Genomic DNA, 72,089 nt, shown 5'->3' on the forward strand with positions numbered 1-72,089 from the left:
GGGCAGACCAAACTACCAAGCCAGTTCTTCAACAGAAAGTAGACAAGCTTCCGGGGACCAGTTTCTGGCATTTCAGCCGTCGTCCGCCCGGCTTGCTTGAATCCTGATGGAGCAGTGAGCAAGTGACTCATGTCTGAGTATACCCTGCCACACCTATAGTGGCCAAAAACGATTCGGAAAAGGGGGTGGTGATGAACAGAGTGTCTGAATTAAGCAGACCACTCTTACCCAGTCCAAAGATCAGGGCTTGATCCATCACCGTTATTTAGCTCACTGCCCCATCCCAGCTCAGAACCTGGCTATATGCAAATTAGTCTGTCCCTGGCCCAGTGCATCATGGGAACAGGGCAGACCAAACTACCAAGCCAATTCTTCACCAGAAAGGAGACAAGCTTCCGGGGACCAGTTTCTGGCATTTCAGCCGTCGTCGGCCCGGCTTGCTTGAATCCTGATGGAGCAGTGAGCAAGGGACTCATGTCTGAGTATACCCTGCCACACCTATAGTGGCCAAAAACGATTCAGAAAAGGGGGTGGTGATGAACAGAGTGTCTGAATTAAGCAGACCACTCTCACCCAGTCCAAAGATCAGGGCTTGATCCATCACCGTTATTTAGCTCACTGCCCCATCCCAGCTCAGAACCTGGCTATATGCAAATTAGTCTGTCCCTGGTTGTTTCCTTCCCAGTGTAAGAATTGGCTTGGTAGTTTGGTTTGCCCTGTTCCCATCATGCACTGGGACAGGAACAGACTAATTTGCATATAGCCAGGTTCTGAACTGGGATGGTGCAGTGAGCTAAAAAACGGTGTTGGATCTAGCCCTGATCTCTTGACTGGGTGAGAGTATTCTGCTTAATTCAGAAACTCTGTCCATCACCACCCCTTGTTGTTAAACAGTTTGTCCACCCTAAGCATGGAAGGGTATACTCAGATGTGAGTCCCTTGCTCATTGCACCATCAGGATTCAAGCAAGCCGGGCCGACGACGGCTGAAATGCCAGAAACCGGTCCCCGGAAGCTTGTTTCCTTCCCAGTGTAAGAATTGGCTTGGTAGTTTGGTTTGCCCTGTTCCCATCATGCACTGGGACAGGAACAGACTAATTTGCATATAGCCAGGTTCTGAACTGGGATGGTGCAGTGAGCTAAAAAACGGTGTTGGATCTAGCCCTGATCTCTTAACTGGGTGAGAGTATTCTGCTTAATTCAGAAACTCTGTCCATCACCACCCCTTGTTGTTAAATATTTTGTCCACCCTAAGCGTGGAAGGGTATACTCAGATGTGAGTCCCTTGCTCATTGCACCATCAGGATTCAAGCAAGCCGGGCCGACGACGGCTGAAATGCCAGAAACCGGTCCCCGGAAGCTTGTTTCCTTCCCAGTGTAAGAATTGGCTTGGTAGTTTGGTTTGCCCTGTTCCCATCATGCACTGGGACAGGAACAGACTAATTTGCATATAGCCAGGTTCTGAACTGGGATGGTGCAGTGAGCTAAAAAACGGTGTTGGATCTAGCCCTGATCTCTTGACTGGGTGAGAGTATTCTGCTTAATTCAGAAACTCTGTCCATCACCACCCCTTGTTGTTAAATATTTTGTCCACCCTAAGCGTGGAAGGGTATACTCAAATGTGAGTCCCTTGCTCATTGCACCATCAGGATTCAAGCAAGCCGGGCCGACGACGGCTGAAATGCCAGAAACCGGTCCCCGGAAGCTTGTTTCCTTCCCAGTGTAAGAATTGGCTTGGTAGTTTGGTTTGCCCTGTTCCCATCATGCACTGGGACAGGAACAGACTAATTTGCATATAGCCAGGTTCTGAACTGGGATGGTGTAGTGAGCTAAAAAACTGTGTTGGATCTAGCCCTGATCTCTTGACTGGGTGAGAGTATTCTGCTTAATTCAGAAACTCTGTCCATCACCACCCCTTGTTGTTAAACATTTTGTCCACCCTAAGCGTGGAAGGGTATACTCAGATGTGAGTCCCTTGCTCTTTGCACCATTAGGATTCAAGCAAGCCGGGCCGACGACGGCTGAAATTCCAGAAACCGGTCCCCGGAAGCTTGTTTCCTTCCCAGTGTAAGAATTGGCTTGGTAGTTTGGTTTGCCCTGTTCCCATCATGCACTGGGACAGGAACAGACTAATTTGCATATAGCCAGGTTCTGAACTGGGATGGTGCAGTGAGCTAAAAAAACGGTGTTGGATCTAGCCCTGATCTCTTGACTGGGTGAGAGTATTCTGCTTAATTCAGAAACTCTGTTCATCACCACCCCTTGTTGTTAAATATTTTGCCCACCCTAAGCGTGGAAGGGTATACTCAGATGTGAGTCCCTTGCTCATTGCACCATCAGGATTCAAGCAAGCCGGGCCGACGACGGCTGAAATGCCAGAAACCGGTCCCCGGAAGCTTGTTTCCTTCCCAGTGTAAGAATTGGCTTGGTAGTTTGGTTTGCCCTGTTCCCATCATGCACTGGGACAGGAACAGACTAATTTGCATATAGCCAGGTTCTGAACTGGGATGGTGCAGTGAGCTAAAAAACGGTGTTGGATCTAGCCCTGATCCCTTGACTGGGTGAGAGTATTCTGCTTAATTCAGAAACTCTGTCCATCACCACCCCTTGTTGTTAAATATTTTGTCCACCCTAAGCGTGGAAGGGTATACTCAGATGTGAGTCCCTTGCTCATTGCACCATCAGGATGCAAGCAAGCCGGGACGACGACGGCTGAAATGCCAGAAACCGGTCCCCGGAAGCTTGTTTCCTTCCCAGTGTAAGAATTGGCTTGGTAGTTTGGTTTGCCCTGTTCCCATCATGCACTGGGACAGGAACAGACTAATTTGCATATAGCCAGGTTCTGAACTGGGATGGTGCAGTGAGCTAAAAAACGGTGTTGGATCTAGCCCTGATCTCTTAACTGGGTGAGAGTATTCTGCTTAATTCAGAAACTCTGTCCATCACCACCCCTTGTTGTTAAATATTTTGTCCACCCTAAGCGTGGAAGGGTATACTCAGATGTGAGTCCCTTGCTCATTGCACCATCACGATTCAAGCAAGCCGGGCCGATGACGGCTGAAATGCCAGAAACCGGTCCCCGGAAGCTTGTTTCCTTCCCAGTGTAAGAATTGGCTTGGTAGTTTGGTTTGCCCTGTTCCCATCATGCACTGGGACAGGAACAGACTAATTTGCATATAGCCAGGTTCTGAACTGGGATGGTGCAGTGAGCTAAAAAGCGGTGTTGGATCTAGCCCTGATCTCTTGACTGGGTGAGAGTATTCTGCTTAATTCAGAAACTCTGTCCATCACCACCCCTTGTTGTTAAATATTTTGTCCACCCTAAGCGTGGAAGGGTATACTCAGATGTGAGTCCCTTGCTCATTGCACCATCAGGATTCAAGCAAGCCGGGCCGACGACGGCTGAAATGCCAGAAACCGGTCCCCGTAAGCTTGTTTCCTTCCCAGTGTAAGAATTGGCTTGGTAGTTTGGTTTGCCCTGTTCCCATCATGCACTGGGACAGGAACAGACTAATTTGCATATAGCCAGGTTCTGAACTGGGATGGTGCAGTGAGCTAAAAATCGGTGCTGGATCTAGCCCTGATCTCTTGACTGGGTGAGAGTATTCTGCTTAATTCAGAAACTCTGTCCATCACCACCCCTTGTTGTTAAATATTTTGTCCACCCTAAGCGTGGAAGGGTATACTCAGATGTGAGTCCCTTGCTCATTGCACCATCAGGATTCAAGCAAGCCGGGCCGACGACGGCTGAAATGCCAGAAACCGGTCCCCGGAAGCTTGTTTCCTTCCCAGTGTAAGAATTGGCTTGGTAGTTTGGTTTGCCCTGTTCCCATCATGCACTGGGACAGGAACAGACTAATTTGCATATAGCCAGGTTCTGAACTGGGATGGTGCAGTGAGCTAAAAAACGGTGTTGGATCTAGCCCTGATCTCTTGACTGGGTGGGAGTATTCTGCTTAATTCAGAAACTCTGTCCATCACCACCCCTTGTTGTTAAAAATTCCTAGGTGATGTGGCACTCTGTTGGCTAAGTGATGTCCATAGACAATTCCTAAGTGCTCAGTTAGAACTTGATGAGAATAGGGAGGCCATAATGTCACTGCAGAATGGGAAGGCACCGGGATTGGATGGGTGGCCAGCTGAATTTTATAAGTGTTATGTTGATAATATGGCGCCAGTCCTGCGGGAAATATTTGAGGAATCCTTTGAAATTGGGGTTTTACCCTACACGATGCAGGAAGTAGTCATTGCATCCTTGTTAAAACCTGATAAACCCCCCAAGAAGCCTGAGTCCTACAGACCCCTGTCGCTCATTAACTGCGATACTAAAATACTGGCGAAGGTCCTGGCTACCGGCCTATCGCTACTTATGGATAAGATTGTCCTTCCTGATCAATCGGTATTTGTACCGGGTAGGGCCACCACCCACAACCTACGCACATTGTTTTCCATGATACAGACAGTGGCGCCAGACTTCCCGATTGCAGCTGTTTTAGATGCCTCAAGGCATTTGACTCTGTGGAGTGGAGTTATTTGTTCAAAATGCTGCAGCGAATGGGCTTCCAGCTGATATTTGTATCTTGGATTAAATTGTTGTACTGTAGACCGACTGCCAAGGTATTGATCAATTGACATATGTTATCGCCAAGGCTGCCCACTCTCCCCATTGCTTTTTGCAATAGGAATAGAATCATTAGCGTCCAGATTACGTCAGCTACATCGTGACAGAGCATTTCAATGTTTTCAGCGGCAAATTTTGATATCGCTCTATGCTGACGACATTACGTGATATGTTAGGGACCCCAAGCAAAATCTTAATCCCCTCCTGAGGGAATTCTTGGTGTTCGGACAGCTCTCAGGTGTTAATATTAATTGGGGAAAATCACAGTTTTTCCCACTTACGCCTGCGGTCTCTTAATTTTCCTTAGACTATCCAATAGAATGGTGTGACTCTGATCTTCGATATTTCGGTATACAGATATCCAGAGATAGGGAGGAAACACTCAGACTGAATTATGGCATAACAATAACGAAACTGATGACTAAGGTTACCCGGTGGATATCTTTGCCGCTGTCGCTGGCAGGAAGAACATCTCTTGTGAAGATGGTAGTGCTTCCCCAATTTTTATACTTATTTCTTAATATTCCATATTACCCTGGTGCCTTTTTCTTCGAGACGTTACACACTGAGATGATAAGATTAGTGTGGGGTGGAAAACAACCTCGACTCAAATGGTCAGTCCTTGTGCAGCCCTATGATAAGGGGGGCTTTGATATTCCTGATTTTGAGATCTATTATCTTATTGCACAAGCTCACTACGCTTATCACTGGGTGGCGCCAACGCCAGTTATGCCACAAATAGCTATTGAAGACTGGGTGGCTAGGCCTATCCCCCTTAGTGGCATTATCCATGGGCTTCTCACTGCTGTGGAGACGCCTTTTACAACGGTTACTTGTACGATTCACGCTTGGAGGCGTATAGCACGACTGTTGGGAACACATCTTCTATATTTGCTACGACTTCCGCTTACATACCATCCAGAAGTGGTACTTCTACAGGAAATGGGCTTCCGTACTATGTGTATGCGGTTGGGGGTCACAACATGGGGGGATATGTTTCGGGATGGAAAGTTTAAAACGCTGGAACAGTTCTTTCAGGATACCCAACTCACACCATTGGAGAATTTTTTAATGTAAGACTGTGCCAAGGAATGAGGAAGTTAATTCCGGACTTTCCAAATGAGCCGGAAATATTTTCTCCCTTGCACTTCATTGTTAGCTCCCCTGATGGGAAACACTTAGGGCCCGATGTAGGTAATCCCATTTTACCGGTTCATAAATACCGAATCATACCGAATCGGTATTTATGAGCCGGTAAACTGTATGTAGCTAAAAACTTGGAAAAAAATACCGATTCGGTAACATTCGTAATCCTGACTCAGTAAATACCAAATCGGTAATCTCCGAATCTGTAATCACCGATTCGGTATCACCCATTCAACCCTATGGGCCTCCTGGCCCATAGGAATGAATAGGAGATACCGATTCGGTAATAATCGGTAAATACCGATCTCGAAAATTCGCATGGAAGACATGTGAGCCAGTCAACCAATCAGGGACACCAACCACACCCCACAACCAAGCAACTGTGAAATCAACCAATCAGATGCAAGTACCACACCCAGTACCTGGAGTTAGCCACACCCATGCAGGTGCAGAGCCACAGACCTGTGTGGAGAGCTAGAGGGGAGACAGAGTAGCAGGCTGCACTGAGCCCAGAAGAGCATCACCATGGAGTCCCAGGAAGGCCAGAAGGATGATGTGGACAGAAAAAGGAAGCTGAAATTCAGCACAACTGAGCTCGAGGTGCTGGTGGAGGAGATAGTGCAGCATTTCAGCCAGCTTTTTGGGAGACAGTCCCTGCAAGTAGCAGAGTCTGTAAAGAGAAACACCTGGCTGACAATTCAGAGCAAAGTAAATGCCCTAGGAGTCCCACATCGTGAAATAGATGACATCAAGAAAAGGTGGTATGATCTGAGGATCACCACCAAAAAGAAGATCGCCACCCAGAGGAAGGAATCCGCTGCCACAGGTGGGGGGGAAGAGCCGTGCACCAAGCCTCACTGAACTGGAGCAGCTTGTGGAATCCACCATGGAGCCTGAGAGCATACACGGGATTGGGGATGCTGACAGCTCAGCCAGAGCTGCAAGAAAGAAAGGTAAGATGCAGGGACATGTACCCCACCCATTCCCTGGCCCCTTCCCCTATGTGGGTGACTCACTCACAATCCAGAACACATGACAGTAGTCACCAGCAATGCGTCATGGTAGTCGTAGTCATAGGAACATTCATCAAAGCAGCCAACACTGAACACTGCATGCCATGCCACACTCCCCATACACAGGCATATGAAATTGTGTGTTAGGAATTTGTGTGATGTAAACACACAGCTTATCATTGTCCATGTCTGCCCACAGGAGATTCATCGCGCAGTGCAGCGCAGGGAGGGGAGTCAAGTGCACCAACAACGGCTGTGAGGGAGAAGCCCACAGACACAGCAGGACCTAGCACTGTCCCTGAGGACACTACCACAACGCACGCACCCACAGCAATGGAGCAAGACACCACTGCACAGCCACTGTCACCCCTGCTGTTTGAGAAACAGACTCCTGCAGCACCTGCAGATGCCACAACACCAAGCTCAGGGTCCTCTGTGCATGTGAGGCCAAGGAGGCAGGACGTACCACCATTCAGGATCCTGGAAAGCTCTGATGTGGAAGAGGTGGAGGATCCCAGACCTAGCACTCCACCACTGGCTGGCAACGCAGGGCAACAGGGGTCATTAGGATCTGGCCATGCAAGTGACCGTGGCCGTAGGGCACGTGAGCAAGACGAGGGGCAGAATGTGCAGGGGGGTCTTTGCTGGTCTGGAAACCACTATGGTTAAAGTCCAGCGCATGCAGGCCAAAGGGATCATGGCAGTGCTCAGACAGGTGCGCATCTTGAACAGCAGGATGTCAAACATTGATCAGGGGATATGCGCCATGGCAAAAGGAATGGAGTCCATGGCCAAAGGAATGGAGTCCATGGCAGAGGGGGTGAGGGACATGGGTGTGCGCATGGGTTCCCTCTGTGACAGGCTGGAGATTGACCACATAGAAAGGGGCAGGAATAGGCGCGAAGTCAAGCAGCTGAATCAGTCAATCAACCGACTGGCAACTGCAACCACACTCCTATGCCGCCGGTCAGTGAACATGCAGACTGACATTGTGCACTGCTGCAGTGACTTGTCCAGGGGGATGGGGAGGGTGACCTCTGCTATGGAGGTACTGCTGATATAGCAGACAGCCACTGGTGGTATCACGTGTGTTGGGGACACTGAGGAGTCCACAAGCAGGAGTGGATCCAGCACGCCTGTACAGGACATTTGTCGGAGCAGCAGACTCTATGCAGATGACACTGGCATCACTGCGCAGGTTGACCCCCTGCCCCGTGGCTCCCACAACATTATGCGTAAGCCCAAACATTAAAAAATTATCATGAACACAGGACAGGTCACAGTGAAGTGAACTTTGGCCACCCAGTGTGAAAAGTGAATTTAATTTGGTTTATGTGGTCTTGAATAGTGCAGTAGTGCATATTAAAGTGAGTGCTTCAAGAACTGAACATGCCTGTGTTTCATCACTCTATTAAAAGTGTCTGTTGGTGATTTCTGCGCGTCGCAGTCTACCATCTGTTGCTGGCGCTGCTCCTGCTGCATTGTGATCGGCTTGTCCTGTCCCATCATCTATGTCCTCATGATATGTTAGTTCTATCTCTGTGCCCTCCTTGGTGGCAAGATTGTGAAGCATGGCGCAGGTCGCAATAATCTTGCAACAGATAATTGGCGTTTATTGCCGTGCACCTCCACTCTTACGGAAGCACCTAAATCTACTTTTCAGCAGTCCAAAAGTGCGTTCCACGACGCAACGTGTTGTTCTGTGTGCCACGTTGTAACGCCTTTCGCTCCTGGTGGATGGGTTCAGGTAGGGGGTGAGCACAAATGAACGCAGGGCATATGCACTGTCCCTGGGCGGAAAATGAAATTATGATTAGTCACATACTCATGATTGCTCCTTCTGCATAGACTATCAGGGTGTTATATCGCTATCTGAAACCACGCTTTCATTAGATGATGTGTGTTGTTGTTTCTGTGGTCTCCTCTGAGCATACATTTCTGCCCAGGTGTAAACTTCGTTTAAACGATAATCTATTGTGTCCCTTTTGAATTTTCTTAATTTTCTTTCTTGAAGCTCTTTTTCATACTGGTCAAGTCTTTTGTTAATTTCCTCCAAACGGCTGTTCCAATCTTCTTGCTCAAATCTTTTAGATGTGTCTCTTTGCAAATTGAATATTTCTTCTTCTAATTCTTTAATTGACTTGGATAATTCTTCTATGATTAGTAGAATTAGATCAAGAGAACACTTATTGAGCACTGAATACCATCTTTCCATGAAAGCTTTGTTGTGTTGTAATCTGAATAAGAGGGGCTTAATCGCCAATCTCAGCCCTCTGGGGATACGCTGATGCTTATGATACTGAATGAGTGTGGTTGCGTGTAACCTTTGATTCAGTTCTCTTCGCATGACAAATTCCATGTTTTTTAATTGTTGTATCGCTGAGCCTTGGTGGGACTCGAAGCTTTTAGTAGCCTTAATTAATCCGTAAATTTCCTTGGCTTCATCTTCCGTGAATGCTCTGGTGTTGGCTCTATTGTCTGTTGTGCTGGCTATGCTTTCAAAAGTTGACATTGTGTTTACGTGGGTGCTCTGGCCGACGTGGGCAGTTAAGGTTACTATGATTCAGAAAAAATATGTGGACGGCCCTTGGCACTCCTTAGTTAATATTTTGTAATTTCTAGTGGTCGTTACTCTAGGTACTTTATCCAACTATTGCGTGCTATCAGGAACCATGGGGCTGCCTTTCCCCCTGTCTCTCTTATACTTCAAAAATCTTAGGGTTGTAACTCACAGTCACTCCCTCACCTGATGCACAGCTTTACTCTGTTTGACTCCTATTCAAAAATGTTTCTCAAACTTATTCTTTACATGAATTGAATTTTAAACACGGTTTTATTCACCAAATTGTACATCAAATTATTTTTCTGTGATTATCACAAATTTTTCAAGTCATGATTATTTTCGACATTCAATATTTAGAGTTAATCTTTGGTGTGAATTCCATCACACTTTAACACAGCCCATAACAATGTACATTTTGAACTGAAAACAAAAGCCTTTATCAAAAGTTCAAATCGGCCCGATGCATTTCGGGACCCTGTCCCTTCTTCGGGGGCCTTCCTATGGACAAAAGATTGAATAATATGTATTACTCTCTTCACTTTTCAAACATAGTTTCAACTCATAGGCACGTTCCGGCCTCAAATCTACCACCAAGTTTCCATAATCACATAACAATATATGTAAAAGACAAAAGGATACTCTCAATTTTCTAGTTTACTGCCTGTAAAACATTGATGTAAATTGTGTGACTGACACTGTATGCAATATGTCATGGCAAATTCCTGGTTGTTAGTGTCTTTACACTAGTTTCAGTATATTGGTGCTTATTTGATTCATGGGGTGCCTGCCTGGCTCTTAACGTTATTTGAAAGTTAAGCATTACCTCTCTGTGGATTCTGACATTGTACCCAATAGACCCGTGGTTTGTTAGGTTTAAAACGTTCTGCAATTACCAGCTTTGCTATTTTGTGTTCTTCATTCATTATGTGCAAAAGTATCATTCTGATTACCTTGTATAACGCAATGGTATGCTGCTTGCTTCTCAAGTTAAATGTGAACTGCTCGTAGCGTGCTGAAAATAGAATGTGAGTGTTGTTTAATATTTACACTCACTTAAGATTGACAAAATAACATGTGCCGACTTTTCATTGCTTGTGATTTTTACCTTTAAACGGACTAGAGAATCACCGACTTCTAATCGTGATGTAGAGTTTTCAGTGCGTTTCTTCCTTCGTGTTCAGTGTGTCTGCCATAAAGCAAAATATGTGTCAAACAAACTGTTCGGTTCCGCGCGTGCATTAGCTCAGTGTTGATTTAATAGTGTTTCAGGCAAATGCCTTCCGGGAGACTCACCGGCTGCTCTGGAATCTTGCTGCTCTTAGTGGTGAACGTTCGGTGCAAGTAATCCCGCGTTCATACAAACGCGACCTTATCTAACCCTGACTGACCTCGTTTCCTGTGGAAATTGGAAGGCGCCATATTGGAATGGTGTAAACTGCACGGATGGCGGGACGAAATCTGTGTTTTGTGCTCATGTAACGTCCTTGCTTACTATCAGTTGCTGCGTGTGTATGATTTGCATCATCTATAATGAAAAGGCACAATCCTAAGTCTACCTCGCTGAGAGTTACTAATGTTCATGCTGGTAAATATGTGCAACAACTAAACAACGTGCCTGCAGTTACTGGGTTCTACATAAATGACATTCTTGCCAATTAATTAGAATGTTTTACACACAAATATCCATCTGCATTATATGTTGTACATAATAAGTGTATAGAACAAATATCATTCAACATTTATGTGGTTGTTGATAGTCATATCCACATTATTAAACTGATAAATTCCCCAAAAAAAAAATTTTCAAAAAAATTTACATTTTTTTTTTATAAAAAGCAAACCATATCTAATTTGTCATTTAATCCACGTGGCTCCATGGTTTCACATTTTTTAATCAGCATTATTTCCCTTTGGGATAAGAATTTTTGATTATCCCTCCCTGGTATCACTTCAATTTTCTCTAACACTAAGAATCTTAGTTGAGAGATATTGTGCTTTTTTTCTAACCGATGTGCTGCTAAGTTAGAGTTGGTGTTTTTGGTTCTTATCATACTTTTGTGTTCTCCTATTCTTGTCTTAACTTTCCTTTCTGTTTTCCCTATATACATCAGCCCACATGGGCATTTGATACCGTAGATCACGAAGTTGGAATTGCAATCTGCTGATAATTTGAGTGGTATTTGTTTACCAGTTCTTGGATGTTATTATTATTATTATTAAATTACACTTGTATAGCGCTATCTACCCGGAGGCCTCGTAGCGCTCATGACTGACACTTTTTAGCGTGGGATCAAGGCAGATCAGCGTGCTTTCGCATATAGGTGTGTTTTAAGGGTTTTCCTAAAGGAGAAAAGGTTGGTAGTTTCCCGGAGGGATAGGGGGAGAGCGTTACAGAGCCTGGCCGCGGTATGTGAAAAGGAGCGGCCGCCCCATCGAGCCTTCTTGACTCTGACAGAGGTGGCCAGCTGGAGGGAACCAGAGCGAAGGGAACGCGAAGGAACATAGGGGGTAACCAGGGTATGCAGAATTGCGGGGCCGGTGTGATGGAAGGCCTTGTGTAGAATACACATAGCCTTGAACTGTATTCTCGCTGCAATGGGGAGCCAATGGAGTTCTCTTAGGGCATTTCTGGCTGACTGCCAGCGAGGTAGATTGTAGAGGAGGCGGGCCGCACTGTTTTGAGTGACTTGCAGCTTTTGAATGACAAAGGAGGGGGCTCCCAAAAGAAGGGCGTTCCCATAGTCCAGGCGCGATAATATCAGAGCCTGGACCAGGATCCTCCTAGCCTGAAAAGGAAGCAGGGGGAGCACCTTCCGCAGCATCCTCATCAACCCAAAGCAGGTGGCTGCAGTCTTTGTGGCTTGAACCGAGAAGTTCAGGGCTGGGTCGAGCCAGATCCCCAGGCTCTTTATCTGGGGCTTGGGAGTGGGGGGCTCACCCAGACATGTTGGCCAGATGGAGGCAAAGATGGAGGGGGAAGAGTTCCCCAACAGAATGACGTCCGTTTTCTCCCCATTTAATTTTAAACAGGAGGACTGCATCCATCTGGCGACCGCCTCCAGACAGGGGCCTAAGGTGTGGGACGAACCCTCCGCGTGGTCTAAGGAGACCACCAGTTGGGTATCGTCCGCGTAGGTGACAATACGCACACCGAAGGGTTGGACTATCCTGTCTAGAGGCTCCATATAAACATTAAACAGGGTGGGGCTCAGGGAGGAGCCCTGAGGAACCCCACACCTGAGAGAATGTTTGGGGGACATTGCCTCGCCCTCAAAGACCTGGAAAAACCGGTCGGTCAGGAAGGACGTGAGCCATTCCAGGGCCGCGCCCGACACGCCCATGTCCGTCAGTCGTTGCAACAACGTGACATGGTTAACCGTGTCGAACGCGGCACTCAGGTCTAGTAAGATGATGGCGACTTTCCCACCCTGATCCAGCACTGCTCTTGCTTCTTCCGTGATCACAAGGAGAGCAGTTTCCGTCCCATGTTGCGGACGGAACCCTGTCTGAGAGGCACGCAGGAGGCTATTTGACTCCAGATGGTTCGTTAAGATGTTATTTACGTGCCTCTCCAGCAGTTTGCTCAACCAGGGGAGCAGGGAAATAGGGCGATAGTTTGCAAGGTTACTTTGGTCAAGGCCGGGCTTTTTCAGCAGCGCTCTTACCATTGCACACTTCCATGGCGGGGGAACAGATTTGGAGGAGATAGAGGTGTTAAGAACATCCAAAATGATGGGGCGGATCGTATCCATAGCCATTTTGAGGGTTTGTGGGGGTGCTGGATCATTAGGCGATCCAGAGGTGACTTTAGCAGTCAGTTTGTCTAGTGCCGGAGCATCCAGGAGAGGAATTATGTCTAGCCTACGAAAAGCTGGGGCATCGGGGGTTGAGGGGGTGCAAGGTTCCACCTCATTATTGGCATCCTCAAATGAGGAATAGATGGTAAGAATCTTTTGAGAAAAAAAGTTAGCCAAATCATTACAGCGGTTTTGAGCACCCTCAATGTCGGGGCATTCGGCCGGGGGGGAGACGAGGGATTTCACAATCTTAAAAATTTCCCTGGGGGCATTGGCGGCAGCTTGAATTCTGCTGTCGTAGAAGGAGGTTTGTGCTAATTTTATCTCCTGTTTATAGAGCCTAATATTAGCTCTATACTCATCCTTCTTAGTTTGGGAGTAGTCCTGTCTCCAGGCTCTCTCCCGCTTACGACAGGCTAATTTCATGATCTTAAGTGCGGGGGTATACCAAGGAGCAGTTTTTGATTTTTTTGTAGAGTTATTGTTTTGGACGGGAAGGACCATATCCAGTGTGGAGGTGATCCAGCCGTCGAAATTGTTGGCTGCTATGTTGGCATGCATCACCTTCCCAGGGGGATCTCTAGCCAAGGCAGCTTCCCATGCAGGGAGGGAGAGAGAAGACCATTTCCTAGCCTGGTGTTTGGTGTGACAGTGGGCAGAGGAGAGAGTATTTGTGCGCCAGATAAAAGGTATCGCAAAATGATCCGTCCAAGGTAAAGGGATGGGGGGCTCCACTGTAATGTTGTTAATATTACTAAAGATAGTATCGAGAAGATGACCTCTATTGTGCGTTACATGAAATCCTTTTTGGTGGAGGTCCAGCGCTTGAAGATTGGCACGAAGCAAGTTAGCAGCAGTGTCGAGGGGATCGTCGAGATGCAGGTTGAGGTCCCCCAACAGGGTAAAATTAGGTAAAGATAGAACGCCACCGGCCGCCAACTCAGTGATCTTAGTAATAAAATCCCTGAGGGTGCCAGGAGGGCGGTAGATCAAAACGCCGGAAAAGGTAATGGTGGGGGAGAGTTCTAGCGAAAACTGAAGACCTTCGCAGGTCGATGAGGTAATGGGGGTGATTCGGCACTTGTAACTGTCTCGATAGACAATAGCCAGTCCACCGCCTCTCCCCGTTTGGCGGTCCAATCTCTTGAGAGTGAATCCTAGTGGGATAGCTCCGACAACGGCCGGGTCGTTGTCTGCCTGCAGCCATGTTTCTGTAAGGAAAAGGGCGTGGGGATTGAGCTCCTCAATCAGTAAGCGCAGTTCGGTATGGTGTTTATTGAAAGACCTGCAGTTTAGTAGAAACATTCTCCACTCCTGCACAGAGAGTGGACGTCGATTGACGCGGATTGAAGGGCTCCACTTACAGTTATTACAGGTAAAATCAGAGAGTATGGGCAGGACCAGGTGATCACAAGCCGGACTAGTGGCGAGACGAAGGGCATGGAGTGTAGAACAGTCATAAGCTAGCGTGGGTGCAGCTACAGCCATGATAAGCAGGTCTTACCAAGCGCAGCGGTAGCGCCGTAGACGCGCCGGACTGGCGCAGACTGGCTTCTCTCTGGCGCCTCTCCGGCGCGTCTATGGCGCCACCGCTGCGCGTCACCGCTGCGCGGGCGGGCGAGGGGCTAAGTAGGTTAGGCGGAGTGGGAGACTAGCGCGTCAACCCACCAAGTATGGCCGCCTCCAATGGAGCAACCAGGAAGTAGTGCTGCTTGCCTCCCTCCACAACAAACAGCACAGGTAGCTGCGGTGGACCGGGGAGTGAGCGAGCACACAGTAAGAATTAATAACACAATGCACAAAGTATTTAAAAGGGTCTAAAAACAGTTATGAGCAGGAATACAAGAACACGCTTGTAGCAGTCCTACTTGCTACCAAGCGCCAGCGCGGTAAATTTGTGAGTCAATTTCGAGCGCGCTTCTGGCCAGCCCTTTAGTAGTCAGGGCGGAGTGGGAGACTAGCGCGTCAACCCACCAAGTATGGCCGCCTCCAATGGAGCAACCAGGAAGTAGTGCTGCTTGCCTCCCTCCACAACAAACAGCACAGGTAGCTGCGGTGGACCGGGGAGTGAGCGAGCACACAGTAAGAATTAATAACACAATGCACAAAGTATTTAAAAGGGTCTAAAAACAGTTATGAGCAGGAATACAAGAACACGCTTGTAGCAGTCCTACTTGCTACCAAGCGCCAGCGCGGTAAATTTGTGAGTCAATTTCGAGCGCGCTTCTGGCCAGCCCTTTAGTAGTCAGGGCGGAGTGGGAGACTAGCGCGTCAACCCACCAAGTATGGCCGCCTCCAATGGAGCAACCAGGAAGTAGTGCTGCTTGCCTCCCTCCACAACAAACAGCACAGGTAGCTGCAGTGGACCGGGGAGTGAGCGAGCACACAGTAAGAATTAATAACACAATGCACAAAGTATTTAAAAGGGTCTAAAGTATTTAAAAGGGTCTAAAAACAGTTATGAGCAGGAATACAAGAACACGCTTGTAGCAGTCCTACTTGCTACCAAGCGCCAGCGCGGTAAATTTGTGAGTCAAATTTGTGATACAAATGTTTGTTGCATTACATTATTGCAATTAATGCAATTATTGCATTTCTTCATTCCCTTGTACTCTGTTGGTTGTGGTTTCCTTTTCGATTTTAATTCCTCCTTTAAGTTTTTGCTCCTTTTGTAGGCGAAGATCGGTCTTTCTGCGAAAATCTTGTTGAAATCTTCATCTTGTTGTAACAGTTCCCAGCGGTTTACGATTATCTTTTTTATGTTCCGGGATTTCGTGGAATATTTTGAGACGAAGACACTCCTTTGCTTGGTTTTAGGTGTTTTCACATTTTTGAGTAGGCTTTCACGACTCAAGTTTTTAACCTTTTCTTCAGCTTTGTTAATACACGTTACTGGATATCCCCTTTCTTAAAACTTATTTTTGATCCTCTGCATATCTGCTTCTTGTGCTTCAGGGGATGAACATATTCTTTTGCTTCTTAGCATTTGTGAAAATGGTAAGTTTTCAATTAGTTGTGGAGTGTGAAAGCTACTAAATAGCAAAGTGTTGTTGCGGTCAGTGGGTTTGACATAAGTTTTAGTGTTCAACTTCATCTGACTCCTGGTGATTTGCACGTCCAAGAATGATATTTCTTTCTCATTGATCAAATGCGAAAATGTGATCCTCGGGTTTTTTTGATTCAAATCTTGAATATTTTTCACTAGAATTTCAGATGAACCTTTCCAAATCAAAAATATATCATCTATACAACGGCGATACATTAATAATGAGGTTGTCCATGCGTCATTTGTCAAAATGTACTGTTCCTCAAATTGCGCCATGAAAATATTAGCGTAGGTCGGTGCTCCTCCAAAACCCATGCTGGTCCCGCTGATCTGTAAAAAGAACTTATTATCAAACTGAAAGTAGCTGTGTTGTAAACAAAACAATAAAAGTTCAAGCAAGAATATTTTGTTAGCTCCAATGTCCTCTAATTGCAGTAATGCCCACTCTGTTGCTTCAATTCCTTCCTTCAGTGGTATTGACGTATAGAGTGAGTTCACATCTATCGTGCAGAATGTCCATTGGTCATTTTCTTCCAATTTTACTGTTTCCAGTAAGTTTAAGAATTCAGTGGTGTCTTTAATGTTTGTTTTCCAGTTGGTTACAAATTTTTGAAGGAATGTATCTATGTACTTTCCTAATGGTTCAAATATTGATCCCACTCCAGACACAATAGGTCTGAATGGTGGATTTTTCAAATTCTTGTGCACCTTGGGGAGCATATAAATATGGGGTCTTTTTAATTCAGTGTCTACCATGAATTGTAGTGTTTTCGTTGTGATCCATCCCATACTTAAGGCATTTTGCAAAATGATATCCAGTGCTTTCCGTATATCGTTGGTAGGGTCACAAGAAGCAGATATGCAGAGGATCAAAAATAAGTTTCAAGAAAGGGGATATCCAGCAACGTGTATTAACAAAGCTGAAGAAAAGGTTAAAAACTTGAGTCGTGAAAGCCTACTCAAAAATGTGAAAACACCTAAAACCAAGCAAAGGAGTGTCTTCGTCTCAAAATATTCCACCAAATCCCGGAACATAAAAAAGATAATCGTAAACCGCTGGGAACTGTTACAACAAGATGAAGATTTCAACAAGATTTTCGCAGAAAGACCGATCTTCGCCTACAAAAGGAGCAAAAACTTAAAGGAGGAAATAAAATCGAAAAGGAAACCACAACCAACAGAGTACAAGGGAATGAAGAAATGCAATAATTGCATTAATTGCAATAATGTAATGCAACAAACATTTGTATCACATCCAAGAACTGGTAAACAAATACCACTCAAATTATCAGCAGATTGCAATTCCAACTTCGTGATCTACGGTATCAAATGCCCATGTGGGCTGATGTATATAGGGAAAACAGAAAGGAAAGTTAAGACAAGAATAGGAGAACACAAAAGTATGATAAGAACCAAAAACACCAACTCTAACTTAGCAGCACATTGGTTAGAAAAAAAGCACAATATCTCTCAACTAAGATTCTTAGTGTTAGAGAAAATTGAAGTGATACCAGGGAGGGATAATCAAAAATTCTTATCCCAAAGGGAAATAATGCTGATTAAAAAATTTGAAACCATGGAGCCACGTGGATTAAATGACAAATTAGATATGGTTTGCTTTTTATAAAAAAAAATGTAAAATTTTTTTGAAAAATTTTTTTGGGTGGAATTTATCAGTTTAATAATGTGGATATGACTATCAACAACCACATAAATGTTGAATGATATTTGTTCTATACACTTATTATGTACAACATATAATGCAGATGGATATTTGTGTGTAAAACATTCTAATTAATTGGCAAGAATGTCATTTATGTAGAACCCAGTAACTGCAGGCACGTTGTTTAGTTGTTGCACATATTTACCAGCATGAACATTAGTAACTCTCAGGGAGGTAGACTTAGGATTGTGCCTTTTCATTATAGATGATGCAAATCATACACACGCAGCAACTGATAGTAAGCAAGGACGTTACATGAGCACAAAACACAGATTTCGTCCCGCCATCCGTGCAGTTTACACCATTCCAATATGGCGCCTTCCAATTTCCACAGGAAACGAGGTCAGTCAGGGTTAGATAAGGTCGCGTTTGTATGAACGCGGGATTACTTGCACCGAACGTTCACCACTAAGAGCAGCAAGATTCCAGAGCAGCCGGTGAGTCTCCCGGAAGGCATTTGCCTGAAACACTATTAAATCAACACTGAGCTAATGCACGCGCGGAACCGAACAGTTTGTTTGACACATATTTTGCTTTATGGCAGACACACTGAACACGAAGGAAGAAACGCACTGAAAACTCTACATCACGATTAGAAGTCGGTGATTCTCTAGTCCGTTTAAAGGTAAAAATCACAAGCAATGAAAAGTCGGCACATGTTATTTTGTCAATCTTAAGTGAGTGTAAATATTAAACAACACTCACATTCTATTTTCAGCACGCTACGAGCAGTTCACATTTAACTTGAGAAGCAAGCAGCATACCATTGCGTTATACAAGGTAATCAGAATGATACTTTTGCACATAATGAATGAAGAACACAGAACCAGAATAGCAAAGCTGGTAATTGCAGAACGTTTTAAACCTAACAAACCACGGGTCTATTGGGTACAATGTCAGAATCCACAGAGAGGTAATGCTTAACTTTCAAATAACGTTAAGAGCCAGGCAGGCACCCCATGAATCAAATAAGCACCAATATACTGAAACTAGTGTAAAGACACTAACAACCAGGAATTTGCCATGACATATTGCATACAGTGTCAGTCACACAATTTACATCAATGTTTTACAGGCAGTAAACTAGAAAATTGAGAGTATCCTTTTGTCTTTTACATATATTGTTATGTGATTATGGAAACTTGGTGGTAGATTTGAGGCCGGAACGTGCCTATGAGTTGAAACTATGTTTGAAAAGTGAAGAGAGTAATACATATTATTCAATCTTTTGTCCATAGGAAGGCCCCCGAAGAAGGGACAGGGTCCCGAAATGCATCGGGCCGATTTGAACTTTTGATAAAGGCTTTTGTTTTCAGTTCAAAATGTACATTGTTATGGGCTGTGTTAAAGTGTGATGGAATTCACACCAAAGATTAACTGTAAATATTGAATGTCGAAAATAATCATGACTTGAAAAATTTGTGATAATCACAGAAAAATAATTTGATGAACAATTTGGTGAATAAAACCGTGTTTAAAATTCAATTCATGTAAAGAATAAGTTTGAGAAACATTTTTGAATAGGAGTCAAACAGAGTAAAGCTGTGCATCAGGTGAGGGAGTGACTGTGAGTTACAACCCTAAGATTTTTGAAGTATAAGAGGGTGATCATCTGCCTATACACCTGCTCCTCCCTTAGCCAGACCCTCTCTCCTGCTGCCTGTATCCGTAGCCGCCTAGCAATAATGTAGAAAGCCGCCATTGTGGTTGCACTGTTGCATTTTGGGGTCTTCTTACATATCCTGTTCCTGGTTTCCACCTGCTTCCAATCCATGGTAAATACCGACTCTTAAATACCGAATTTCATGGTATTCGGTATTTTTTGGATTTGCTACATCTCAACAAGCCGTTTTTACCATTTCCTATTTACCGACTCGGTAAATAAGAATTCGGTATTTTCCGAATCGTAAAATTACCATTTCTTAATTACCGATTCTGTCATTATGAATTCGGTATATTCCGAATCGTGTAATACCGATTCGGTATTTTCCTGACTGGTATTTACCGATTCGGTATGTTTTCAGTCACATACATCTCGATGCTCTTATACCGGTCGGTAAAGGCCATAATTATCGATTTTCGGCCGTTACCGACCGGTATTTGGCTACCTACATCGGGCCCCTGGTGTCAGGCCTGTACCGCACAAGACGGGCAGAGAGGATAGGGGTAAATAACTTGGCTCGTACATATTGGGTGGAAGACCTGGGTCAAGATATATCGGATGATCAATGGGGATACTGTTGCAATGTTACAGGCAATGTGTCTTCTAGCTGTAGATTTAAGGTAATGCATTACAAATTTCTGCAGCGTGTGTATTATACACCAGCCAGAAAATTTCGATTTCATCTCTCGGATAACGATAGATGTGAGAGGTGTCAGAGAGAAGGGGCAGGCTTCCTACATCTGGCGTGGGGCTGTTCGGCTATTGGGGAGTACTGGATGCAGATACATGAGGCATTGGAGCAAATGTTGGGCATCACAATGGCGAGGGACCCCGTGATGATGTTGCTGGGATATACTGCACACATACCTAAACACAGTAGGAGGTTTTTGGATATTGGTTTATTATTGGCAAAACGTAGAGTGGTTTGCCGATGGGGACGGGGGTGGGCTCCGAAATTTAAAGAATGGTTACGTGATCTTGTTTATTGCCAGGAGCAAGTTTCTGTATATGCAGAGCTTGTGCCGCTGTCCTCTAGGCCGAAGGATATATGTGGACCCTTGCAGACCTACTTGCTAAACAAGGAAGGGGAGGAATCTGCTGAGCCTCTGATACAAGGAGTAATGGGGACTGAAGATTTAAATGAATCGCTCTGAATTCCTAGCCCATGTTCACAAATATGACAAGATTTCTGTATATGACAACTGTTTATGTATTTTCTCTAAGCTATACTCCTGTGGCGGGTACTTATTGGTGGAAGAACTGTACACTGTTGCTATGATTAATATTGTGCGAATTGTTGCCACATTTATGCTATTGATGACCTTTTTTCTAGGATACCCACCTGGATGTCCAACTGCGGTGTCAGTGATGAGAAATAAGTGGAACCAATGCTCGACACTGGCCATATTACTTGTTATGGAGTGTTTATCGAATCCAATGCTTATGCTTCCCGATAATTATGCATCACACTGTATGAATCTGTACTATTGCTACTATATGCAAAATGATATAAATAACATTTTCAACAAAAAAAAGGCAAACCCAGAGAAAAGGAACCAAAACATCAAGTCATGACTGACATATACTCATAGGTAAGCTGAAAAGGCTCATCTGTACACTGTGGAGAGTGCCAACCTTCAGAGAGGAAGGAGGCCAGCAGGAGGACAAAACAGCTGCAGGGGACTGGAACCTGGCCAGCATTCCCATGATTGGCCTACAACCCAGGGAATTGCAAAACAACCCCATCAAAAGAAAGAAAAAAATGGACCACTCCAACCAACCACAGTCCTACCCACAACAAAGCTAAAAATGGCCGAAAAGCAGTGCTCGTAAAGAGCTGTGGATTGGAATGCCCCACACAGACTTGTCAAAGATCTGAGAGGAGGCCAATGAGCAGGCAAAAGACAACCAGAAGCTAGAGATGGGAATCTACTGAGACAAAGAGCTGAAAAGAGCTAAAAAGCACACTTGCACAGAAATTAAAGCTGCCCAACATTTCAAGAATTGACACTTCAGTGACCAGAAGGTAGGTATTTACACAAGAGAGAACAAGGGCCCAAGCAAGAGACTACAAAGGCATGGGATCCATGGACACATGGCTAAGGCATACAAGGGCCGCCCGTCAGAACATTAAATGGCACAGAATAGTATGGAAAGTGCCCTATTGGGTGCCCAGCAAAGGCACATTCATCAAAGCCATACCAGTCCAGTCATCAGGTTCAATCACAAACAAATCACCAGTAAGCCCCTAGTGCAGTTTGACAGGAAGCCATAGGCAATAACTAACTAGAACCAGACCACCATATGGCAGAGTAGGAGAGGGTAGTGAAGAGACTAGAATATGCATGTTAGCTAAATTTCCACAACGCTCTTATTAGGATGGCTTACTGAAGGCAAGTCAAAGGCTTTCTTGAAGTTTCATTGTACAAAATATTAACAGCATAGGTGGCCTTCAAACCCATATCAAAGGAGGTATTTCTAAATACAAAATAGATAAAACAATAAACTGGGCAAGGTCTAACCTAAGGTTATAAAGTATAAAAAGTGCAAAACATTACTAAAATATTGAGAAAAGGAAAATGGAGAATGCTGGATAAGAACGGTCTAATCATTTTCAACATAGCTACATGAGTCAACCAGTAGCACAGAAGTCAAAGAAAACATATTCAAATGGTGAAAAAGTCAGGAACATTTTAAACATTGATATGGATGGTTTTTATCCACACAGGTGTGGAAAGTTAGGCTTACTTGCCAATAGACCAGGTCCAACTGCCTTGGGGATTTGGTTAACATGTTAATTGGAAGCAAAATCTTACAGGAACTTACCTACTTCAATGCTGGGTCACTAAAGGCGGTACCCGGCAAAAACTCCATTTATCAAAATAAAATAGAAAACATCCACTCATAGACTTTTGAAACGCAAATCAATAAATGTATTTTTGTAAAAACTTCAATCCCCTTATTTCCTATTTGTGTTTAGTCCTCACTATCAAAACACACTCATTGGGTCCTTAAAATAAAAACAAACATAAGGTGACAATATTTCTTACCACCAGGTGGCTCCACCTAATTGCATTAACAGTTTTATTGTTCAAAGGTTTAAACTGTGCTACACAAGAAACTCAGGGGCATATTATCAAGAAACAGCGTTACAATTATCGCCCCATTAGCGACAGAAAACTGCCGCTAAAACGGCGATAATGGGCTTGATAATATGCCCTTGTGAATTCCTATAGAAGCCCATGTTCTGGTGTGAACATGGGCTGCTATTGGAATTCTCTGGGGCATATTATCAAGCCCATTATCGCCGCTTTAGCTGTAGTTTCCTGTCGCTAAAGCGGCAATAATTTTAACGCCGTCCTTGATAATATGCCCCTCAATTCTATATGTTCAGATGAAGAGTGTTTGCTCATAGTAATACATCTCAAGGTGGAAACTAGGTACCTTCAAATGCTGAGGAACAGATACAGTGGGCATTTTCTTTCATTTCTCTTTTTGTGTGCTAGGCTATTTCAGTCTCTTTAGTGGACGTGAATGCAGTCTGACTCAGGACGGCATCCTCAGTTGAAACTGATGGGGCAATTTACTTTTGGTGCAAAGGTTAGCAGGCTTGAAGCAGGTATGAGCAGAACCTAGTGGCAAAGGAAGATAAGGAACTCTCAGCTGGCTCAAGTCCCATCTAATTTAAGTTAAGCGCAGACCTTGAATACTCCTTCTGGGGTTAGTCAAAATTGTGATCTGTCATTCTAAGAATCTGAATCAGTACTATAATTGATATCTGCTAGTGCTTCATGGAACACCATAATCCTAATTCTGACTGCATCCAATTAGCAGCTACACAGAGGCCATGGATGAGAGTTGTCTTGGTTAATGGTTTCGGAGTTGCATGTTAGGCAGCTTTGGGTAAAACTCTGTCATGGTGTAGTGTAGTTCCTATATTCCCAATAGGCTCTGCGCATTGGCATAATATAAACAGCAGTGTAGACGTAGGACTGAGGTCGACTAGGTCTCCACTGACTATCTTAGACTTAATTAGTTTTGCCAGCTAGCTCAGAGGTCACTAGAAACTTTCTCGAATAAACAAGGATGAATTTAACTTCCCTGGATAGACAAGAAGGGATTAGCTTCTGACAACCATAAACATGACAACTTTGCTCCCTCAGAATAAGAGTATATCTCTAGAGTCGTGTGAAAACAAAAGACCGCTATTTTACTCAGTCAATCGTGCATACTTAGTTTCACCAGAGTGCAGAGAAATAGAGAGACGGGCGTTTCCAATAAAAGGTGTTATTTATTGAGCAGTCTTCTTTCTCATGCAAGAGAAATGAATTGCCACAATTGCAATACTTAACATAAAGTAAAGTGCGTACAGTAAAAGGAGTATTATGAAATAATACTGTAAAAGCATTGATATGGTTTCTTAGCCATATGATACTTTAAAATGGATAAAATGTATACATACATAAATACATTGACTAACGTACTCAACTGGTGCTTCTAATCTACGCCTACCCCGGTGTACCTGACCTAAGCCTAATACGTGGGAAGGAGTAAGTAAGTAGCAGTTTAAGTTAAGTTGGTTTTTGCCAAGGAATCTGAATCAAGAATTCTTTTAAGGGTTTAGTCAGCTCCGTACCTGGGTAATAGAAAGCAGGAGGTCTGGTATCTCTCTCTCAGGACTCAATATCCCAGCAACCCGCAAGGGAGATGGGAAACACTGGAGTTGGATTTTCTCGGCTGGAGAAAAAGACAGCGTCTTTCTCAGTGCGTCAAAAGGGAGGGGCGACATCCGTGGGCTCTCGCATCAGCTGGGCTCTCGGGCAAGTAGATAGCCGCTCTGCTCCAAACCACCGTGTGTTTGCTTAAAGCAACTGTTGGTATATTTATACCTGAAAGGTGCCGGTATTGACGTAAGGTTGGACATAAGATGTCAATAAAAGATGTCACTAAGAACTGGCCGTTCTTTCAGTGCTCGCAGGAGTTCTAGGACAAATCAAAACAGAAGCATGGGGATTTCCCAGGTTGCTGGAGGTTTGGTTTGTTGAAAGAACGCGTTGTACTTTCTAGGAGTCTAGGGAAGTAGCCTTGCCGTATTTGGAATGCATGGGCTATTACTAAATATGGATATGATTCTTATGCCTTTATAAGGATATTATTTATTATAGCCATATAAGGGCATAAATCGGGAATATCGAATTAGGGTCCTAGATAGAAACACAACACCCACTCCATGAATTGATGTCCATCATTACTATAAAACTAAGCAATATTAAACATATCGATGCATGTGTGTTTTCCAACCCACCCCAAAATACATAAATCGCATTTGAAATGGTATATGGTAAATACACGAAAATGAGTATTGGTACTGTACGCTTATAAAGCAGTGTTATCATTCAGTTAAATGCATATATATATCAGCTGAATGAATTGCGAAAATTACACATGAAATGGCTCTGAAAACAGAAAAGAAGGTCGAGACCACTTCATCAGATATTAATACAAACGCTGTACCTGTGCTAGAGGCTGAGGTAAAATATTGTCTCTAGAGTTCCTAAAATAGAAGCTCTGTTCCCTAAGAATAGTTCTAATTTAAGCAGAGTACTTTGTGCTAGAAAAAGGGTAAATATTTAGGAAGTGAAAAAAAAATGTTTTCGCTTTCAAGGGGAAAAATAGTTCCAATTGTTTTTAGTAGCTTTTGTTTTTCAAAGCTGAAGGCCGAATTTCAGAGTTCAGGGAACGCTGTGTGCTTGTTGCTTTAAAAGTTATTCTTTCTGTTCAGGGGAGAACATCATATCAGACAGACTTGCAAAAAATTGGTCTACGACATCAGGTGAAAGTTCGACCAAGTTTGAAAATGCTGTAACAGTGCATGTGTGAGAATGATTGCTATCATCGATGTCAGGATCAGCAATGATCACAGAAGGTTGTACCTGTGTGGTGCTGCTTTCATCTCATACCCCACCGCCACATACTCGTAGTGGTGAAGTCTCAACGAATGCCGTCATCAGAATAGGTAGCCGCTGGGGACAACACGATGCATGAGACGTTACCGGACCTAGCAAGGTATCTGTATCCATTGGTACTGCTGATGGTAGTGTAAGACAGACATCCAACACGCATTCTTCTCCGCATAGCATACATCGAAGCACAGGTAAGATGCAATCTTGCCAGATTGGTCTGAATGAAAGAAACCAAGTTGTACTTAGATCTCTTAGCCGGGCAAATCCGAGCATTTTAGTGATGCGGTCCCGGTAGCGTATAGCTAGGATCGTTTCTCCCATCGTTGCTGGAGTCTTGTCTGTGGCTTGGCTTGCCATTTCGGAGCAGAAGAATTAAAAATAAAATTCCTGCTACGAGTCCCAAAAGAAGAGGCAGACCGCCAAAAATGGAATGCACAAATTCGGGATAAAGCCCAGAACTGTTTCAAAGGGTGCTAACAGTCCCGAAAAAATTGTCTTAAATACATGTGCGATGCCACTGGTATCTGACATGTTTAAGATTTGGCTTAACATTTCTACGAAATGCACGGGGCAATTTGTTGATAATAGGGAATGTATCTCTGCTGTTGTCCTTGCAACTTGCAGATCATACGTTTCCTTGGACGAAGTCAAAGGCACAGTTGTCTGTAAAAGAATAGACTTCATTCTGCTTACAGTATCAATTCGAATAGAAGAGATATTCAAATAAGGCCATATTGCCGCCTCCATATCTGGATTGCTGTTTGGATACAATACTTGCATACAGCGAGTGACCATGGAACTAACGCTCACGAGATAGGCTTTTCCTGGCACCAAGCCACAACAGCTGTTGTCACTTATTAGAACATAACTGCCGTTGGAAAGCTGTCTGAAAAATGGCTCTATCTGAGTCGTAGGAGTGCCGTGCAGGTGACATGAAAGGTTATTCGAAGACCCTTCGCAGGCTCCATGCAAGTTAATACCTTGACACAGAAGTGTACCACTTAGTGATTTTTTACAATTATTCCCACTAAGAAATACCTCCTTTTTCTTTTCACTATAACATTTGTGTGTAAAAGGTAATTTCCATGTTGACTTGATGTATCCTTTACCTAACTTTTCATACTGGCCCGCTGGTATATACTCTTGGCAATATTTAAACTGGAAAGTTGTTATCGGAAATGTGATTATTCCGTGTATTATCCATTCAATGACAGGTCTTTCTGACATTGTCAATGGTAATCTCTCAAGTTTTTCAATGCTCAGAATCGTATAGTCTGCTCCTTTTTGTGCCAAACTGATTTGTTTATCAGTAAGGTCAAAGATAGAGAATAATGACGTTACGTTGATTAAACGCCATGGCACGTAGCCTGAACGTAGATTTTGCAATGTCCAGCCAAGCTGTACAATTGAACGTAATTGGGACTGACCATGTTGTAGCATTAGTAAGTCCTGCTCTGTTATATCAATAGCAGATGATACGATACTGTCCAGTGAATATATTCTGGAGGACAGAGTCGTTAACCCATTGTCCACAACAGAAAGTGATTTTTCCAAATTAATACGATCAATTTCTCGTATTTTTTCTGCTGTTTCAATTTGGGTTTCTTCCCAAGCCTCGTTGTATGCAGCGTATATACCAGCCGCTATGAAACGTTTTTGACGCTGTTTGCGTGGTCCCAGTATGAAATCACGCAAGTCAGCACCGTCTTTAAGTAAAGTCAAGTGTTGCTTAATTTCAGCCAGTGTGGATTTCTGTAGCCATTCGAGGCATAGTTTCCCTACACTGTATGTTGTAACTATCCCTGGATGTTGTTTCTGGGAGTATCTAGAGTCTGGCCTGTTCAGTTTTAACCCCTGTATTTTGTTCAGGATTCTATCTTGACAGTTATTTGTGTCTGTGGGCGAGATCAACCATTTTTTCCAATCAGGATGTGTTCTGTTTTGGTGTAAAATATGGGATACGTCTATCTCCACATCTGTAGTGCTATTACTATCAGGTACGGGCTTCGGAATAGACGGTTTGTTTAAGTCTTTTATCTTGGCTAGGCCAAGACAGATTGTCTGTTGAATGGTGTCATTCAAGAATATTATTTGTTCTGGGATCATGAAGGCTCTAAATAATGCTTCTAGACCTTGGACCTGCCATTCTTTTGTACCCCAGATGGTTTTTGTTTCAATGTTGTTTTTCCAAAATTCAAAACCAAATGTAGTCATTTTTTCATAAAATGTTTCAGAATAAATCAATTTAGTATTTGTCAACATTGTTTTCATTCCTGTCTTATTTAACATTTTAAAATAAAACGTTTCTGCATCACTTGTGTTAAACCCTGAGAAGTATGGGAATTTCTCATAGAATGTTTTCGAGCTGCCTTTAGGCGGTGTTGCACAATGTTCCCATTGGTTATAATTAAAAACATTTCTAGGCTGTGCAGATTTATGCAAATAGTGATGACCAAAGTGATTATAGCAGTACATTTCTTCATAATTTGATGAACCCTGTAAATAATCATGTTCTGTAAATTTTGCTGACATTACTAAATCTGACATCATATTATTAATATTTTCAAAGTCCCAATCATCAGAGAAAGTACTTGGTTTTACAAAGTCACTTAATGAAACTTTAAACTGGTGTGGATATTTCAAGAGCTCAATCGGGCCATAAATTTCATAATCTGTATTGTCCCATGCTACCCCACCGGGGATTGGATTGGCTGTGATGTTCACTGATGATAGTTCTCTTTTCTCGATGTGAGATGACCTGTGAGGCTTTAGGACCAAGTTGATGTTCTGTCTTGCTGTGTCCATTGTACTGTATTTTCCTTCAATGAATTTTCCCAAACAAAGAACCATGATGAGCCAAAGCAGGAGGAAAAGTACACCTAACACAATCCAAAATTCAATCCATGGAGAAATCAGATAGGTTTCTTTGAGTTGATTAAAGAGTTCAGTTACTTTGTCTTTGAAAGTTTTTGTTGCTGGCGTTTCTTCATGTTCACTTGGATCATCAGAAAAGTCATCGAAATTGATGAAGTAGCCAGATGCAGTTCTGTCAATTGTTGGAATTGCTTCCGGATTTTCATTTGCTTTTGGATTTTTCTTTGTTTCACTAGCATAGTCTGAGGGTACATCGTTGTAGACTGGTGTTTCTTGACGAACTGTTGCAATTTGGGTTTCAAGAGGCACAAGTTCCATGGCTTTGTTGCATAGTCCTTTTTTATTCACTGCAGGTTTATCAAATGTGATTAGTCTCTCAGTTTGAACCTCTTGGATTGTAGCACATTTTGGTATTCTGCTATTTCTTGGGAGTCCACTGGGCCTACTACTTATTATTGGCCACATGATTGTGGTTTTACCAGGTCGATGGATACAACTCGGTTCTCCTTTTTACCAGCAAGGGGCGGTATTACTACTGATCTTGTTCCGCTGACAGCTAAGACAGGTACTGCTTTTCTGTAAGAAGGCCCAAATTCCTTCTTCACCGCGATCTTCTCTCTGACCAGATCCCCAATCTTTGGAATCCAGACAGGTCTTGCTGGGACAGGTGGTTTCTCTTCAGTGGCTGTTGGCTGCTGTTTTAACTTTATGTTACTCAGGTTTCTTCTTGTTTCATTTAAGTCCTGTAAAACAGCCAAACGGTCTTTGATGTCAAAGCATTTTTCTTCTACCACTGAAGTGTGACTATCAAGATCCTGAATATACATCGTAGTACCGAACAATAGTTCGTACGGAGTGAGATCTTTTAGAGAATTTCTTTGCAGAATATTAAGAATATGTTGGACACTTGTTAAATGTTTGACCCACCCATCACCCGAACCTAATACCCTCGCCGTTATAGATTGCTTTATGTCACGGTTTTTTCTTTCCACTACCACATTTCCCTCAGGATGGAATGGAGAAGAGTACCGCAATGCAATGCCCATGCTGTTCATGGCCTCTTTGTAAGCTCGAGAGCTAAACGCAGGACCCTGGTCAGAATGTAGCATGCCAATTGCGTATATGCCGATAAAGACTCGCAAATGTTTGTATAACAGGTCTGGCGTCAGCCGAGTGCTGGTGTCTGCATTTTAAGTGAATCTAGTCTTAAATATTATGGGGACGCATTTCTCCGGCTGGATTTCTGCGTATAGATAGCTTGATGCTTTCTAAAAAAGGGGTCCTGGCAGTACTCCGGTCGGTTCACGACTGCGATCTCTGTTGCAGTTTGGACAGCTCTTTGCAAATTTGTAATGTTGCAAGCTCATCCCCGGCCACTAGTATTCTGATTGTAATTCTTTTAGAGATTCCTTGATCTCTCGATGCCTTAGACCCAATCCCATGTGTGCGTCTGCTATTAAAAAGATTCTCCTGTTCGTGTTTGGAATTACTCTATCCCCCACTCCAGGGATTTGAGCAAAAGGAACGGAGTTTGCATCAATTATGTATGTATTACTGAGTGGATAGTTCAGAGGTAATGCTGCATAGTCGCCTTTTAAAGACGCTTTTACCGCCAGCATGGTTTCTCCGTCTATGTATTTTTTAGAACGCCTTTTTGTGGCTACGGAAGCCGGTAAGACCGCTTCCGCTGTGGCTCTGAGAGCCAATGAATTCCCTGCAACGTGAACACCATCACGTTGATGACTCAGTGTATGTATCACGTGAGTCTTTCGTAGTTCTTTCTGCAAAAGAACTATTTGTTCCCAAAGCTTTTTATGCTTTATTGTGGCACCTGTGTCATCTTCGTAATCGTTTTGAACCCAGTTCTGCAAGTCATTGTTATAAGACTTGACGCAGTAATGCGAATCACACACTATTAGTGTGGGGAATTCGCGATCGACATTTTCAAGCGCCATCTTTAAAGATCTTATTTCAGCTCGCTGAGTTGAGCAGTTTCTGAGTGATTCAGTTTTGGTAATTAATGGTCTGAATTTACCAAAGCGCCAGCGACCTTTAACAATCGTGCACGCTGCGTTGTAGGATTTTTTCTCTACATCGTAGTGTTGTGCAAATCTGTCCATGTAGATTACACATGTGTACTGTTCGAGAGGCAGAATTTCAATTGGCAGAGGATATTCTCCTTCATATTCTAGATTTTCTAGTTTTTTCATTATCGGGTCAAAATAGTATTTCACGTCTTCTGCAGCAAGAGAATTTTCCCATTGTATCCATTTGGATCTAATGCCACAGCAGTCAAATTGCGTGGGCTTGTTAATGCCTCAAGTGCTGATTCTGCTGTTAAAACAGTTATTCTTCTGCCTTGGGCTTGGGCTCTTTCTTTTGCTACAGCAGTTTGAACCGCTATTAGAATTTTTTCAGTAGAACTGAATTTCATTTCAGCTTGTGTGTACAAATGTGATTTGTAAGCTATTGGTACCGTTTCTCCCTCATTAGAGGTTAGGTACGTGAATCCGCATCTTCCTGGGATGACTCGGATTACAAGGTTGCGTATGTTTTCGCGTGTTTGCAATTTTGTTTTAGCTAACATGTCTGTTTGCAATGATCTTAAAATTTCTGTGTGTTTCTGAGTCCAATTGATTGGTTTGAAATCAGGTTTTATTAATTCATAGAGAGGTTTAACCCTCTCTGCATAATTTAGAATGTATGTTCTTCCGAATTTCAGGAAACCTAGTATTGATTGTAAGTTCTTCAGCGTTTTTGGTGCTTGGAGTACAGCACACTTCTCTAAGAAGTTGTCTGCTAGGCTTTTGCCTTCACTTGATAATTCATATCCTAAAAATAGGACAGTTAGATGGGCAATTCGTGACTTTTTTAAGTTGAATTTGTAACCCTCAGCTGCAAACCCAAGTATTATGGCGTTCACTCTTTTCAAGTGTATCTCCAGGTCATCATCTGTTAGATAGATGTCATCGACATAAGATAATGCTTCATCATCATATATTATTTATGTTTTAGGGCGCCTTTAAACCAGAGCAGGTGGTCTTGGTAATTTAGTGGTATTTCAACCTCCTCGAAAGGAGTGTATTCATCCGGAGGTTCCTCTATTTTGTAATAGTGGAATTCTTTTGTTACAGCGTTTGCTGCTGGAAAGTGTATCCATGAATAGAATACCTCTGTCTGCCGATATTCATGGGCCTCTACCACGAATATGACTGTACCACCTCGTGATGATAGTCCATTTTCTATAAGTTTAATAGTTATAGTTCTTCTTATATTTGCCGGAATGATAATTGCATTCGGGTCTTCATCTTGGAGACTTGTGTCATCTGCTAGGAGTTGAGCTGCTATTCTAGCTGCCTCCCTCTCGTCTTCACTTTCCACCATTTTACTGACAGAAAGTTTTGTTGCAGATCAAGTTTCAAGGGAGACAAAGATTAGGTGCACAATATTTTGGAACACTGTATCCTTCAACGTTGACTAAACCAAAAACTATACATAGGAATCTCTTCCTACTAAGTTCCGGCAGATTTTAACCTTTTACCCACTCCAGACGTCTTTTGGAGTTTTTACGGAAAAAGGGTTCTGTGTGAAAAAGCACGACTGAGTTACTCTAGTGTCTTGCGTTAGATTATCGCCTTACCAAACGTTGGGCGCCATGTAGTGTAGTTCCTATATTCCCAATAGGCTCTGCGCATTGGAATAATATAAACAGCAGTGCAGACGTAGGACTGAGGTCGACTAGGTCTCTACTGACTATATTAGACTTAATTAGTTTTGCTAGCTAGCTCAGAGGTCACTAGAAACTTTCTCGAATAAACAAGGAGGAGTTTAACTTCCCTGGATAGACAAGAAGGGATTAGCTTCTGACAACCATAAACATGACAACTTTGCTCCCTCAGAATAAGAGTATATCTCTAGAGTCGTGTGAAAACAATAGACAGCTATTTTACTCAGTCAATCGTGCATACTTAGTTTCACCAGAGTGCAGAGAAATAGAGAGACGGGCGTTTTCAATAAAAGGTGTTATTTATTGAGCAGTCTTCTTTCTCATGCAAGAGAAATGAATTGCCACAATTGCAATACTTAACATGAAGTAAAGTGCGTACAGTAAAAGGAGTAATATGAAATAATACTGTAAAAGCATTGATATGGTTTCTTAGCCATATGATACTTTAAAATGGATAAAATATATACATACATAAATACATTGACTAACGTACTCAACTGGTGCTTCTAATCTACGCCTACCCCGGTGTACCTGACCTAAGCCTAATACGTGGGAAGGAGTAAGTAAGTAGCAGTTTAAGTTAAGTTGGTTTTTGCCAAGGAATCTGAATCAAGAATTCTCTTAAGGGTTTAGTCAGCTCCGTACCTGGGTAATAGAAAGCAGGAGGTCTGGTATCTCTCTCTCAGGACCCGATATCCCAGCAACCCGCAAGGGCGACTGGAAACACCGGAGCTGGATTTTCTCGGCTGGAGAAAAAGACAGCGTCATTCTCAGTGCGTCAAAAGGGAGGGGCGGAGTCCGTGGGCTCTCGCATCAGCTGGGCTCTCGGGCAAGTAGATAGCCGATCTGCTCCAAACCACCGTGTGTTTGCTTAAGGCAACTGTTGGTATATTTATACCTGAAAGGTGCTGGTATTGACGTAAGTTTGGACATAAGACGTCAATAAAAGATGTGACTAAGAACTGGCCGTTCTTTCAGGGCTCGCAGGAGTTCTAGGACAAATCAAAACAGAAGCATGGGGATTTCCCAGGTTGCTGGAGGTTTGGTTTGTTTAAAGAACGCGTTGTACTTTCTAGGAGTCTAGGGAAGTAGCCTTGCCGTATTTGGACTGCATGGGCTATTACTAAATATGGATATGATTCTTATGCCTTTATAAGGATATTATTTATTATAGCCATATAAGGGCATAAATCGGGAATATCTAATTAGGGTCCTAGATAGAAACACAACAATGGTGTTAAATCCTGTACATATCAAAAATTAAAAAAATATGGTTAGTCAGATGAAGAAAAACATGAAGTACAAACTTTCAGTACACTTCACTTATTATGTAGAAGAAGTTTGACTGAGTTTGACTTTCTATCTCTCAACTGAATAAATCTTGATTAATATAATAAACTGATCGTCACAGCTTTTTTCTGTTAGCAAATGAAAAAATGACAAAAACACTGCAGCACCTGAAATGGCTGCACTGAAAAACAACATTAGACTACTTACATATGTTCAAACATTTTTAGATATCAGTTTGAATTTTCTTCTGAGAATTTCCCTGTTTCCCTGTAGAATTCCCTGCAATAAATACAATTCTGATCTTGAACACATTTGAAATGTTAACTGATAATTACTCTGCACCAGAATCTTACTTTGCACGAATCAGGTACTGTCTGTTGTGATACATTTGTCAAGGGCGTACATTGATCTAATTTCTTTTCCATGGGATGAGATTTTGAAAGATTGAGGAACCCTGAAGATTAATGTCCAACAACAGATGCCCTAACACAATAATGTTAAAGCTTACATAAGATGCAGAGCAATGAAGATGCTGGTAAATTGTAGGTTGTTCTACCCTCCATCATCCATTCTGTTTGCAAAGTGACATCAGTGTGGAGCCATGCAACTAACAGATCCCCAGAACACATGGTCTGGAAGTCTGTTAAGATTTTCTGCAAGATCTTGATAAGCCTTGTGGTGCTCAACACAAAATATCTACAAATGCCCAAATACAGGGGCACAAAGATGCCTGGGAAGGGTGGAGTTTAAATATGGACTTACGTTGCAAGGCTAACTAAACATTTAAGGTGTTTCTAGTAATAAAAAAATAAATTGGCAACTGACCAATTCACTCCTCTGAGCAGGTATTTGGGATCGGATCTTTAGATTGTTTAAACATTAAACCTGACATTTCTCTGATGCCTTTTGCCTGTGCTAGCAAGAGTAGGCCACAATTTGGCTCCGACTATGCAGAAAAAAGGAGGGATTTGAGCTCTAAATTTATTAAAGCTGCCTGTCAGTTTTCCACCATCCATTGTCTTTCTAGGCTCATGAAACATTGCTCAATCTTTTTTGATGTTTGAAACTCTAAAGATCCAGAAAGGCACATCATTAACTGCAGGAGCTATATCACACTTGGCCTACATGTAAATCAGGAAGCTGAATGTTCATGCTTGGATGCCAGCTCTTCCATTTGCTGTCCAGATAGTCAGGAACTCTTTTCTTGGAAATTGGTAATTGAGCATATTCTAGCACTTTAATAGTGATACACTTACTAGACCACCCTAGAAGACAGAGTTTGTTCTTACTGAGCCCTGGGCAAAAATTATTCAGTCAGTGTGCAAGCCTGAGACAGAAAACCAGTTGGACTGCAACCACCCCAAAACCCACTGAGCAATATTTGAGTGAGATGTGCTTCAGGTGATTGTCAATCCCATGAGACATTACATGGATAGTTAGTGAAACACCAAACTCTATTTAATTAACAAATAATACTCTCTAGAACAATATAAAATGAAGAATTTATTAAAAAGATTTATTTTAAAAAATCAAAACCCTATTCCAGTGCACACAAAATGAATTGCAACTACAGTAAAGACAAATAAAGTGGTAACAGCAATGCTCACTAAAAGCGCAAATAAAAAGAAAAACTCCAACATAATTGTTCTTTACTTTTATAGCAATTATACTCTCATTCTGCTACTTCTAATCACTAAACTAAATCGAGCACAGCAGAAAATAAAAGTTATTGCAAGTTTCATACAATGACAATAAGGCTCAGTTTGATAGCAAAGCCTGCACAAGGGCAGCTAGGCTTAATAAGCACAAGTAAAAGCTGACTGCCTCCTTCCCCGATAGCCTTCAATTAGAATGTGTGATACGATTCTGAAGGATATTTCTCATTGTCACTTGGTGTGAAGGTTCTTCTCTAATCTCTCACTCTTTGTGCTGAGCCTTTATGAGATTCATTTACAGTTGCTAAAAAAATCATCAGACACTGGCCTGATGTACCTTTACTTATTTTCTTTCTGCAAGACTATGTTCCCTTGAATAATGACAATAAATGAGACACACATGGTTACCAATTTTTAGAAAATCTTCAGAAATCAATAGGAAATAATGTAAATCAGAACAGCCCACTTTTAGGATTAGTACTGTGAAAGTATTCAAGCAAACTTGATTATCACATTACAAAAAGGAAAAAGATACATCAGAATGTGCATTTCCAACTAATTACACAGATTCACTTTTTGTTGACTAGCTCATGTTGCTCTTGAAGCCAAATACACTGAAGAATAAAGACAACAACTATTCATGACAGTAGGAAAACACCATACTATGATAGCTCACATTTCTGAGTGTATGTTATTTATACCGCATGAACTTTGGCAAGGCTGGCGATAAGGGATAGGTGTAGGGTACGCTAGAACGTGGGTTATGAATTAGTTGGTTGGTAAGTGGTAGGTTTACATGTAAGGCTAAGAGAAAGGATAGATTAAGGGTTTCACTCAGGTTTATGATAATCAACATGTTTATAATCAAAGTAGGTGTAAGGCTGAGGGAATAGCAAATGAAAGATGCAGGGGTCTGAATAGTGCAAATGATTGGTTGAGGCTTAGTGTGTAAGAGTAAAGAATAGGTTTAAGGTTAGTTTCAAGAACAATATAAGTGATGGATAGAGGTTGGGGCAAAAGATTTCTTGAAAATTGAGTTATCCAGAACATTGTTTGACCACACTTTATCTTATCGAGTGGATTAGCTGAAACATGCCAGATCTAATACCAGCTCTCATCTCCTACTAGACTCCAACCCCATTATCATAGTTCCTATTTTATTTGGTATGTTTTCTCTGAGAGCTCTTAAATAAGTATTGTGAGATGTAACACTTCAAATACCCATTAATAAGTGTAACAGTAAGTTAACAGGCTTACGATAAAGTGAGCAGTAATGTTAATAGAATGGGCAAAGTTAGTGGAATTACTTAGAGTTCATTTCTAGAGCTGAAGTAAGGGACAGAATTAAAGGTAGGAAATGTTTAAATGTTAGGCTACGGGAAGTGTTAGGGGCTAGGCTAAGAGCAAATCACAGGTTTAGAGTTCAGGCCAGTTTGGAGTGGAGGTAAGGCAAGGGGATAGGGATTTGGTAAGAGCTAGGGAACGCATAGGTTAAAGCTATTGCTATATTGATTGGGTTGATGTAATGGTAAAATATCATGTCAAGCAGAGGCAGAAGTGGCAGACAACTGATAAGGTAAAGGCAGCTGATGTAGTAGTGGTCACAAAGTATTGCCATAGATTCTTTTTTTCAATTCTTCGGGGCATCAATCCTATATTTTTCCAGCATTACTGGTCCTTTTTCGACCATGTAGCATTATCTCAACAGCAGTGGTGGATGTATACTGAGCCTTCACTCACGCATCCTTTCAATTCAAAAACATAAAAAGGCCTGTCCTATCTTTCTATGTGCAGAGTTCTCCACCCTAACTATGAAGTCTAAGCTGTCATAAAATTTCTATTAGTAAAATTATACTCGTAGCTTGTGATTACCAGAAAAAGTGTAAGTTTACCTTTGTGAATCAGCCCATTATTGGACAATGGTCTGCAAACCGGTTGCAGTGTGGTGGAATTGATGGTTTAGAAACAGATGGAAGCAGCGGGGAGAAATGTGACATATATTTACATGTAAATTTTGAAGGTTGCTCAAGGACTGACAAAGGCAGCTGCCCATATATCCTGTGGTATTTTCAAAAGCAGTCACAGTATTGAAGAGTTGCAGGTAGCTAATAGGTTCATTTATTCAGACACGACTTCCACCAGCACTGTTTATTTTTCCAACACACTTTATTCATTTTCTGCAGGTTTTAGTACATTTTGCCTATACAGCTTGACAGTAATTATGCATGTATGAGCAGCATAAGTTAACAATGATACATTGCTCCATGGAGCAGTGCATACATTCATATGATATTAGGGGCCAAGCCTGATTTAGGTTTAGTACGGTGGTTATGGGATTGCTGTCTAACTTGTACGTCATACAGCTACATTGCGTGGTATTAAAGAAGAACCCAACAATACTATAACAAAACTTCCCACCCCCTCTCCTGCTGACGGGCACGAAAAGAGCGAATGTGTGCTGTCTGGTTATGGGTTTGAGTCATTAAGCGAGTCAAATACACGATTCGCTTTGCTTTGAAGTATTGGGATACTGGTGAGTATAAAGATAGTGCTGTATATTCACCCATGTAGGGCCCCCGGGGGCGGGGGGGATATTGCTGTTGACTAAAGGGCGAATACTACATTGTTAGAGTGAGAAAGGTTCATGTGCAGGTGCAGCACTATCATTGGGAGTTGAGCATGTCTGAGGCTTTGAAATCTTCTATTACAGCATCCCAGTTCATGGCTATAAGCTTCTTTCATGAGCCCTCTGCGAATAGCTACACTCTCTGCTAGGCCCCGTCTTTCGACTTCTTCCTTCCAATATTGAATCTTAGGGGTGATGATGATTTCCACCTCTTTGTGTTGGCTCTTTTCGCTTATAAGGCTAGATCTGTGAACTTGACCTGTACTTCGTATCCCTTTTGCCGCAGTTATATACCTTATATGCACGTTTCTAGCGTCCGCCCACCACCTCATTTAGGGTGGCACCTATCTTCCCCCAGTATTCTTGTAGTCTACTACAGGACCAGATCATGTGAATGAGATCTGCGTCTTGTTCAGGACATCTGGGACAGGAAGCCATGACACTGGGGTAGATGGAGTGTAACTTCTGTGGTGTCAGGTATGCTCTTTGAGTAATCATGTCCTGGATACATTTAAATAGTGTATTACGGGATAGTCGCTTAGGATATTCTAGTATTGTTTTCCATTCTTTATCTTAGAAAGGTTTGTTGACCTCTTGTTCCCACTTGGTGCGTATTAGGGTCAAAGGGGATGATTGATGAGTAGGTAGAGCCAGTGGGTTAGATGCCTGACCATGCCCATAAGTTATATTAAGTGAACTAGTTTGTTCGTGGTGGGTTCCAATCCCTGGGGTGACCAGTGCCTTTTAAAGTATCGTACCAGGCTGGCTTGAATTAGAAATAGTGCTCCTGTGACCCCTTGCTCATTTGAAAATCTGTGTGCGAAAGAAGCATTCCTTCCCCAAAGAGGTCTCCCACTCCCACTGTGTTTACCCCTGCTAGTGTCCAGAGATCTAGTTTGCGATTCATGAGAGTACCCATGCTGGTGGGTGTGCCCAAAAGTGGAATGCTGGGAAAATATAGCGGTGTATTGCTTGTATATTTTAGTGCCCGTTTCCAATAAGAAATCGCAGTTCTGAGCAGCATCGGAGCAGAGGGTGGAACCAGATTATTCGGTCACGGCATCCTCTGCAGTGAGCCCTGTGTGATCATTTTGGTTGGTATAGGCTATCTCTTGTAGGTTTCGGCCTGCTAGCCAGTATGAGAGCCACTGCTGTTGCAATGCTAAACAGTAGGCATAGAAATCAGGGGCGAACACCCATCAGAACACCTGCGTTACATCGCATGCGTTTACGTCACAAGTATTACAACGCAAGCGACGTTACGACGCGGGCCATTACTATGCGGCCCCTTACATCGCACAGGCTCTTACAACACATGCTTTTAAAATGCATGTGCTGTAATGGGCGGGCTCCGGGAGGGACATGCGACCAGAACCAGGAGATGGGAACCGCGACGAGAGAGAGGTTAGGAGGATTGTAAGGGGGATTGTGCTTAGGGTTTTGTGTTGTGTAGGTTTAATGTTTTAGGCTTCAGGACTTAGGATTTAGTGTTGTGTAGGGAATGTTTTAGGCTTTAGGACTTAGGGTTTAGTCTTGTGGAGGTAATGTTTTAGGATTTAGGGATTAGGGTTTAGTGTTGTGTAGGGTACTGTGATTAAGGGTATAGGTTTTAGGCTTCAGGGTACTGTATTGTTGTGAAACGTGTGTTTACAAATTGTTGTGGAACATGTGTTTTCGGGTTAAGGGTCTGGTCAGGGGGCCGTAGTGTAAGGTGCTAATTAAGGATTTAGGAGTTCGAGTTTAGGGGGACGTGCGTAGGGGGTGTGCTTGTGCTGGGGGTAGTGTGTGCTATTTCGGAAAACAAAATGCGATTTTAAAGCATGCGAGGTGTTTGTGTGCGTAGTGATTGTGTTTTGTATGCATTTCAATGGTGGAGCAAAGTAATGGGTTGCGTTGTGTCAGCGTGCGTTGTGAATGTGTGTGCGATGTAAAGACGGCGAAGTGAATGTTTGCGATGAAAACGTTTGCGATGTAGCATCATACATCCAAATCAGGTACTCCCATCCCTCCGGCACCCGACAGGAGTTGTAGTTTTGTTAAGCAGATATGTCGGTGGCCTGTACCCCACAGTAGTTTGATTAGTAACGTATTCAGTGTTTAAAGATGGTTTTGGGAATCACTACTGGAAGGTTTGTGAAGAAATATAGTAGGCGCTGGAGCATTACCATTTTCGATATGGCTAGTCTTCCGGCCACTGATAGAGGTAGGGACGTCCAAAAGGTGATCGGAGCCCTTAGTGAACTTACTGCTTTTTGTAAGTACCCTTCATGAGATCCTGCTGGCTTCTATATATTTGTATTCCTAAGTACTGGAATGTAGTGTGGGCTATTGTTATATTTCGGTTTCCGAAGGGAGTGGTTTGGCTATCGGTTGTATTTCCAAAGGGAAATGCAGAATATTTTTCATAGTTTAAGGCCAGCCTCACAATGGATTCAAAGTCTGTAAAGACCTATGCTATAGTGTCTAGGTTGTCCTGCAGTCTTCTGGTGTAAATTATAATGTTTTCTGCGTACAGTGATATTGCATGGTGGGTGCGGTCGATAGTGATACCCCAGTCATTGGATACACCACGTATTCTGTTGGCTAGTGGTTCTAATGCGAGCACGAATAACATAGCCGATAATGGCAGCCTTGTTTTATGCCCCTTTATATATTGTATATTTGTGATATATGTGCTCCGGTGCGTACCCTGGCCGTTGGGAGGTGGTAAAGCAGCTAGATCCATCTTGTATATTCTTGTGGGATTCCAATTTTTTGTAAGATGGTCAGCATGTAATCCCAGCTTAATGTATCAAATGCTTAGGAGATATCCAGTGAAATACATGCCGCCTCCGGTGTCTCTGTGGCACAAGCAAACATTACGTTACAGAGCCTGCGTATGCTGAGGGATGTATTACGTGCCGGGATGAAGCCACATTGATCAATGTGTACTAGTTTCGTTAAGAGGGGTTGTAAACGATTGGCAAATTTTTTTGCTTAGGATTTTGTACACTGTATTCAGCAGGGAAAGAGGGCGGTGTGCCGTTAATTTGGTATCATCTCTACCGGGTTTGGGCAGCAAGGTTATCTTGTACCATAGTTGGTGGCAGAGAGCCAGTTTTGTAAGCTTCATTATATAATTTCTTAAGGTGGTGGATCAATTGATGTGCATAAGTGGTGTATAGGTCTGCTGGCAGACCGTCTAGACCTGGAGTTTTGTTTTTAGGAAGCCCCTTGATCGCTGCATTTATTTCGGCTGATGTAATAGGATAAGCTAGTGTGTTTTGTGCCTCTTCAGCTATTTGGAGTAGGTTGGTTACATCTAAAAAGGAGTGGAGCCCTTGTGGGTGTGCTCTTTATGGAGCGGTATATAATAGTTTGTAGTGATCATAGAAGCCTTTAGTTATATCCGCTTGTGTGGTTGCCCGTATGTCCTGGAATGACATAATTTCGATTATTGGCGCTGGAGGAGGGGCGTTTTTAAGAATACGCACTAGTAGTGCATCTGGCCTGTCTGCTTTGGTGTGTACTTTATGCGTGTAAGCTCGGTAATATATGACGCATAGTTATTCCAATAGCTCTGAATATTGTATGCGGGCCTCTCGGAGCTCCGGTTTTGCAGAAGGATCAAGTGCTGCCTCGTTCGCAAGCTTACTTAATTTATCCTCGACCTGTGTTAGCTCCCTATTCACCTGGTGACGAGCTCGTGTAGCAGTGCTGATCGCGGTGCTGTGCAGGACTACTTTCAATGCTTCCCATTCCACACTTACCGAAGAAGCTGAGCCGGCGTTTTCAGTAAAGTAGTTTGTGATGGTTGAAGCCAGTGTGTCTCTGAACACCCCGTCTTCCAAATGGCAAGGATTTAGCCTCCATGTGTGAAACAGGGAGGGGACCATCCCCAAGTGATTGTGGATTCTAGTGTGCTATGATCTGATAATGTTTTCCCTATGTATGCCATACGGGTGACTTGTGTTAGGAGCGATGCACTACAGAATATGTGGTCAATTCCAGTGTGGAGATCGTGAATAGGTGAATAATTAGAGTATTCTCGCATACCCTTGTTGTGACTTCGCCATATTTCTTGTAGGGACCACCCCTGCGCCCAGATCTGCAACGACATAGCCTGGCGTGTTGTGAGAGCTCCGGGGATGGTGGGGTGGGATAGGCCCTGTGTGGTATCTAGTATTGCATTATATTCACCTCCTAGTCCTAGGGGAGTTCGGTCCTGTCTGAGAGCGCAGCGCCCACTTGAGTGTAAAAAGTGTTCTGTTCTGTATTGGAGAGCATAAACTCCCTATCACTATTGGTCTGCCATCTAAGTCTCCTCGAAGTAGCACATACCTGCCCTCTTTGTCTAAATGCCACTCGTGTGCTACAAAAGGTATCCCTGAGCATATCCACACTGCTGCTCCCTTGGAGTAAGTTGTGGCATGCAGTTTTTCCCTACATTTTTTTTGTAGTTTAGTGGCATGTGCTGCTATTGAATGTGTCTCCTGTAATAGCACTATTTGTGCTTCACACCTGGCTAGATGGGCATGTATTCTGTGTTGTTTGTGTAACAATCCCATTCCCCATATGTTCCAGGTGAGATAGTTATAGTGCTGTATCGAATCCATATTGGAGTTTATTGTGTAATGCTAAAAACTAATCGTTTCTAAGTGTAAGTGTTATGGCGCCCTTAAAACAACCGAATACTCGGTCCAACTGTGGACCTTTGTACGACCAAACTTCATGAAGAGTTCTTCTTAACTCTAAGGTTTTAGAATTTACATCTGCCGTAGGTGCCATGATTGGCTTACAATGTTTGGGATCTTCAGGAACTCCCAATTAGTATCTCGGAGAGGGATGTAGCTTCCCATCCTAGAAGTCCAGCCCACCCCGCCCGACATTAGTGATCAAGTCTCTGGACCATTAGTAATGTTCCCTTTCGAGAGTCTGATGTAGGCCTTAGTTTATGTAAGCCTCTGGTGTATTCATTAATCATAGATAATTCTTGTTACCTCCTTTCACTAAGGGGTTCCATCTGTCTACATTGCTCAGTTTGTCTAGTGTGGCAGTGCGGGTTTTCTCACCCCTATCAAGAGTGGCCTCCAAGTAGTATGCTATTAGCTTGTGCACCTTTTGGTTAATTTCTGGCATCTATGCAGTGAAAGTGCATCTTCTTGAATTGGTCTGCGGGATAATGAGAATCTGTGTTGTCAAACTTAGTTAAGTAGTTCATTTGCCATCTGTGGAGTCATGGTTGGGAAGAGTAGTTGGCTAGTGTCCGGTTCTGATTGCACTGTGTCACCTGTGGAAGATTCTTCATCTGTGATTGCTCTGAGTTCTCGGAGTATGGCGGCAGATATCAGTTCCAATCTTTGCCCCTCCAACATTTGCTCAGGTGTGGGAGCTAGGTCCTCTTCTTGTCTCCATGTGTCAGGGCGCCTACATTGAGTTTGCCGCCTGCCAGGTTGTGGTTCGGCGATTCATCTGCGGGCCGGGTTAATGGGTAAATCAGGAAAGGTGTGCTCGAGCCAATCCAACGCTTCAGCAGAGGTGTCAAAAAATTAGCTTTTCTGATTGTGCATTATTTTAAGCTCTGCTGGGTACAGGAGGGCGTATTTTAGGTTTAGAGATTGAAGGTGTTGTTTGACTCCTTGATATGAGGCACGTTTCTTACGAACTTGCAATGTGTACTCAGGGAATAGTGAAACGCGCACATTGTCTTGCTTGATCAGAGCTTTTCTCTCGCCACCTGCAGAATTTGGTCGCAGTCCCTGTAGTTGAGCACTCAAGCGACTATAGGGCGAGGCGGCATTCCGGGCACTCTTCTTCTAGTGGGGACTCTGAGCTCTCTCCACACAAAACTTTTCCGTTAACCTTCCTGCTGGCAGCATAGTCTGCAGCCACGTTTCAATTAATAGCATTGCACTCTGAACTTGGGTGTTCTCTGGCAGCCCTATAATGCGAACAATATTTTGGTGCGATTGCCCTTCTACGTCTTTCATCTGCTCTTGCAATATTGTGATTTGGTGATGTAGGTGCTCAAATGTTTTGCAGTGTTCTTTTTGCTTTGGGATTAGTTCTTGCAATGCAGTTTTGTTGGCGCTCACCTTGTTTGCTAGCTTCTTGTGGTCCACTCTAATAAGAGCAACCTCTGTGGTGAGCGATCCCAGTTGTTGCTCCATTACTGTGTGGGATTGTCTTATTTCATGTAAGATAAGGTCCAGTTTGTTGTGCGTCTTCTGCAATGGGGGCAGAAGTAGGATTTGTATCTTCAACTTCCTGATATCTCCCCTTTGTCCATCCCATTTTGATGCAGTTCCTGCGCCGAGAGGTGATTTGGGATTGCACTTGGTGATTAGAGGTTGTACACCACCAGGCACGCTTTTAAGGCAATCGTAGCTTTGTTGCTCCACGTATTTTGTTCCATCCGCTGGTGTTTTCTTCGCAAATGGCTATCTTGTAGCTTAGTTGTAGGTGGTGGCCCGACAGATATGTAGAAATTTGTATGCTGTGCTTGCTAATTGTTTGGTCTTGGTAATTCCTGAGTGACGCCTAATGAGCTGGTCACTGTGCGGATATATATCACATGGCCCCAGGTCTGAATTAATGTCCAATAGCATAATACTGTGCCCGATGATATGTGCCAGGATTAGGTCAGTGTTGGCCCCCTCGGGGCTACAGCTCCTGGGCCGGGCAGGAGAAAGGGCCGTCTCTGTTGCTCTCTGCACAAGCTCTCTTCTTCTCTGGAGTGACCACCAGCCCCCCCTGTAGGCCCAGCGTGGTACTCCACCCAGGATCCCAAAGGAAGCCTCCTTTCCAGTGCCTCAGTCTGGCTGGGCTATTTAATTCTGCATGGGCATTGGCTCGATGGGGGGAGTCCGCTGTTGCAGCCCACGCCTGCAGTACGCAAACCTGACCTCGCTTTCCTCCCGACAGTGGACTCAACTTCCTTCGCATCGCTAAGTGTCTCAAATTTGTACACGTAAGGCCCACCCGGTGCAGCTCTGTACAACTGCCGATTGAATGCTAGGCTCCGCCCCAACCCGGTCTGCTTTCTCACCTTGTTCTCCAAGGAAGCGGCTTGGGTGACCCCGGCTGGCGCATCCTGAATCATGCTTTCGGCATCGCTGCCCGATGCAGCCCCTGTTAGCCCCGCAGTGTGGAAACTTCTTTCCCAGACCCGACCGGCGCCGTTACTCACAGCCAGGTGTTGGTGAGGTCTCGGGTTGGTACAGGGCACAAAAGCCCGATTGTCATGGGTGGGCCTCATTATAGCCGATTGTGTCCCCAGCGCTGCATCGTATCTTCACAGGCCCACCTCGCATCAGCGAAAGGAGGGGTCCGCCAATTTGTTACCGACATGATCGGTTTTCATTTCATGGAATACGGCGGGGAAACTGGGTGTCTCCGGGGGTACACAATCACTCTGGAGTGTGGTGATTGCCCATGTCGGCCAGTATTGGCTGATGCAACGGATGTTCAGTCGATATGGCAGGGATGTCGGATTAAAGGACGGGAGCTTCACAGTTATGCGACCGCCATGTTCGGTGGTTAGCCACGACCCCCTTCCACCAGCACTGTTAATGCTTCTTTCTCTACTGGTGGATCTTGTCTACCACCATGAAGCTAAAAGGCACTTTCGTTCTTCTTTCTGGGGCAGGAAATTGTCATCATCAAAATGATGTTCATTGACCAGTCTGGGACTCAGCTGCTGGGATCAGGTCACAACACCACATTTCTCCACTTTTTAGTGTGTGGCATGAGCACCTTAGCTTGTCTTCGATGAGGATTGAGTTCTTGAGGTCTGTTGCAGTGAGATCAGGGCTGGCATCACTCCCTGTTTGGCTCTTAGGATCCATAGGCTTCTCATCGCCACTTGGTGCAATTGAAATTATAGCTGGTTTAACTCCAGTACATTTCCTGTATCCTGGTGGTGATCGTGTTGCTTTCCAGTTAGAGACAGGGGATTCATCTCATATAAAAACCTCCTCTCTGGTCATTGTCACAATAACACAGTTTTCCTTATGATTTTGTCCTGTCTTGTGTGTCATTTTATGTCAGTATACAGATATTTTTTGCATTGGTTCAGTGTCATTGGCGTTAACGTTGAAGTCCTAGGAAGGTTGGGTACATTAAGGAAGTTGCTACAGAAGTTTATGTGAACTTCAACTATAAAATACTACCTCATCATGAACAGATGTCAAATAGATGTTGCAGTCAGGCAAAAACAAATAGGCATGTGATGAAAGAGAATAAAAAAAAAAAACGTTATTTGTTGGTTTAAAAACAAAAAACAACACAAAACAATGCAGAACTGCAACCCACAGTCACAATAAAATAGCATCAGGGACATCCCTGAATTTGTTTCATAATAACAAGTACAATTGCAAATCATCACAGGCGAGGCTAGAGGTATATACAATCAGAGACACTCAATGCAACTAGCATGATCATTCACCTTTGCCCACCTCGACCCCGTGCTGCCATTCTAATGCTGTACTTCAGCGTCTGTGGAGTCATCCCCAAAGACCGAAGAATTTTGTCACAGACTTCCAACTAGCTGGGTGTTTAGCATCTGGGGAAGTGCATGGCATTTGGGTTTCCTCTGCCACTGACCATTCAGTGACATCCCCAACCGAAGACCCTCAGTAGGGGCATCTAAGTGATGGCCACTAACCTCCCCCCCAATAACAGTGCCATCTGCAGGAACCTGTAAGTCATTTTGTGTCTCCTCTGGGGCACCCAGGAGGCAGGCTGTGGTGTAACAGCAAGTGAGCGCAGTGGTATGGAACAACCTTTCTTTACTTTCACCCAGAGGTCTCTCACCTGCTTGCAGGACCACTTCGGGTGCATGGAGTCTGTCCCCTCCGCTCCGTATCAGGGACACACATCTGGCATTCTATGCATACCTATCAGGGTCATATAAGTGTATCATTTGGGAACGGGTGTTACTGGAAAGAGACTTTATTAAGTCCATGTCTTAGAATAGTGCCCCAAGATCTCCCTCTCAAATATTTAAAACTCTCAACGGGCCACTGATGGTATCAGCCTGCAGCGCCTGGTAAATTAATGATTTACGGTGTTGCTCAGACGCCAGTTTGGCCAACTCGTGTAGCGCCACCGGGATAGACGTCCAGACTGCAATAACAGTATGCAATACAGCCTTGTAGTGTAAAAAGTTCCTGGGTTCCAGCCCCAACCGAGTTTGCACCTCCTCAAAGGATATAGAGACATCTTTAGGATATAGGTCTCCAACCAATTCACAACTGTAGGAGAGTAGGATCTGCTTCTTATAGTTACCCCCACTTTTTGCTGATGTTTCACTGTTTTCGACGTAGACTGGCTGGGATAGTGCTATCCAGGACCCCAGCCTAGCTGCTTTCTCCTCTAAATTGATTTCATGTACTTTAGGTGCACTCCAGATTGGATTCTGGGGCACCCTTATCAGTCCCTAGTATATGGTATAGTATGTACCCAGGGCATAGGTACCCCAGAGGCCTCGCAGGGGCTGCAGCATATTTTGTGCCACCCTGAAAGACCACTCAAACTGACACCACAGGTCTGCTACTGCAACCTGTGTAAGTAGGTGCATGCACCCCTTACTTAGATATAGGTTCACTCTATCTATCATATATCACTGCACATATAAACCTACCAGTCACCCCTATGGCATGCCTTATTAATCCTCAAGGCAGGGTGCTAGATTTTATGTGAGAGGGTGCCCATGCATGAGCAGAGCCCCTCTGCAGCCGTCGTAACCTATTTTCCGGAGTTGTTTTGATGCAGCCAACCATATATACTTAAGTGGAGTGGTGTGGCTCACTGGTTAGAGGTGGCAGACCTGGAAGCAGAGGACGGCCTGGGACCAGGGTTCTATTCCCGACGCGGCAGGGTCGAGGACCAGGGTCAGCGGACTCGATAATTCTTGCCTCGGTGCCTACTCTAACCAGGGATCACACTCGGCAACTCTGGGCATTAGCTTGCCTCATCTCCAAAACGGCCCCCAACATACGCCGGGGATGCCTGGTTTCACCTTGGAGATACCCAGTAGGGACCATCTCACAGGGAAAGCCAGGACGGGTTCCCCAGCAGTCTACAGCACAGAGATACTCCTTCGGGAGTCGATTCTAGCGCTTTAGAAACCCACAATTAATTAAATTAAGTGCATTATAACCTCGCGGTAAATGCTAACTTTAAAACAGCTGCTTAGAAACATGTCGTGTTTGGTGTCAAACACCTTGGAATCTTACCTCCCCGCCAGTAACTGGCGGGGGAGGTATGATTCCCCCCTCCTAAAGGGCCATATGCGACACACCTGTACACTTGGTACCCGCTTTCTCGATAAGGGCATCACAAAATGGATGCTGTCAGCCACAGACACGAGTCTGCCCTCTTGCTGCTGAGCCAAGCTCGAGCAGGGGAAGGCTTGACAATAGGCTTCCTGTCACAGGGAGGTGTAACCACCTCCCAGACAGGCTTTAGTGTATTGGGGCTGGGTGGGTGCACTCTGAGAGTGCTTTGATGTCTGCACTGGGAGCACATTTGGTGTCCCTGTGCATAGTCTAGCTCAAACCGGTTGCAGGAGCCATTTGCTCCTGTTCTGGTTCGAAATTGGACAAAGGACATGGGTGTAGCCACCCTTCTGTCCTGACCCTCCCATAGGTGGGTCCCCAGAGTGTGTCCCACCCCATCCTTGGGTATAAAGTAGGAACCCCAGACTGCAGGACTTTAGATTTTACCTGGACTAAACTCTGCTACAGAAACCAAGTACTTCGACGATCTGCACAATGCTGGATGACTGAAGAATATCCCTTGGAGTAAAGGAGTTACTCCCCTGCTAAGCAGGCATCTAAACACGTCTGACTGGTTTGCATCTCCGAAGCTCCTGAGGACTCCGAAGATTTCTACAACACAGAAGGTGTGTTCCCGAGGTTTCTGAGGTTGATCTATGCTCTCAGGTATTCTAAGGCCCGTATCCCTCGTGGGGACCGTGCAACCCGAACCTCTGTACATTGTGTACATTTGCAGCAGCATATGCTTTTCGTAAATCCCTGAGGCTGTGCTTTGGGCTACTTGTAGTCCTGACCCCGAGCAGTGTTTCCACTGAAGATTTCCGGCCTACACTCCACGAGTGTTCGGTGGGCTGGTACTTCGTGATTCCCTTTGTGATCCCTGGCCTGTTGGCCTGTGGGTCCCTTTGAAGGTCTCTTTGACTTTCCATGGACTTTCCTGGTTGCCCCAGATGTGTTCTGACTCTACATTGTTTGGAAAGTCCCCAGGACCTTGCTGGTCCTCACCGAAGCTGATTTCCTCTGACCGCGTGGGTTGCAGTTGCCAAGGCTTGTTGTGTTCCATCCAAACATTGACCCCCTCAGCACTCGACACCCTTCGTGGGACAGCTCACTTCCAGACTTAGTTCACATCGAAATCTCCTGATCCCCGTGGCTGCAGAGTCAAGCATCGCGTCATCTCACCTGAAGCACCCAACATCGGTGGGCATTCGTCTACCGAACCCCTGGTCACCCTGAAGTGACCCAGACTCTATCCCCTCTGCTTTCAGGTCCTTCTCACCTCGAATCCAGGCTTGGATTCCACCGGACACTTTTCCTCTTCACGGCAGCAGCATTTTTTTGCTTCACGCCATGGATAACAACTAAGATTTCTGACATCAATTGACACCTATGCACCCGGCTTCCATGGAATAGGTGAAAGGAGTACTCCGGTGCTCACAAGGGTGCTGGCCTTAGAACCTTCTGTACTTGAAAGGGTTTGCTCAAAGTCGTCGCCGAAGTGTCCTTAATCTCTAAAATTCCATCTGCGACTTTCCCATAAAGTTGTACGGAGCACGCACCTGTGTTCTCACACTGCAGCTGTCCCCAATGGGTCCCCTGTGTCACTACCTTGGGTGGTTCCTTGGGGTCCCAGCGATTCTACGTGCTCTAGGCACTGTGTCTAGTCAAGTTATGGTTGTTATACCACTTTCTTAGTATACGGTTTGATCTCTGCCTGGTGCTACTTACTGTCGTCCTAGTGATGTAATATTGTGTGTTTTGTTCTCTAATCTCATAAAGAGGTTAGTAGAGAGTGTTTAGTAATAAATACATATCGTTTATATATTCATTGTGTGGTTCTCCTTTCATTTGGTCATTCAGGATGTTCTGTTCTGGTAAAACAAGCACTTTACATTCCTTTGAGACTTAGCCTGAATGCTGCTCTCAATAGCTACCACTAGGATAGCTTTCAATAAAGGTTTTCTTTAACCTAATCATCAATAAGGGATGTTTGAACTGGTACAAGGTGCCCACTATAATTAGTGCAACAAGGGGTGGTGATGGACAGAGTCTCTGAATTAAGCAGAATACTCTCACCCAGTCAAGAGATCAGGGCTAGATCCAACACCGTTTTTTAGCTCATTGCACCATCCCAGTTTCAGAACCTGGCTGTATGCAAATTAGTCTGTCCCTGGCCCAGTGCATCATGGGAACAGGGCAGACCAGACTACACAAGCCAATTCTTACACTGGGAAGGAAACAAGCTTCCGGGGACCGGTTTCTGGCATTACAGCCGTCTTCGGCTTGTCTCCTTTCTGGTGAAGAATTGGCTTGGTAGTTTGGTCTGCCCTGTTCCCATGATGCACTGGGCCAGGGACAGACTAATTTGCATATAGCCAGGTTCTGAGCTGGGATGGGGCAGTGAGCTAAATAACGGTGATGGATCAAGCCCTGATCTTTGGACTGGGTAAGAGTGGTCTGCTTAATTCAGACACTCTGTTCATCACCACCCCCTTTTCTGAATCACTATAATTAGTGGTCAGCATATACCAGGCCAACGTCTCATAACAACCTCCCTTGATCTAATTCTGAAATGAAATAACTGCCTCCAAATGGTGTAGTGGAGCTACAACCCACAGTGGTAACTCCATATGAAAGGGGGCCCTCCTGCCCACCACTATTATCATCTGTGCCATACTGCAGCCATTTTGTGCCATACTGCAGCCATCTGGCTAACCAAGTAGGGTGCCATGAAGGTCACACCTGCTCCTGCCATCAGTAACCCTGAGAGATCCAGTCCCTCCACCATGCCCACCAGGAGATCCTTCTCATAGTTATTTTCTCCGTCCATCCATTTCACCACATGTTTCGTATGGGAAGGGTATTAATATTCCAGGATGAGGAAACCTAGTCCTCCTTCTTCTTGTACATTCTTTAAAGTCAGACGAGACACCCTGCTCCTCCTTTCCACCAAAATAGGAGAGGTAAGTAGGGTTTTCAACTACCGAAAGACACCCGCCTGCAGTGGACACAAGGAATTCTCGATCACATATAGGCAGCGGGGTAGAAACACCATCTTAGATACTGATAGTGTTCCCATTAGTGATAGTGGTATGGTGTTGCAGAATTGTACAGATGCTTTCAAGGAGCCAACCTCCTGCTCAGTATTGTACTGTAGTTGTTTTTTGTGCATGTCTGCTAACATCATACCCAAATATAGCAAGTGGGCTGTCTCCCACAGCAGCCCAAGATCTGAAAATCGCTCCCTAGGTACCCAAACCAGTGCCACCAATGGGAACAATAATGAATTTTGTTTTAATGATGTTATGTCCGTAAACCTGCCCAAGCTCTCTCAATGACTCCAATAGCACCGCCACGGACGTCATAGGTACTCTGAAATAACACAGCGCATCATCAGCATCCAATGAAATAATATGTCTAGTGCCCTCCAACTTTATCCCCCATTCATGCATGACCCTGCATCCCTGTACTGCCACCAACTTTACTGCCAGATAAACAAGAGGAGCGACAGCGGTCATCCCTTTCATGTGCCACTTTCTATATCTCACTGGTCTGATCTATAATGTCCTAACTTCATTCATATAAATGTAGTGTGATCAGTTGAAAACTGATAACATCCCTTAGGGCACTCTCTTTGGCGGTGAAATCCTCCTCTATATTTCAAAAAACAAACTTCGATGAATTTGAGTAATTTATTATCCTTATGTTGAGTATAATCACATTTTTTTCAAATATCAATAAAGTTTTTGTTGAAAATACATGTTTGAATCCATTTCATACATGATTAAATCCGCTCCAATGCATTTCGGGTCATACCCTTCGTCGGGGAGCATCTAAACAAAAAACGACATATGTTGTTCTAAATATATTACCACATGTAGAAACATAAGCATTAAATCCTAACAAACAAGATGAATTTAAACCCTCAAAGAAAGACTTAATGGGCGTATACTATGAATCATTCGAATGTGATGCTAAAGTGCAAATGATAACTGAATCATGTTCAAAGGGTCATACAGTCCACAAGTATAACTGGGTCTGTTAAAACAATTCATGCTGTTAAAGTAATAGGTGAAGGGATACTAACACATTCTAAATCATATGTGCACGAAGTAAAAAAACGCAGTGCCCTAAGTTATAAAATACGCTGTAAAGCGTTTAAATAACGGTAACGTGCAAGATTAGCTATCATACATTTAAGACGGCTCGTCGCAACCAGTGGCGAGCTGTCCTATCAGCTAACGGTTACTTACTCACGGATTGAATCAGTTAACAGCATGGTCAGCGTGCTCTATGGCTCGTGGGAGTTTAGGTCTTCCCTGTCGGGTTTCATTGACGAAACCAGGAAGTGATACAGTCACGTGGGTATTTAGTCATACTCAAAGAAATGGGACTATGGTTAATCGCGCGAGTGTGATTCAAACAATAACATAATATATATTTACAATAATCACATTTTCAAATAATGATCCTACGTTATGACAGGATAATAATAACGTGAAAGTGAAAAAATAAAATATTAAAATTGGAAATTAATTTCATGTGGTATTCACATTAAGGGCCAATCGGAATGTCAGTATAGAGCTGCCCATATGATATGGGTTAAAGTGACTCATAAGTAACATGCGAACTCAATGCGTTCATTGAGTCCATATGGTTTAATTGAGTTCAATCTGTAAATCCAATGATTTTCTCGTTGTAGTAGTGTCCTGTTATTGTCTCTTCCTTCTATTTTTTCAACAGTTTCTAACACCAAAAACTTTAGTTGCGAGATGTTGTGGTTCTTTTCTAGAAAGTGACTTGCTACTGATGATTTAAGATTTTTGGTTCTGATGTTGGATTTATGTTCGTTGAGACGAGTCTTGAGTTTACGTTCAGTTTTTCCAACATATACCATGCCGCAGGGGCATTTCAATAGATATATAAGATTGTTGGTATCGCAAGTTGCTGTTACTCTCAATGGTATATCATGTCCTTTCATTGGATGTGTTACCTTTGTTCCTGGAATGATGTTGTGGCAATTATTACAATTGTTACATGGTCTTGTTCCTCTCGAGGCCTCTTCATTTTGCTTGGGTTGTTTTAAGATTTCCCCTAGGTTTCTTCCTCCTGTATAAGCAAATAGGGGTCTAGGCTTAAACATATCTTGAAAATCTGGTTCCACTTGTAGCATTGGCCAATGTTTTAGTATAATGGTTTTGAACATCAAGCTTACATTAGAATATCTGGATACAATGACCATCCGGTCGTTATCAGTTTTTACTCTATGTTGTCTTAATAAATCCATACGTTGAATTTCATGTACCTGATTTTTTGCTGTGTTCAATATTTGTTCTGGGTAGTAACTTCATTCATGCCAGGGGGCCAGTGTATAACAATTGCATCCAGGCTCTAAATTTTGGTCCTAGCCTCATGGCTTTCATCACCTCTAACAAATATCCCAGGTCCAGTGAAATAAATTCTTTTTCAGTATCAATTGAGGCCAACACCATCTCCTCCTGACTGTCTTCCACCTCGTGAAGCACATGTGTAAGGGCCTCAAGGTCAAGGTCGTGCTATGGCCAGAAATAAAGCCATATTAGTCTACATGGGCCAGACCAGTGATCACCAGGACCGGGTTCTAGTGTAAGAGTTTACTTAATATTTTGATTACCTAATTTATCAGTGTGAGGGACTGGTATGAGGCAGCATCAGGCACGCAACACCCATTGGCCTCAAAGGACTTCAGCCCCCCCCCCCCGTCGTGTGTGGCTGCCCGGGATGAGACACTTTCCGCCCGCTCACTGCCGCACACAAGCACTTCACAGGTCTTTAAAAGACCTTGTGTATGTTAATGGAGATTTGTTGTTGTTTCACCCCTTCTAAGAGCCCCTGCAGCTCGACTCTGCCAATTGCCTATAGATTCAGCCCCCCCGAAATTTTTTCTTAGCCCCCCCGCCAAATTTCACTGTAGGTGCGCCTCTGGGCAGCATCCAAGGCCAACTCCGACCCCCCCCCATACATAGGTAGCATGTAAATAAGGCCTTTGCACATACTAGATGAGAGTTCCCTTTTCTCTTTAGCTTCTAAGGACTCCCGGAACAAAGGCTGGGTAAGTGTCGCTATGAATCCCTGATAAAATTCTGCTGGGAATCCATCCCCTCCTGGAGGTTTGTTCTTAGGTAAAGGCAGCCCTAAGTTCCTCAAGAGTAATCTCAGCATCAAGTTTACCTACTGCTACTGCTTTCAGCAGTGGGATATTCAGAGGTAAAAAGAAATCCTGTATGCGGTCCAAAGAACTACTGCGACCCCCCCATACACCCCCTTCAAATGTCGCTGGAAGGCTGCCACTACCTTGGCCCTTGAAGCCGCCACCCTTCCATCAGGTACTATCAGATGAATCACTGGACGAGGGTGACTCTCCCTCTGGAGGAGCTAAGCCAGTAACCTGCCCAATTAGTCGCCCTTCCAATGCAATTGTTGCCTGTATTGTGTAAGGGTATATGCATCACGCCTATCCCATGTTTCTGCTATTTTCCTACTGAGCCGCAATTCCTCCCTCCCTTGTGCTCCAGCCAGCTCCCCTTCCTCTATGCACAGCCCCCGCATGAGCTGACGGCGCACCCTGTAGGTAGGACCTGAGAATGCACATTTTAATGCAGAGAACTTATGTTAAAACTTAATATATTTCAACGACATGACAGAAGCAATGTTTTAGTTCGATTAAGTTTTGTTTATTTCATTTCTCAAGAGTTATTGATGCAATATGCTATAAAAAGGCATGCAGGGAATGGTGGGAAAGGTTAGATCTATACAAATATATATATTTTTAGTAAAGAAGGCCACAGTGGGAAGAAATATGTAAGTTTGTCAGTGAAATAGATGCACATTCTATAGAAAGATGATTGACAATCAAAATGATTAAACCAGGGAAGCACATCAGTCGCCACAATGATGTTCCATTCTACACACATAATCAGATAAAAACATCATCAGACATAATCAGGCAAAAACTGCGTTTAAAAGGCAGTACCAAAAGCCAGCATCAGCTTTGCCAATGTTTTTTGTTTTTCACCAGCCACAACATGAAGGTCTAATCAAATAAGGTTTTGATTGAAACTAAGCCATTAACAAAAGAGAAATAGCTGGGGTGCCCAAACAGCATAATCAGTTTCAGATTTTCAATTAAACCTTCCAGGCACAAGTAAAAAATAATATACCCTGGTGTACATCGTACAGCAAAAAATCTAATCTTCGTCTGTGTCTCGCCTGTGACTGATGCGTGGTGTGAATACAAGCAGAGTGAAACAACTTTGGGACTTTAAAACAAGCAGCGGTATTCAGAGCTTAAATTAGTTGCTCTGCTTTACTGTCTTGGAGGACTGGAATATAAGGATAGTCAAAAGAAAACCTGACACACATAAACACTGTGCAGCCCAACGATAACACACATGCATAATACGGGTAGCACTGTATGCACTTTCCAGATTTCAGATATATTACTGACATTTAAGCCACATGAAAAGTGCAACATCACATTTCCATTGAACGATCAATACAAAAATATTTTTCTCCGGTGGATGAACACAGGGACGAAATTGCTGATTCTCCTTTGCAGTTGTGAAGGAGAGTCCTGATTTTATTAAAGACAAAGGAGTTGAATATTATGCCATCTCTTTTTTGTTACTGTTTATTTATACAGCACTTAAACACAATTAAAATATCTACAATCCTGTTCGCCAAAGCAGGACGTGTAAAGACAAACGAAAAACAGCATCACACTATAAACAGGGCAGTCCTACGAGTCCCTTCCTCTTGTCTTGATTCCCTCACCAAAGATTTTTTATAGTCCATGTGTAAAAGTAAAAAATAATAATAACTGCAAAAAGCCCAACAGCAAGTATGTTAGTTCCTCTTGCATTCGTCTATCTTTCAAATAAACCTCATTCTCCCTCATCAAGTGGGCTGGGACTGTCTTTTATTTCACCAGGTATTTCCCCGGTGGGCTGGAGACCAATGGAGGCCAGTTTTTGAAGCTTGGGGTTGCTCCTGGCACCCCTCTCACTTTCTTCAGCTTCCTGAGGTTAATTACAACAGGCATGGGAAGGCTTCAAGAGAGAGAGAAAGAGAGGGAGGGGAATGTAGAGAGAAGGTGATTAAAGAGGGAGAGAAGAGAGAGGAGAGAAGGAAAGAGAGAGAGCGAGAAAGGATGGCTGGCAAGAGAGAGACTGCACTAGGAGAGGAAGGGCCTGGGGTTGTTTTGAGCATTTTTGGCAGGGCTGGTTTTGATTCCTCAGTCCAGCCTGCTTCTCAGGGAACATGTGTCTTTTGTGGTAAACATCCTTTACAACGCAACTTTTACCACGCAGTGCCTTTACGACGCAACTTTTACAACGCAAACCATTACAACGCATTGCGCTGGGGGGCGCTCTAGGATAGGGAATAGTTTTAATGTACTAACCAACACCTTCCCTACTATCTACGGGGACTGAAGTTGGAATAGTAAATTAAACTATTCACTATCCAGCGCCTAAAAGCACTATGTGTTGTAAAGGTATGCGTTGTAAAACTTGCGATGTAAAGGTAGGTGTTGTAAAAGTATGCGTTGTAACGTCATACATCCGTCTTTTGTACCAGAGAGATCTTGCCATATCTGCTCATCCCTTGGCTGGTTGTGGCTTGCAATAAAATCAAAGTAAACACTCTTTACCAACAATCCTATTGACTGGTAAATATCAGTGGTGGGATAATACTCTCTTCCCTTGCCTTTAACGAAATAAGGATTCTCCTTCACAACTCCCTGGGAGAATCTGCAATTTTATTAAAAGGCGGGAGGCTCATGTTATGCATATTTAAAGCAAATTTACAACTCTTTCTGAAACATGTTCAACTGGTTTAAAATAGCATACTTTAAATGTTGAAAGCCTAGACACGGCTGCTGTCTTTAAGATATCCTCCAACACAGTACCAGCCCCAAACCATTTGAATTCCATAGCTCCCCTAGCTGAGTGTGCTCGCAGGTGATCTGTATTCAGTCCTGCCATAGCCATCACTTACGACCGAAAAGTACCTTCCAGGCACCAGTCAGTCATAAAGGATTAGATCTATTCGAAGCACTTGTTCACAAAGATTTGGATAACATCAACCAAACGACTGTTAGATACAAACAAAATCTCACAAGGAATGAAAAAATTGCTTTATCACAACTTGCAACCAACAACAACATCAAGATCTGCCTAGCTGACAAGGGCGGATCGTTGATAATCATGGATACCCAATTCTATCTAGAAAGCGTGAACCAACACCTCTCGGACACCAACACCTACATGGAAATCAACCAAGATCCTACCAAAGAATATTCTGCCATCCTCCAGTCGATCATTGACAAAGCATTTTCTCTTGGAACCATCACCACCAAAGACCGGAACTACCTCATCAAGACTCATCCCAACATTCCTTACCTGTATATGATTCCTAAAATTCACAAAGATCCCATCAAACCTCCATTCAGACCCATAGTCAGCACATGCAATTCCATCCATGAACCGATTGGAACCTACATTGATCGTCATCTCCAACCTTCAGTCAGACAGATGGAAAGTTATATACAGGACACAACCGATTTTCTTTCAAAACTCAACAACATCACCATTGATCCACACACACCCGTTCTGCTCTGCACCATTGATGTTAACTCATTGTATACATCCATCCCCCATAACCTTGGGATTCAAGCAATAGAAGCGACCCTACTCCAAACTAATAAACCATCAGATCTTCAAGTGTTTCTCATGGAACTGGTTCGATTCACTCTACTCCACAGTTACTTCAAATACCAAGAAAAGTTCTTCATCCAACTGTCTGGAGTAGCTATGGGAAATTGTGCAGCCCCATCATACGCCAACCTTTTCATGCACGAGTTTGAAACGCAACACATTCTGTCCATTCCACATTGGCAAGAACATTTGAAAAACTGTTACCGGTACATAGATGACATTTTTCTAATCTGGACAGGTACCGAACAACAACTCATCTTTGCCATCAACCACCTGAATAACATCAATGACAGAATACAATTCACTCATCAATACAACCACACCAGAATTTCATTTCTTGACGTGGACATTACCATCAAAGGCACCAAATTTGAAACAGCAATTTACACCAAACCCACCGACCGCAACAACTACTTACATTATTTCAGCTTTCATCAACCCAGTCTTAAGAAACACCTGCCCTATTCACAACTCATGCGAGCAAAAAGAATTGCCTCTTCAGCTGAAACATTTGCACAAAACAGCACCATCATCATGAAGAAATTTCGCAAAAGGAGTTATCCTCAAAAAGTGATTGAAACAGCCCAGACCAGAGTTACTACTCTAGACCGACTAAATTTGCTTAAACCCACAATTAAACCTTCTACCAAGGATCAACGCAACGTCTTTGTATCTAAATATTCCACCAAAAGCCATCTGATCAAAAAAAGCATCATCAAACATTGGCCCATACTACAACTTGAACCTGATTTCAATGCCATTTTCAATGATCTACCGATCTTTGCTTACCAACGTTCCAAAAACCTGGGATCCATCATAAAATCCCGCACCATCCAGTCAACTGTTTACAAAGGAACTATTCCCTGTCACAACTGTCAGAACTGCACTAACATCATACCAGGGAACAGCATAACTCACCCAAGTAAAGGCATCCCGATTCCTCTACATGTCAATGCTACATGTGACACCATGAACGTCGTGTACCTACTTAAGTGCCCCTGTGGACTATCCTATGTAGGGAAAACTGAACGGAAAATGAAAACTAGACTCAATGAACATCGAAGCAATGTTCGCAATAAAAATTTGAAATCTTGCAGTTCTGCACATTTCACCCAACTGAAGCACAACAACAGTCAGATTCGCTTTCTCATTCTAGAGGTGGTCAACAAACCAGAGGGCATTGACCCCAAAAAATTCCTACTACAACGGGAACTACATAGGATATTCAAACTAGGGACCACCCAGCCGAAAGGACTCAATGAACGGCTGGAATTCAGCAGCTTTCTTTAATAGATTTCATATACGAATGTTGGCGTCCCTTCTTTTGACTGCATATTTTTCATATTTCTCATATTTTTCATTTTGAATATTTTGCATTTCGAATGTTTTTCATGCAATTTTGTTACCTATTACATGGTATTGCCATTGTTATTTACATATTATATTTCGCCCATTGTATTTTTGATTCTATTCCACCAGGAGTTCCCCTCATACCCACTTTCTTCACCTTTGGTTATTGTTCCCTTCATTTTTCCTTCATGTTGATAGTGTCACCGCACATTATTTCTCGCTGTGTCATCCTTGACCAGCGGGGTCGTCTTTCCTGTTCCACCTTTCCTTGCACACTTTTTTCTTGCACCCGTTCATCTATCTTGTACTCACATTTTCGTCAGCTCCTTTTATATTCTAGATCCCTTTTATTATTCCATTCAGATTTGTACTACCCCCGTATGACCTTTCTATTGTCCCACATTTCCCCATTACTTTTCTTTAGATTCATTTTCTTTCTCTTCACCCACTTGTAGTCTGCTTTCTTTATTCTGTCCTTTCACCGAGTCGTTTCTTTTTCTTCAGTCTCTCGTTGATTTCTCCTCCCGGAGACATCTCACGCATGCGCCCACGTCAATGCTCATTTCCACATTGTTCGGATGGCGTCTTACCGTAATGGAACTCGATAACTCGCGTACATCGCTATCTGGTAAGCTTAGTCACCTAATTTTTTTCCCGTCTTCCGGGTCACTATGTTGCACTTTACATGCACCGGGAATGGATTGACATTATCGCACGGCACGCACTAACTCTTCTTTTTATTTTCCACATTTACGCATGTTATCTGTTATACACGTCCCACCGAGCACTTTCCAAACACGCTGAGGTATTTTTTTCGTTGCCAATCGCCTTCGCTCACACTTTTGGTTTGCGTGTATCCTCTGAACCCTTTTTCACATCAACCTTTTCCTCGGTCACCCACTTTCGCATGCTACCCTCTTTGCACGCTCGATATAGCACTTCCCATTCACGTGGTTTATTTTTTGGTAAATCACTGACATTATTCCAAGCGCCTGCTCGAGTTCACTCTTTCACTTTTTCCAGCTCTGGCACGCAATAGCTTGATCTCGTTTTTGTTTCTTTTGTGTCATTCCGAGTTTTCCTTTCACAATACATTTTAACCCATTTACATCTTTTTTTTTTTTTTTTTTATTTAAACATATTTTTATTGCAGAGTTAGAAACCACAGGATACAAACAATCAACCCGTGCCCCCGCGACACCCCACTGTCCAATAATAAATCCAAACTGTACACAGCCATTCAGCCCGCATCCCGGAGGCCGGGCGGCATGTTGATCCAAGCAATAGGAGAAAATCACAGTGCAAGTCCCACAGGGACCATGGTCGAAAAGCCATCGTACGTATCTGCTTTTTACCCCCCCCCCCACAACAAAATCTCCGTCAGCCATCCCAAAACTAATGCAGTAACATCCCGCGCTTCGGGGCTCCCCCTAAGCGCCCCCGCCCCAACTCGCCTGGCCGCTCCCCCAGCCCTCCCCCACTGCCACAGCACGCAACCTCCCTAATAGAGCCTAGGCACCCAGGCTAGCCACCCCCTAATGGCTTCCGTCCCACCCCAAGTCCCATAAACCAGTCCCCCCCAAGGCCCCCCCCCCCTGGCAACTGCTAGGAGTACCCCTCGCCCTGTCGAGTTGGATGGATCTACCACAGCGCGGAAATTAGCTCTTCTGTGTGCGCCCCGTGGTGTCCACCGGCTCAGTTCTCTCCATCCCCGTCATCCACCATAGAGTCACGCAAGGCCTGCACCACCTGCTCCCATGCACGCGCCGCGTCCAGAACCCTCTCATTCCCCAACTTAACAGCCTGTTTCATCCGGAGCACACTCTCGCAAGCAGACCACCGCAGCAATTCATTCCTCCACCTACGCAGCGAGGGCCCCCCCCTGGACTTCCAGTGCCACGATATCTCCCTCTGCGCCAGTATCAGACCCAGGTCAATAAATTTGCTCGTCACCTTGGTGCGTTTGGTGTGCGGGAACCAGAGCAACAGGCACGCCGCCATATCAAAGTCCACCTCCCTGGCAGACACTTCATTCAGGAGTTCCCCTACCTCTGCCCAGTAGGTCCCCAATTGCGGGCACCCCCAAAACAAATGATCCATGTCCGCACCCAAAGACGAACACCGTGGGCATCGGGCATCCGGCACCCGGAAGTACCGCTGTAATTTCTCCGGGGTTAAATAGGCCCTATGAAGCACATAGAAATGCACTTGTTGAAAGCGCGCATTTCTCGTGCCCTTCCACGTACGCCGCAGGATGTGTCCCCACGCCGTATCCGGTATGGGGCGGCCCACACTCTCCTCCCATTTAGACTTGAGCCCCAGGAGCGGCTCCAGACCCTCATGCAGCATCCTATTATGGAGGCACGTCACAGCCTTAACCGTACCAGCTGCCATCACCACATATTGGCACGCCATAGTCGTCGTTGGTTCTACGAGCCCCCCTTTCCAGTGCTTCTGTACGGCAGCCACCACTGCCGCGTGTAGGAGGAACCCCCCGTCAGGCAGCCCAAACTGGTCCCGGAGCACCTCAAACGGTGCCAACGCCCCATCTATGTACAGGTCGCCCACCACCTGCAATCCCATCTCTTCCCAAGCCAGCAACGGGGACCAATCACCCCCGTGCGGCAAGGCCGTCAGCATGCCGATCGGAATCTCCGGTGCATAAGGCCGCGAAGCCCTCGCTCTCCGAAGGCTCCTCTGCCAACACAAACGGAGCGTCCTTTCCTCCACGGTGAGGGCCCGCAACTCAAGCCTCTGCTGCATGATAATATAGGACAACACATGGCGTTGCATCCCCCGATCCCGGTCCTCCTCCGGACCCCTGAACACCCTAGCCACGTTCTGTGTTAGAACCTGCAGCTGTGCCGCTAGGTAATACAGCTCAAAGTCAGGCACAGCCATACCCCCTTCCATCTTCGGGCGGAGGAGCGTGGTCAGGGCCACTCTACGGCGGCCATGCCCCCACAGAAAGCCAATAATCATCGACCTCAGGTCTCTGAAGACCCCTTGGGGAATCCATATGGGCAGCGTCCGGAAATAATAGAGAAAGCGGGGGAGTGCCACCATCTTCAGAAGGGCAATCCTGCCTAGAACCGTCAGCGGGAGGGTCGACCAGAAAGACAAGCTGCCCCGCAGTGCCCGGACACAACGACCAATGTTGCCCTCCAATAGGTCTGCGGTAGCGTGGTAAACGCGAACACCCAGATAGGTGAAACAAGATGGTTCCCACACCACGTCCAAGTCTCCGTCAGGAGCAGGTGAACCCGCTCGCAGCGGGAACACACAAGTCTTCGCCCAATTGACCTTAAGGCCCGACAGCCGGCCGAACTCCGACAGCAGCTCCATAGCACCGGCCAACGCCCGGGAGGTGTCAGCCAGGTACAGGAGCAAGTCATCCGCATAAAGCGATATATAATGCCACTGCTCGCCCCTGGCTATCCCCAAGTACACGACACCCGACCTCGCATGGACCGCTAAAGGTTCCATTGCCAGAGCAAACAACAGGGGAGACAGAGAGCACCCCTGCCGCGTGCCCCTGCCCACCGGGTACGCCGCAGACACCAGGCCGCCCAAACGTACTCTCGCCGTCGCCGATGCATACAAGACCCTTGTCCACCTGCGGAACCCCTCGCCCATACCAAACCTCTCCAAAACTCCGTCCAGGAACGGCCATTCCAAACTATCAAAGGCCTTCTCGATGTCTACAGATAGGACCGCAGGGGCACCCTCCCCGTCCAAGATGGCGTCCATTATCCCCACCAGTCGGCGAACATTCAGCGCCGTGCTCCTCGTGGGTATAAACCCGGCCTGGTCCCTATGTACCAGGCCCGTCATATACGGGGCCAGCCTGGTGGCCAGTATCCGGCTCAGAATCTTATAATCCACCGTCAGCATGGACAGCGGGCGGTAAGACCGCACGTCCGCTGCGTCCCGGCCTGGCTTCAGGAGCGGCACAATCAAGGCCTCCCGCATGGATCCGGGCAGCGCCCCAGCCTCGAATGCTTCAGCATACACCGTCAGCAATCTGGGTGTCAAAATATCCGCATACAGCTGATAAAATTCAATCGGTAATCCGTCCACCCCGGGCGTTTTGTTGCGGGCCATATGCTTTATGGCCGCCCGTATTTCCGTGAGCGTTACCGGGCCGCCCAGTTCCTTCGAGTCCTCCTCAGCAAGGACCGGAAGCTGCCTCTCCCCCAAGTATTCCACAATGTCCTGGACCCCCACCTCCAGCTGACTCTGGTACAGTTCCTCATAGTACCCCCTAAAGCACTCCAATATCGCTGCCTGGTTGTACACCATCTCCCCCTGCGCAGTGCGAATGCCGAGGATCGGGGAGCCCCTAAGTTCCGGGTTGGCCAGTCTGGCCAAGAGGGTACCCACCTTGTCCCTTTCCGCATGCGCCCTGACGATATACTGCTTATAGTCATAGCATCGCAAACGTTCCGTCTCAGTGGCAACCACCTCCTTCGCTTCTAATAGCTGGGCTTGTAAGTCCGGTCTAGCCGGCCTGCGGCGCTCCAGGTCCCTCAACCTATCTTCCGCTGTCACGAGGTCATTCAACACAGCCGTGCGAGCATTCGAGAACCTGCCCAGACACACTCCCCTCGCCACCACTTTCATTGCGTCCCATTCAATGGACCTACTCGTGGCCGTGCCCGCATTCATTCCGAAATAGCTATCAATGCCTTGCCGAACCACGTCTTGGAAGACAGGATCCTCAAGTGTCTCCGGCCGAAGCCGCCACGTTGGTATAACTGAGCGCTCCCTCTGCCACTGAATGTGCACCAATAGGGGATTATGATCTGAGATAGTCCTAGCTAAGTACTCCGCATGGGAGACCAACGGAGCTAGGGATCCACCACAGAGCACCGAGTCAATCCTGACATGCAGGTCATGAAGCGCAGAGTAAAAGGAGTAATCCCTGGTCTCCCTGTGCCGCTCCCTCCAGACATCCAGCAGCCCCCACCTATCCTGCCAGTCCTTCCTGTGCGCGGTCAGCCTGCGCACCGGGGAGTCCACCAGAGGGGGATGGGACCTATCCAGAGCCACATCAGTAATCGAGTTAAAGTCCCCCCCTAGCACTATCGGGCCCGCCAGGAAGGAGGCTAACGCCCCTGAGAGGCTATCAAGATATCGAGCTTGATCAGTGTTTGGCGCATACACACAGCAGAAAACCACATCCCGGCCATATAACCTCCCCTCCACCGCCACAAACCGGCCATCCGGATCCACTACTTGATTCAGCAATTGAAAGGGTATCCCCGCCCTCACCCAGATCAGCACCCCCCTGGCATACGCCGAGTAGGTGGTGCCAAACACCTGGCCCCGCCATCTTTTCTGCAAGGCAGTACATTCCTTCTTAGTGAGATGAGTCTCCTGAAGCATAGCAATCTGAACCCCCCGGCGTACAAGATATGCATGGACCTTATGTCGCTTCACCATAGTTCGCAGCCCCCGGACATTCCACGTTAGGCATTTCAGATTAGGTAATGTCCCCATTCCAACTTCGTACAGTCCAAATCAAATAACGAATGTTCATAACCCCCCCAGTGCAGTTGCCCCCCCCCAAACACACCCAAAACAGAAAAACTTCCCAAACCCCGCTCCCCAGGACAGAGCACACGAACCCAATGTCCGCCCCCATCCAAACCTTGAAACAACTTCTCACACTCATAACCCTGTGGTCTCCACCACAGGCGGCCTTAAGGGCCCAAGGGGGGTGAGTCACCGCCGACCTCAGCGAGCGGAGCCCACGCCCCGCGCCTCCATCCCTCTTGAAGCACAGATCCCCCCCTCCCGGCGTCCCGGCCCCCTATCAACAGGATACCACCCCACCATGAAGTCCCGATCTAGCTCAATCCAACCCAATGTCAGCCGCAAAAGATACCATCCGAGGTCTGTGGGGTCACCTCCGGCCCCTTCGAACTGTCCGCTTCTGAAAGTTCCTCTCCCGACCTGCCGCCTTCTCCTCCCGAGTCAGTGTCCGCACGTTCACTGTTCTGTTGCGACCCTGTAATGGCCGCCGTCGCTGCGAGTGCATCCCTCTTTTCCGCCGCCATTTGGGCCTCCCGCCTCTCCCGTTGGCGCCCGTTGCGGGATCGGATGCGTTGCGATTGTCTCACCCGGGGCTGCTTGGGCTCATCTCGCCTGCTTTTATGCGATCTGTCCGTACCCGCCCTGTACAACTCCAGCCATTGCCAAACCTCGTCCGGAGTCTGAAAAAAGTGCGTAGACCCATCCAACATGATCCGCAACTTAGCTGGGTAGAGCAAGGAGTACTGAATGCTTTCCTCCCTGAGCTCCTTTTTCACTGCCAGGAACGACGCCCGGTTTTTCTGGACCATTTGGGTGTAGTCCGGGAAGATCGTAACCCTACTATTCTCCACGTCATAGGGGCCCGACATCCTGGCCCGCTGAATGAGAAGATCCCGGTCTTTGTAGTGGAGGAGTCTCACCACCATCGGGCGGGGGGGGCGACCAAGCCCCGGTGGGCGAGCAGGTACCCGGTGGGCCCTCTCTAGCGTAAAGAAAGGAGTGAGCCCCTCCGGCGCCACCACAGTGCGGAACCAGTTCTCCATATAGGCCACTGCATCCTCCCCCTCAATCCGTTCCGGAAGGCCGACGACCCGCACGTTGTTCCGCCTATTACGGCCTTCTGCATCCTCCGCCCTCCGTTCCAACGCGTCCAACCGGGCCAACATATCAGTGATCTTATGTTCCGCGGCCACCACCGACGGTTTCAGGTCCAGCAATAGTTGGTCATGGTCCTTAACTTTGTCCGCTAGCTTCGCGTGATCTGCGCGCAGCAGCCCCAGGCCCACGGCCACTTGGGCGATGTCTTGGTGCAACACGTCCTTAGTCGAGGCGATCGCATCAAGTATGGCATCTAGTCGCTGGTTCAGCCGTTGGTCTCGATCGAGCTCCGAGGAGGGACTCTCGCCCAGCTGGGTGGAAGTTGCCGAGTCTCCCTCAGTGCATCCCGCGGCCATCGACCCACTCGTCGCCGCCATTCCAGAGTGCTGCGTCACAAGTCCAGGAGCTCGGTCACCGTCAGCGCCCGTGGGCAGCACCGGTCGCCGGCAGTGCAATGTCTCCACCGACACTCACAGGCACAAGAGCCACGGCCTGCGACGCCCACTCCACTCGGCCGCCCCCACGGGAGCCTGAGGGAAAGAGGAGAAGTCCCAAGTCGGTATCCAGCTAGGGTCCCCAAGCTCCGGACGAGCCAAGGCAGCGCACCACGGCCTCAGATCACAGTCCCGCCGACCCTAGCGCCCCAGTCAGCGGCTTGCAGGATCTCTCGCCAGGATCCCTCGCCAGTCGGCGACAACTCGGCTCAGGGCTGAAGTTCGGGGCCTTCCGACCTCCCCGCCGCCATTTTCTTCGCACCCTCGGCAACACCTCAGCCGCTGCTTCAGCACGGTCTCCTCGGGGGCGGCAGTCCCCCAGCAGTTCATCAAGTGCACCCAGCTGTCCCCTCACACTTCAGAGGGCAGGAGAGTCGTCTCCGGGCCGCCCAGGGTTCCGAAAACAGGAGAATTAGCGGGATCCTGCGCGGAGCTACGAGCTCACGCCGCCATCCCGATCGGCGTCCAAGCCACGCCCCCTTAACCCATTTACATCTTGATCTACACTCGGACCCTGATCAGTAAACCCGTTCCTTTTCACTTCTTTTCAGATATACATTGACCCCCCTGAAGAAGAGCTTCACAGCTCGAAATGCATCGGAGACATTAAGAACATATGTTTTGCCACACGAATGTTTCACAAAATTTCAGGAGTGATTCCTACATGTATATTTGGAATTTTGTTCTTTGAATGAATCACCATGGATTGATCAATGATGAATTACATGTTCTTGAACGCAAAGTGAATAAAACTTTGAAAACTTTGATGACTTTAAGTTCTTCGAAATTTTGAAATTATTTTGCTTTCCTTGAAGCACAGAGGAGTGCTCAGATTACCCACCTTACGCCTGTAGGGTCGTTTTCCTGCTGTATTCAGTCCTGCCATAGCCATCACACCCTCAACCCACCTACTCAAAGTTGTTGAAGATAATAGCATGAATGGCTTTCGCTGGAGGTTGTCCTCATGAATCTAGTTACCTTCACATATTGTTTGAGGGATAAAACTACACACAGATTAGGGTGCACAGAAAAAGCAGAGTTAGTGCGCTTTGTGATGTCAAACGTACCCCCTCCCCCAGGGAAAAACAGATTGAATGCACTAACATCTGAAACACTCTTAAAGGACACCAGACATAATAGAGTTACCAATTTGAAGTAAATTATTTCAAAACTAGATTAACATCCCACATGGCGGAACACCTAGGTTTAGGAGGGACTATGTACCTTACACCCTTTAATAACCTCCTCATCAACCTTTTCATGATCAGCCAATAACCATATCTATACCCAAATATTTTCCTATATGACTTTTTGCTATTGCCAGGGACACCAAGATGTTCAAACGCTCTACAATACCTCCTAAAATGTTATCCATCCGGGGGTGTGTCTTGCCGAGCAGCGAAATGGCTGCTCGCTGAGAGGGCTCCGCGGGCTACAACAATATCCTAAATAATCCTGCCTTAAGAGCGGTTGCAGGCAACAAGACACACTGTGCCGGGTGAGATAAGAGATACTGGCTACGAGTGGGGATGAAATGGAAAAGTGGAGGTGCCCCCGGCACCGAGAAATCCATAATTTATCTGACTGGGCAGTGATCCCTGCCTGCAGCCTGTTATGGAAGCCGGAGCAGCCTGGACAGTTATTGCGTGAGCCTGCGATAAACTGGAGAGACGGAGTGTCAACACAAGCAATGAGGTGCCAACCAGAGCGCAGGAGGGATTAAAGAAATCTCCCGGCAAACAGTGAACCTGACACACATTTGGACTGTGGGAGCATGGGCCTACCTGAAGATGCTTCGCGGCTCCACGCGATTGGCCCGGCCTGCTATGGGATGCACCCGGTATACGTGCCCGCCGAGGACGCCTGCTGGTGTAGTTCGGTGAGTCCCGGGTCTACTCGCGGAGTAGGGTGGTGGCTGTGCTGTGTGGCCAGGCCCGGGTAATCGCTGTGGTGTGACGCACTCCTGAGCCTGGGAGCGAGGTGGCGGACGGGCCGGGCGTCTGAGGCATCCTGTTTGATTGCGCTGAAGAGGCCGTGCAAGGATCCCAAGGGAGTGTGGTGCTGTAACAGAATCCCAGGGGCGCACACTGCACTGACTCGGGAACGAAGCCCCAGAGCACCCAATTACAGTGACACTTACTGGCAGGGAATGAGGAACCCCGTGATGATCTAAATTGAGAAAACAAGTGACTTTTAACTCCTCCTAACCTTGTCCTGATTGGAAAGGTCTCATTATAAGCATCAGTAGCAACTGTGCAGTACCAAGTGTGATGTATTTCCTATGGGTACTGTATCGATCCCCCTATTCCTGACCCTTGTCTGGTTAATAAGTAACTAGCAGCCATCTAACGGCGCAAACACCCGTCATCTGATTAAGCCACACCACGGCACAGAAGCGCGTTATCTGATTAAGTCATAACACATGCCATCTAATTAGGCAAGTGATATTCCTCCAGCCCCCTGATAGGCATACGGAGTTCTCAAAACAAATCAAACCTACAGCGACCTGGGAAATCCCCGCAGCCATTGTTTTGATTTCACCGAGAACTTCAGTAAAGAATGTGCTAACGATCAGTTCGTATGACATCCTTATTGACGTATTTATGTCCATCCTTACGTCAATCTCGGCACCTTTCAGGTATAAATATTACCGACATTGCCTTAAGCAAACACACGCGGTGGTGACGAGATTGGAGCAGCGAGACTTGCCGAGGAGCCCAGCTGAGAGCAAAGCCCACAGACGCTGCCCCTCCTTCCTGACGCGCTGAGAGAGAGACGCTGCCTTTCTCCTGCCGAGAAATCCAGCTCCGGCGCTTCCAAGCAGCCCTCGCAGGCAGCTGGAATATCAAGACCTGGGATGAGAGATACCAGCCCTCAAACCTTCTAATTCCCAGGTACTGAACTGAATAACCCCTTGCAGAGAATTCTTGAGTCAGACCCTTGGCAAAACAAACTTAACTTAAACTGCTACTTATCTACTCCCGCCCACGTATTAGGCTTAGGTCAGGTACACTGGGGTAGGCGTGGTTAGAAGCACCAGTTGAGTACGATTAGTCAAATGTATATATGTATGTATCTATTTTATCCATTTTAAAGTATCATATGGCTTAGAAACCATATCAATGCTTTTACAGTATTATTTTATAATTCTGTCTTTACTGTATGCACTTTACTTAACTATAAGTATTGCACTAATAGCGATCCATTTCTCTTGTACGAGAAAAGAGACTGATCAATAAATATTATCTTTTTATTGAACACGCCCATCTCTTCCTTTCTCTACAATCTGGTGAAGCTAAGAATGCACTGAACTGACTGAGTAAAATAAGTTGTCTTTTGTTTTCACACGACTCTAGAGATACACTCTTGATTAGGGGAGAGCAAAGTTGTCATGTTCTATGGTTGTCAGAAACTAAATCCCTTCTTGTCTATCCATCGAGGTTCAGATCCTCCTTGCCTATTCGAGAAAGTTTCTAGTGAACTCTGAGCTAGCTGGCAAACACAAAACTTTAAGTCTAATATCATCGGTAGAAGACCTAGTTAACCTCTGCCCTAGGTCTATACTATTGAAGATATTATTCCAATGCGCAGAGCCTATTGGGATAATAGGAACTACACTACATGGCGCCCAACCGTTTGGATAGGCGATAAAACTAACGCAAGACATTAGAGTAACTCAGTCGTGCTTTTTCACACAGAGCCCTTTTTTCCCATAATACTCCAAAGACGTCTGGAGTGGGTGAAAGGTTAATATCCGCCAAACCTCGCAGGAGGAAACTCCTATGTATGGTTCTTGGTTTATTCAACGTTGAAGGATACACTGTTCCAAAATATTGTGCATCTAATCTTTGTTTCCGTGGAAACCTGATCTGCAAACAAACAAAATAACCTTTCTAACAGTAACATGTCGGACAGTGAAGTAGAAAGAGAGACAGCTAGAATAGCAGCTGAGCTCATAGCAACTGATAATACTCTGCTGCAAAATGACCCGGATATAATACTCATCCCGGTCAACATAAGAAAATCTATAACTTTAAAACTTATAGAAAATGGGCTGACACCAAGAGGTGGTACAGTCATATTCGTAATTGAGGCACACGAATATCGGCAGACAGAGGTATTCTATTCATGGATAAACTTTCCAGCGGCAAACGCTGTAACAAAGGACTTCCACTATTACAAAATAGAGGAACCTCCTAATGAGTACACTCCTTTCGAGGAGGTGGAAATACCACTCAAATTCCAAGAGCACCTGCTCTTGTTTAATGGCGCCCTAAAACATAATAATCACATCACCAGGCTCGGTCCACTAGGTAGACCAGGAGCGACGTGGCCGGTCCTAGCCGGATACACACCACATCCAGACATTGAAGAAATGCCTGCAGCAGACCTTTTAGCACAGCTAAAACAATTAATAAAAATACATAGACAATTAGTCCAATATGTAATGCGGACTTCAACAGTCCAACCAGCAATTAAAATTCCACAGCTGACCCCTCATCAGGGGAACACAAATAAAATTACACCACAGAACATACAGTCCTGTCTAGGTAAAGTACCCGCAAAACGGGAACAAATTCCTTTCTGGCTAGCACAAAAAATCACTCAAATAGAGGCGGTGTTTCCAGATACCACCCCTGTTGAGAAACATAGGATTCTGACTATCTGTCTTCCAATGGGAATCGCACCACATGTGGAGGACTGTGACACTTGGGGTACAGTCTTTGCTTCCATTTACACAAAAACACATGGTGTACCATCCATGTCAGTAATACCAGATGTGCTAAAACAAATTCAAGACGAATACGGTCCAGAACCCGCTTTAACTCTCGGTATGAAACTACTGAAAGACTTCAAGCAGGTCTCGGCAATATTATTAGCCAACATAAAGGGAGAAGCAGCAAATGTGGTGATCCGCCAGAGGTTAAAAGAGACAAATATAGCAGACCAACCATCTGAAATTGCCAGAATTATAGAAAAATCCTATGAAGAACTAGGAAGAGATAGTTTGGGTGGAATACCAGTGAAACCCCAACTAATTGAAAGTCCTGAAAAGGTATTTATTAATAATAATCTAAACACTCAAAAAAAGAGCTGGGATGGAAATAAACAATCCACTCCTAAAGAAAAAAGATTCCAGTCCAGAGGAAGGTCTCCTCGGCGGAGAGAAAGATCTCCGGACCAAGGACGCAAGTCTCCCCAAAGGTAGGCCTCTGTGAAAAAATACAACCTTAGAAATAGGGATAATATAAAAAAACCTGATAGATATCAAGATATTGATACACGTCCCTCTCAATCTTTTCAGACTTCCTCGCAGAAATCGGAAAGAAGAGGACGATCAGAACACAGGGAAGAGCACGTCAAGTCCAAAGACAAGGAACCTGCTCATCAAAATAAAAAATTACAATTTCCAAAGAAGAAGGTAGCCAGTATTAAAGTACTAAATCATGCCGAGAATACTGAGGACACAGCTGAAAAACGGAGAATGGGCTCAGACAATGCTAGACAGCGCAGCAGAAGTGAGCATAGCTCGCAAAGTCCTTATGAATCATCTGGAGACAGTGGACACGAATGAATACATTCAAGTGGAAACTGCAGATACCAGAGTTAGCAAACCTCATAAAATATATGAAATAACATTACGTATAGAGGGGGATAAGACTAGGAAAATAAGGGGTCTATTTTGGGATAATCTCTCCGAGGGCTATGACATCCTTCTAGCTGAACGAGACTGGCCACCCGAGTTTGTCAGGGAGTGCCCACAGGGCGTAGAAATAATTATGCCTGCCTTCTCAAATCATATTCCAATTCATAAAAAATATACACTTGCAAGAAAGTGGGCAGTAGCTCAAGCCCCTGCCTTATATAAAAATCATGTGGGATGGGATG

Source organism: Lissotriton helveticus, chromosome 2_1 (genome assembly GCF_964261635.1).
Source record: "Lissotriton helveticus chromosome 2_1, aLisHel1.1, whole genome shotgun sequence".
Lineage (NCBI taxonomy): Eukaryota > Metazoa > Chordata > Amphibia > Caudata > Salamandridae > Lissotriton > Lissotriton helveticus.